Raw genomic sequence first — 72089 nt, 5'->3', positions numbered from 1 at the left:
ACCAAGTAGTAGCCACAAGCTCCACCCAAATAGTCCCAGCCACAAGAACCACCTCAATAATGTCTAGGCCCAGTACAACATCAGTATCCAAACCAAGTTTTACCCCCAAAAGCCAGTACATCCAAAAACAGTACTACGAGGTCCTAGTATCCCTTGATGAACAACTTACCAAAGGCTGCCAGACCCCTAATGACATTGCCCGGAGAGTATTTTTTAAGGACTGGCAATACTATACCTCAAGCAATGCAAAGTCCCAAGAATTCTATGAGTTCATCCTCATAGATACTGATTCCATCAGGATCAAACAAAACTTTGATAAAACAGACCTAATCTTGTGACCCACACATCGATTACTATTCTCAAGATCCTCGGCTCTGATTGGGGTGCACACCCTTTACAACATAAGAAGTTCTCACAAAACTACCAGCCACAAGAGTACCACTTCTTTGATTACATCGATGCATGGCACCATGCATTCTTGTACGAAATCAGCGAGAATAAGCACTCGTGGTTTTTACGCCGATTATAAATTCTCCGATTCTATCCCGATCGGTTCCCAAAATGGTGGACCACTTACGGTCCAATCCTTGACATCTTACCAGGATCCCATTTTTGAAGCCTATCATGTATTTTGCCGGCACTGAGCAGGATCACACGAGCAGCCAGATCTCTTAAGGTTTTTATCCACTGCAAACTTGCATGGATAATGTATTGGGAATATGAGACCACGGACAAGAGAGACCGATGAATGGTCCATTGAATCCCTCATCGAGAGATTGAGTAAAATGGTGGGATAAATGTGATCTCACAAAATGCTCCAAGGAAACCCTCATCAAAGCCCTTAGCAAGTCCAAGGACAAAGCCCAAATTACAGGCCCAACTAAGGCCCGATTAACGAGCTCAAGCAAAATCCAAGTCCAGCTGACAAGAGGCTCGGCTTGAAGCCCGGCAAGCGAAATCGCGCCCAGGGCTGCAATAGAATCTGAAGAAGAAGAAGCCCATTCGGAAGGAGCCCATTCTAGTGTAGGATCCATTGGGCGCATCTCCATCAAGGAGAATACGCCCAAGATCCCAACAGTGAGCCCGAAGAAATAACGCAACAATTCTCCACCTCATCGGCCAAGTCCACAAGAAGAAACTTGGGCCAGCCTCAGAGACCCAGGAAGTAATCCGGCCTATCACACCTGGATTCCGGGTATATGGATCTAGCCAATGGGCAATCCGGGCAACCCGAAAGGGAAAAGGATGCCTACGTTAGTGTGACGTAAGGATAACTCCTATCACACTATTGCCACAACTCGGCAATTAAAATATTGAGTTTAAACATCCGAACACAATGTGGAAAACTCTTCCCCCAGGATATGGAATGCCACGTGTTCCCACTACCGATCTGGAAGAATATTTCTAGAAGACCCTTTTCAAGATGCCTTTCACAAGGCAAGCATGAAGCAGATGTCGGCACATCCGTCCAAATTGGGACCCTCCACCCGACATTTCTCAATCATCTTTCGGCCATAGTAAAAGTTTGATTCCATTCTTCTTTCGGCAGAAAGGACAAAAGACGCGTGATTCACGGAAGCACCTCGTGATACGCAAGCCCTGCTCAAGACCCAAAAAAGTCTACTTAAGACCGGACTTCGCAAGAAGAAAGGAGGGAGTTTTGGAGAAGAGAACTCAGCTCTATCCTCTCCGGCCTTCGTCAAGCATTTTAGTTTTTCATTTTTATTTTTCAAGTTGTAAAAGACTTGAACATCGAAGCACAAGTCCTCCTCAAGCCCCAATCTTGTAACCAGACTGTATCAAGCTTTGGTCCCCGATCAAGGCTTGCCTCCTGCAAGTAGTTACTCTTAGTCTTCTCCCAAAACCAGTAAGTTATTTCCAAGACTTGAATGATATCAAGAATGTAATTCAGATCTCCTGTAAAAGCACAAGTTTATAAATTCTTCGCATTTTCTACTTATCTTCAAATCTCATAAGACCAAGTTTTATCTTAAGTTTTCCGCTTTATTTCTCTGAACACAGTCACACACACTGAGCACTTGTAGTATGATCCTTCAGTTTCCACTGGTATCGATATAAGGCTTAAGCCCTAGGTATATTTTTATTAATTAGATCTCTCCCTCTTTCAACTTTTGTGTTTCCTAGGGTTTCCATCATTGCCTAGGGTTTTGTGGTGTGGAGTTCTCTGAGGAGAAGCCAGTAGAGATCGCGTTGTGCTCGTAACTGCAAGCCGCCTTCGATCGTCCCTTCCGCTGCGATTCCATTTGGTTTAGGTAATCCCTAAACCTCTGTGATTAATGGAATGCTCATATGCTAACAGTGGCATCAGAGCCGATTAGGGCTTGTTGTTCGCAAGTTTTTTTTTCCTCTTCCCCTTCGCCTATCGATCGATCCTCCTTGGCAGCAGCCTTGGCGCACTGTGCGGTAGCAGTGCGCGGTTGCTATTGCTGCCATGTGCAAGGCGCACCGCAGCAGGCTGCAAGTTTTTTTTTTAAAAAAAAAATTGAGTGGGCAGCGGCCATGGTTGGCAGTGGCCAAGCATGGCCGCTGCAATTGGCCATGGTTGTGTTTTTTTTTTACTGGCAGTAGGTGTTTTTAAAAAAAAAAATGATAAAAGAGGGCAGCAGCCATGCTCGGCAGTGGCCAAGTACGGCTGCTGCCATAGTCTTGAAAGTGAAGAGGAGGACGAAAAAGAAGAAAGAAAAAACAGTTTGAACCATGATTGCATGACATCATGGTAGTTTAAAAAAAAAAAAGAGTTTGAATCATGAATGATGCTTGATTGCTGTGATGATTATTTTTTTGAAGCAAAAAAAAGGAAAAGCATCTGTGTTTTTTTGTTCTTATGCATGTGTCGTGAGGTGGTTGTGCGCACAGCAGAGTGTGCCACAAGGCTGCTAGCATGGCAGCCAGCCCCACGGATTTTAAAAAAAACAAAAAAGGTAGAATCGAATTCTTTTTTTAGGATTTGTTTTTAGGGTTTTTTGGGGGAGCAGATGGGTGAAGTGAAAATCCCTTCACCTACCCCCTTACCTCTTTTTTTTTCCCCCTAATGGGCTTATATGTGATATGGTTTTGACTAGTTACAACTATATACATATGCTTTGATTTGTTATACATGCATTGGGGATTGTTATTGAGTTGGTTATTATATGGTTTCTTGATCTAGGGATAAATCATAATTTTTTATTATGCATTTAATTTAATATGTGCATTGTTTATGATTTGTTCTTGTGGACCCCATCAAATTTTTGAGGATCTCCCCTGTAGGGTTTCTCATTTTGGGGGTATTTTATTTATGTCATGTACAACCCCCCATTAGTGTGAAACCATTTTGTGAGATCCATGGGAGAAAAATGGGAGATAGGGTTTTGCCCCAAATCGTCCCATATTTTTCCCATGTGTATTGGAGATTGCCCAGGGCCACTTTGTTAATAAAGAAACATGTGATTCCCCCCATTGCGGTACAGACCTGTTTGACGCTGCCATTAAGGTATCGTTGTCAAACACCCCATCCCATGCATACCATGTGTTTTGCCATTTTGATATCTTCATTGGATGGATTTGGTACTTTAAGCGCTGTGTATTATTTGGATAGATGTGCGTTAGAGTTAGTACCTGGAAGTGATACAAAGTGCAGTGCTCATCGGTAGTTTGTAGTAGGATCTTGAATGTAAAGAGCTGGTTGTAATTTTAATTTTTTTTTTTTTGAGAAGCCATATAATGGGAGCTACTGCACTGCGTATCACAACCTAGTATCGACTCGGCATGTCACTTCAAGTACCAAATCAAAGTCTCTTATGTGAGTCCCTTGCGCACCCGTGTGTATAGCGCATTAAACTGTGGTTAGGAGATTCTTATTTTTTCTCCTACATTTGTTCGAAATCAGTTAAAGTTATACGTCCCCAGACCCACACATTGTGAGATTTGATTACTAGCTTAGCGAAGCTTTTGGTCTCACCGTGTGGGAAAGGGTACCATTAATTTTAATTAGGGTTTCTTGAACAAATTTGTGAATTTATGAATGTATACTAAATGTCCTCATTTGCACATTATAGTGATGACTTCTAAGACTGTTGTTGCCGACCTTAACCAAGGCAACAAGTTGGATGGCACCAACTATGACATGTGGCACCGAAAGGCCAAGTTCTTGCTTAATGAGCAAGATTACCTAGAACTCCTGACCACTGAGATGGCCCCACCCGAAGTGGGTACTACCGCCCATCACCGTCAAGAAAAAGAGGCTTACGACAATTGGTTTAAGAGAGATCGTAGTGCGTACTTTCTTATGTTAAGCACGATGCATGATGATCTTATCAGCCAGTATGAGAAGTACGAGACTGCCAAGTCCATGTGGGACCAAGCAAGGCTCGACTGTGGTGGTACATCCACTACCAGACTTAGGTCCATGACCTTGAAGTTTAAGATGTACTGTAAAGACCCTAAGCACACTATGGTTGAACACCTCATGGTCGTGAAAGACATGATCCAAAAATTGGATGATGTTGGGGTACACCTTATCGATGAGCAGCAAGTACAGGCCGTCATTAGGACGTTGCCTGATTCCTGGGGGCAGATGAAGATAGTTCTGACACATAACGACACTATCAAGACATTTAATGACATTGCCGCTCATGTGGAACTAGAGGCGGAGCGCCTAAAGGAGACCCAAGAGCGGCAGCGCAAGAGACAAAGGACCACTGGAAATCAGGATCAAGCTCAGAAAGCTACACCAACTGGGCATAAGACCACCAAGCGTCGATGTGGCAAGCGAGGTGGAAAGAAAGATATCATCAAGGTCAAGTGCTATAACTGCCAGAAGATGGAGCACTTCGCTCGTGACTGCACTGAAGCAAAGTAGGTACCATTTTTGCCTCTCTCTCCTTGTACTTTTGTATGTACACACATTTTGGTTGCCCAAACCCAATCTGATTGGATTGTGGATACAGGTGCAACAAGACACATAGCGCGAGATCGAGGAGGGGAAAGATTCTGGATGGCGCCCAAAGTAACTACATGGGGAATGGCACAAGTGAAGCAGTTCGAGGAGTTGGTACCTACCAGCTCACCTTGCGCACTTGGCTCATCTTGCTACTTCATAATGTGCTATACGCACCAGAAATCTAGCATAATCTACTTTCTATTACTGCATTATTGACTTTAGGATATTCCTTTATTTTTTATGGTGACTCTTTTGAAATTCATTTGGATGGTAGTAGTTTTGGATATTGTAAACTTGAGAATGGTTTTATTAAATAGATTTGATAATTCCTATTGTTTCCTTTTCATCTTTTGTAGTTGATTCTAATACTAGTCCAGATTCAATTACTTGACATGCTAGACTAGGACACATAGGTCGAGATAGGATGGGACGACTAGCTCGAGAAGGCCTTCTTGGTTCACTCGTTAAAGTCAACCTACCGACATTTGAGGTCTATTTAGCAGGTAAGGCCCACCGGAAGCCTTTTAGAAAGGCTAAACGGGCAATCCAGACCCTATAGCTTATCCATTCAGACATCTGTGGACCAATGAACGTGAAGGCACGTGATGGTGCTTCCTATTTTCTCACTTTTATCGATGATTATTCACGATATGGTTATGTGTATCTGATCGCTCACCGTTACGAAGCGGTAGATTGCTTCAAACGCTTTGTAGCAGAGGTTGAGAATCAACAAGGCAAGAGGTTAAAAACTCTGCGCACTGACCGAGGACGTGAATATTTGTCTGACCAATTTAAAGAGATGTGTGAGGAAAAAGGAATCACTAGACAGCTGACTATTCCCCACACTCCACAGCAAAATGGTGTAGCAGAGCAAAGGAATAGGACTCTTTTAGATATGGTTAGATCGATGATGGCGCAGGCCAACCTCCCAATATCTTTTTGGGGGGATGCTATGTTGATCGCTGCCTACATCCTTAACCACGTGCCATCACAATTAGTTCCCTCCACTCCCTATGAATTATGGAAAGGCGCAAAGCCCACTTTGGGGCATATGCGACCATGGGGATCTATAGGCTATGTTCATAGTTCCTCCCATAAGTTTGGAAAACTTGGCCCTAGAGCTAAAAAGAGTATCTTTATAAGATATTTTGATACCTCGAAAGGCTATGTAGTGTACAGTGAACATCAAGATGGAGGAATGACAGAGTGAGTCCCGCGATGTGGTTTTTTTAGAGACCAATTTCCCTAGCATTAGTAACGCTAGCAGAGACCTTGATCTCTTTGAGATAGAGACTGATGAAAGCATCTCACCTACTCTTGGCGAGGGTGAGGAATTAAACACTCATCATGAGATCGCCAGAGAGGGTGAGAGTGATCATCAGCCCAGTGGGAGTGCGCTACCTAATGAAAGTGCACAACCCATGGGTCAAGAACCCTCTACGCGTAATAGCTCACGTGGACACATTCCCCAATGTCATTTTGAGATTGAAGGGGACGCTGCCCTAGTCTGTGTCCCGAGGGATGAGGATGAGCCAGCCTCAGTGAGTGAGGTGCTCTCTTCTCCAGCTAAGGAAATGTGGCAAGCTGCTATGGAAGATGAGTTGAGTTCTATGAGTAAGAACCAAGTCTGGGAGTTGATCTTCCACTTGGGAGCAAGGCCATCGGGAACAAGTGGGTCCTGAAGGTCAACCGAAAGGCAGATGTATCAATTGACAAGTATAAGGCACGTCTTGTGGCAAAGGGATATACCCAAAAGGAGGGTATAAACTATGCTGAGACGTTCTCCCCTGTGGTGAGAATGGCCTCAATACGCCTCATTCTAGCCATTGTCGCGAAGTTGGATTTGGAACTCTACCAAATGGAGATTAAAACTGCTTTTCTCAATGGAGAACTGGACGAGGATATCTTTATGGCTCAGCCTGTGAGCTTTAAGAAGAAGGGATATGAGCGTAAAGTATGCCGTCTCAAACGTTCCATCTATGGCCTTAAGCAATCATCCAGGTAGTGGTACATTGGATTTCACCATGCCATTACCACTGCGGGTTTTGACATGATTGAAGAGGACTATTGTGTGTATGTTAAACGGTCCAAGGCAGGGTTCCTTATCCTATCATTGTATGTTGACGACATCTTGTTGGCTGAGAATGACATTAAAATGATTGTTGCCACTAAAGAGTGGTTGTCCTCTACTTTTGAGATGAAGGACATGGGTGAGGCCAACTTTTTGTTGGGCGTGAAGATTGTGAGGGATCGCACTAGGAGACTACTTAGTTTATCTCAAGAGACTTACATAAAGAAAGTCCTAAAGCGGTTTCATATGAGCAACTCGAAACCTGTTGACACTCTAATGGACAAGGCATGCACTTTGAGCCTAGACCAATGCCCTAAGAGTGATGAAGAGAGAAACCAAATGTCCAAAATACCCTATGCAGCGATAGTAGGCAGTCTGATGTATGCGATGATGTGCACACATCCAGATATTTGCTTTGTCATTGGCATGGTGAGCCGTTACCAGAGTAACCCAGGGCCAGCTCATTGGCAGGCAATAAAGAGGATACTTCGATACCTACGTGGCACTGCAGACCTCGCGCTCACCTTCAGTGGTTCAGACTTGAGACTGAGAGGCTACAGTGATGCTGATTGGGCTAGTGATAGAGACAAGCGCAAGTCCACTTCGGGGTATGCGTTTGTCCTGGGAGGCGGGGCTGTCACTTAGAGTAGCAAGAAACAAACCTGCATCGCCCTATCTACGATGGAGTCGGAGTACGTTGCATGCTCAGTAGCAGTACAGGAGGCCGTTTGGCTCAGGAGGTTCTTGCAGAGACTTAGCATTTCTGCTCACTCAGACGACGCTGTGCTTATACACTGTGATAGTACGGCAGCGCTTGCATTTGCGAAGGACCCCAAGTTCCATGGTAGAGCCAAGCACATTGACATACGGTATCACTACATTTGAGACATGATAGCGCAAGGTGAAGTGGTTCTGCAGCATATCTCCACTGACAATATGTTGGCTGATCCATTGACTAAGCCCATTGCCAGAGATGTTTTCCTAATTCACGTTAGGAACTTGGGACTCAGGAGGATCTGATAAGTATTTGCTTTAAGAACACTTTGTTTGTGATGGACATTTATCTGTATTTCTCTTACATTTATTGATGAGCATATATTTGTTTGAGTAATCTTGTGTGTATACATTCATTGTTTGTAAAGATGTCACCAGGCTTAGAATCGACCCACTCACACGGGTGATTCGCCTCGGCACTGGGGTGTAGCGAGCGAGATGAGCCCATGAGCATGTGTGCTCTATGGCGCCTTAGTTAGAGCTAAGATGAGACCTTTACTTGGTCTAACTTGGAAGACATCACACTTCCAAATAGCCTTTTAGAAGCCAGATGTGAGGTTCTAGATAGAAACCATGAGGGTGACTGCGCTAGAGACTCAGGTTAGGCGCTTAGAGAAACCACTAGACTAAGATTTGTATGACGTTTATTTGTTATGAGTGACATGCCCACCCTAGTGGGAGTTACGCCATAGCATGCACATCATACTGCATGTGCTCATGACGATCGATTGTGAGAGTGACCGAATGGATCCCTGCTTCGTCACTGTGTGAGCCACGTGGATTATATTAATCCCACAGTACCCTTATTACCTAAAACAATGTCATGAAAAAGACACCCAATCACGCTACTTTGACGTTCTCCTTAGGACTATGGATGATGCGGTCCAGCGGGAAGCGATTGGGAAAGCTGTTGGGGATATTTGGATTGACATGAGGGGCTCAGGGAAAACCATTGGACGTTACACCTTTGTTATGTGACTCATTGCCCTGGTGACGTGTCGTATTTGTGATCGATGCAGTCATGAGTACATTACATACCAAGGATTAACACTGCTCATCATGAGGGGTCGAGAGTGTTAGATCGGGTGTAAGTGGATCGTTTGGGGTATTTCGAGACTTTTGAGAGTGATGTACTATGTTGGCTAGATGGAAGTTTGATATAGTACTCCTACCTTGTATCATCTCGACAGGTCGCACGCCCCATTACCTGTATGGAGGATAACGCGGAATGAGAGAAACTTGAATATATAATATATGCGCCCTGTGTGGACGAGTGGGAGATGTAAATCAGTGATGGGCCTGAGGCCCAGCTGGTCCGCCCACATGGGGTAGGCTGGCCGAGCCAATAACGAGAGAGAGAGAGAGGGACGGTCACTTAGACCGATCCCTCCTCTGATTGGTCGATCCCAGGGTTTAGCCTACATATAGATATAAGGCATAAACCCTAGGTATATTTTTATTAATTAGATCTCTCCCTCTTTCAAGTTCTGCATTTCCTAGGGTTTCCATCGTTGCCTAGGGTTTTGTGGTGTGGAGTTCTCTGAGGAGAAGCTTGTAGAGATCGCGTTGTGCTCGTAATTGCAAGCCGCCTTCGATCACCCCTTCCACTGCGATTCCATTCGGTTTAGGTAATCCCTAAACCTCTGTGATTAATGGAATGCTCATATGCTAACAGTAGCCATTTTGAACCCTATGCAAAAGTTCATCTAAACACCACATTTACAATAATGACCATTTTAGCCTGGTATACCTTTGGTATCATAACTTTCTCGATTTGAGACAAAACTCTTAGGATGTTCTTATTTAGCTATTTTGAGCATGTGCGTAAAATTGTATCCAAATCTGACGTAATTTGGTCCCCATTTAAAGCAAAGAACTATTTCGCGGGTTCCATGTTTGTTGAGCTTTATTTTGTCATATTCCCTGCAAAATTTGGGCTTGATTACTTATACGGCTGGAAAGTACTAAAAAAACCTTTGTAAATCAAAATATTTTAATATTTTAATATTAATATTAACCCTTCAAAAAGAAAATTAAAAAGGTATACTGGATGGCCTGGGGGTTGCCACACATGCGTTCGCATGGCTGGTAATGTGCGTGGTAGCACCCAGGCCCATGCCGAGTTAGGCCCTGCCAAGAATTGGCCCAACCCATGCCATGTTGACCCATAAAACCCCAGCCCCCTACAACTTAGGTCGGGTTGCGCGTGTGTTGGGCGAAGCAATGAAACACCCAGCCACTCTGATTTTCCCAAGATCACAATTTCCTTATAAAGTTGGAAACGACACCTATACACACTCTCCATGGAGAGACTGGAATAATCATGGTTGAATGCCTTCGTATATGGTAATTCCTCCTATTGGTGACGTTAATGTTGTTGAATCTATTAAGCTGACCACATTTAGTTGGGGATAAGATGATTGAGGAAGGTTGGGGATGAGCATAGTACACATTTTCAAACAGCAAGATAAAATCTATGGGGCGATGTTTTTTGCCTGGGAGCACACGAGGATGCAGGCTGCGCCCAGACACATGGGGCAGAACGGACGCATCATTTCGGCCATTCAAGGGGGTGGGTCAATGTAGATGCTGAAAATCCCCACCCGCCCACGACAATGATGAAAATTGGACACATAGAACAATAGAGCTTCACTCATCACAAAGACCTTGAAAACCCCTGCGAAAACTACCAGAAAAACCCAACCTCAAAAAGAGCGTACCTTAACTCGGGAGATGTGCCCTTGCCCCCATTTTCCCCCTTTTTCTTTTGTTTGTGTCCCCATTTGCAACCCCCTCTTGCCATTTTTCATCCCCTAGTTCGATTTTTTGATCCGTTTATCTTTTATCCACACTTCGGGAGGACTAAGTTCATTATTTTACTCTCTCATACCCATTTCCTCATTATAACCTTTTTATATCTCCCATTGTGCCCATATAGTACCAACATTCTGTCCAAGTAACGAACAATAGGCTCGTGAAACCTACAGAAACATTGTTACTCTGCCTGAAGCTCGAGTCAGAAAGACCTTCATTATAGCCATTACTCTGCCCGACATTCGAGTGATGTGAAGCAAATCAATTATCCGTCTCCACCTGAGTGCGGGAATCACTTTTCTTTCACATCTTTTGGCTTTTTTTTTGTTAGTTTTACTCTTAGGTATACATTTCTACTTTTCTCTTCATTTTGGCACAATATATATCATCAAAGTGAATTGTTCTTAGTGTTACATAGTATTTTCTTTGAAACATACCATGTTTTATTTTCCTTCTCATAATTAATGCTCTTTAAGTTAGCCTTGCATGTTGGAATAGAATGCACAATTACAGGAGAAAATTCGAAATCAAACATCTAGTAAAATGACCATTTCAACCGGATGAAATGGCGTGGTAATACCTTCTCACGCTCGTAACTTGACCACTTCCCAAGACTCTCTGATCAGACCATATGGAATCAGGTAACCCTTTCCACTCACCATGGATAGGGCTACCACCATTGGGTCCTAGGCCCAAATCCTAGGTGGCAACTCCTTTTATTTAGCGTATGGCATGATCCCAAACCCTTTTTAATAGTGAATTTCTACAACAAACCAAATCCCTGTCGCCAAGGGACCCCGAACCAAATGGATCCCACCCATGAGGCGGAGAAACCCGCATCCCTTTGGTCGTGGTACCCACATAGCCCGACATTTCGCCTAACCCCATGTGTCTGGGCTGCGCCACAGCGTAGAGAACATTTTTCCTTTGTACACTGAATGCTCCTCTTAATCAAACTGCTTTCAAACAGGTAGAATTTGAATTTTCAGCTATTGCCTGTCCAAGTTTAAAGCATAGTTACAAAAAGTCTTCCAAGTTTTAGAATAGCAATAAAATAGATACCCCTGTATAGAAAGTAAAAACTATAGTGAATCAAGGCATTTCGAAGGTATTTACAAGTATTCGCTTGAAAAATTATGCAATTCAAAAGAGTTTTGAATTTCATAGGTTAAAGAATGAGAGGACTAAAGTGATGTTATATGTGCAAAAGATGGTTGCTCCTAGAGAATACATGCTTCACCTTCAACTGATGTCAAAACATTCATTGTCAAATCAAATACAACCAAACATAATTGCGAAAGAAAGTCAAAAAATGCAGCAGCCACGTCTAGGTGGATAGCAAGTAAACTTGCTCCCCACCTCAAGATAGATACTGGAATGACAATTAAAAGCATGGAAGCAATGATGAGGGTATAGTATCAACTAAAACCAAGCAAGCAACATTTGTATAGGGCAAGAATGATTGTTAAAGAAGAGATTAAAGGCAATCATGGAAAATCATTTGCACAATTGCCAACATATGCTGATTTGGTGGGACAGTATAACCCAGACACTATCATCAAGCTTCAGTTTGTGGAAAGGCAGGATCTGAATGCCAATCATGTGTTTAAAATGTTATTTGTTTATTTTAAAGCATGTAGAAAAGTGTTTTTACAAGGGTGCAAGCCATTTATAGGATTAGATGGTTTTCACAAGAAAGGAAGGTATGGGGGAGTTTTTTTGGCAACAATATCATTAGATGGTGTTGGTGGAAAATCCAACACCCACATACAGGGGCAAAATGCACATGGTGGAAGTAGCGCGGGCGTGCCAGGGCCTTTGACGCAGGCCCAAACGGAACTGGAAACGGCCTGTCTTAGCTGCCAACCAGGACGAAATGGTCCGTTCTAACTTTAGACCGAGACAAAACGGCCTGTTCTAAGAGGCCAAAAATGGTCCGTTCTGACTTCTAACCAAGACGAAAAAGGGATCCTTCCGTGCCTAAGTAGCTCTAAGGTCTTTTGAGTAAAATCAAATCGCGATGGACAAAACAAGGAAGAAGATTGAAGATCAAATTGCTTACTTACAGTCAATATGCGATTGGAGTCATTACAACCTGCGAAATCCGACATTGACGAGATTTACAACTTGGTGTTTACACTGCCACTGTTCTACCACCAAATCGCATAATCTCACAGAAACGAATTTGATGAAGCTTCACAACTCCGCCAGCCATGGATTGATGGAGCTTGCAACTTGATGTTAATGGTGGTTGTCTTCTGAAACACGGGCCAAAAGACAAGACTGTTGGAGTTGTTCTCCAAGCATATTCCAAAAACGGTCTTGATGAAGCTTCCACAACCTTGCCAGCCACGGACTGATGAAGTTCGTAACTTGATGATGATGGTTGTCTTCTAAAACACGGGCCAAAAGACATGGGTGTTGGAGCTATTCTCCAAGCAAGGCCTACATGAATGCCCCTTGAAACACAAGCCAATGAGGCATTGGTGGCTGGAACCCAACCCCAGCAAAAATTACCGAGAAGGACGAATGGTTACATCCTGAAAGATAAAAAGGAAAAGATAAAATAAAGATATAGACTCTTGTGTTTTGTTGATCCGTTGAGTGATCTTTCCCTTTTGCTTGGCTTTGTCTTATATAGAAGATATCCACTTGGTAACTCCCATAACCAGCACTTCCACCTGCTTCCTTGTATTGGGACCACTTTCACTCCAAAGTTCTTATTTCCTGTGCCATGTGGCCATGTGGGGTTTGTAACTTCCCACCATCCATAGTCATGGCGGGTCCCACATGGTAACTCCTTGATGACAACGTGCAATGCACGGCCCTATGGCACATATAATCGAATCCCAATTTGTGGAATTTGGGTACAAACAATGCCCCTCACAATCCCGTTTGAACGAGGCCACACGAGTTCGAATGGGATTGTAGATATATTTTTATCGGTCTCCAGTTTGGCCTCTTGATCGAAATACGATGCCACTGTCAGGAATGGATATTGTTGCCCCTGGTTTGCCTGATTCAGGAATGGGTTTCTTCATCGGTACATTGTCACAAAGTTGCAGGATTTGCCCCTCGAACACATCCAACAACAGGGGTAATCCCCTCAAGAAATCATGTGGCTGCCAACACCAATCCACTGGAATGGAAAATAAATCATGCGGCTGCCACCTTCCAACTGAAAATTTTGAGCCATGAAAAAATGACTCTAATCTCTTCATCGCTAAGGAATCCTCTTCGCCAAACAAATCGGCATCTAGTTATGAGAGTATACGAGATGGAAGTGGAATTGAGGAAGTGGGATGTAGTTATGGTGGGTTAAGAAAAAAATGGAGATAGTGGTGGGGGTTAAAGAATAAGTGGGTAGCATGTGGAGGGAATTAGAGAGATAATTTAGGGAGAGAGAAACATAGGAAAGTTGGGAGAGATTTTAGGGAAGAGGGAGTTTTAGGAGAGAGGGGAGAGAGAGATAATGGGGAGATGAGAGAGAATCTGATGGAGGACACGTGTCCCTTACTCTCTTTCTAATGATGGAAGGAAGAGAGAGAACCAAATTTATCTTCAACTACCCACGTCTCGTACTCCACTGAGCCGAATAAATTGGCCTCTTGCTCCGAGTATACCTCAGATTTCCCATTTTTCCCTCTTTTTTTTTTTTTTTTGGTAACAGCCTACTCTCTTGCAGAAAAAGTGGCTAGGCGGCAAATTTCTGCCGCCCTCTCTTTTTTTTTTCTTTTTTTTTTTTTTTGCAAATTGAGTACCAAGTTGATCGATATGACACACATTTTACGCCGCTAGAACTGGAAATGAAGGACCATGACTCCGTGGCTTGGTGCCATGAAAAGGTGAAGGTCCTCTGGCTCTTGATTTCACACCTAATGGAAACTTCGGTCCGCTTTTATTTTGACTCTCCAATGGCATCATCTGCGGAACAAAACTTCAAAAAGAGAGACCTCTGCTGCTTACATCAGGAATGGGAGAACCAACTTCGATTTAGGAAGGTAGGTGAAGCACGACAGATCACCCGATGCCAATGTATTATCTCAGCCTTAATCGTAGGCACGATGGATTATCGCAGCATCAACAGAAAGACTTGCCCCTTGCTTGGTGACGTACCTTCCTCCTCGAACCACCCAAATTCTGTTGGACGTAAACCGTGCCCCTTGTCGATGGCCTACGGCCTCTCAGTGTTCATTGATAGCGAGAATTGCCCCTGGTTGAGCACATTCTCACTGCCTAATTTGGGAAAGGATTTCCTTTATCGGCATTTCTTCTTCCTCGAACCATCACGATTTTGCTTTCTGGTGTCCCACCGGGCGTGCCAAAATGTGTTGGTGGAAAATCCAACACCCACACACAGGGGCACAACGCACGTGGTGGAAGTAGCGCGGGCGCGCCAGGGCCTTTGACGCAGGCCCAAACGAAACTGGAAACGGCCTGTCTTAGCTGCCAACCAGGACCAAACGGTCCGTTCTAACTTTAGACCGAGACAAAATGGCCTGTTCTAAGAGGTCGAAAATGGCCCGTTCTGACTTCTAACCAGGACGAGAAGGGGAACCTTCCGTGCCTGAGTAGCTCTAAGGTCTTTTGAGTAAAACCAAATCGCTATGGACAAAGCAAGGAAGAAGATTGAAGATCAAATTGCTTACTTACAGTCAATATCCGATTGGAGTCATTACAACCTGCGAAATCCGACATTGACGAGATTTACAACTTGGTGTTTACACTGCCACTGTTCTACGACCAAATCGCATAATCTCACATAAACGAATTTGATGAAGCTTCACAACTCCGCCAGCCATGGATTGATGGAGCTTACAACTTGCTGTTAATGGTGGTTGTCTTCTGAAACACGGACCAAAAGACAAGACTGTTGGAGTTGTTCTCCAAGCATCTCCCAAAAACGGTCTTGATGAAGCTTCCACAACCTTGCCAGCCACGGACTAATGAAGTTCGCAACTTGATGATGATGATTGTCTTCTGAAACACGAGCCAAAAGACATAGGTGCTGGAGTTATTCTTCAAGCAAGACCTACATGAATGTCCCTTGAAACACAAGCCAATGAGGCATTGGTGGCTGGAACCCAACCCCAGCAAAAATTACAGAGAAGGATGAATGGTTACATTCTGAAAGATAAAAATGAAAAGATAAAATAAAGATAAAGACTATTGTGTTTTGTTGATCCGTTGAGTGATCTTTCTCTTTTGTTTGGCTTTGTCTTATATAAAAATATCCACTTAATAACTCCCATAACCAACACTTCCACCTGCTTCCTTGTATTGGGGCCACTTTCACTCCATAGTGCTTATTTCCTGTGCCATGTAGCCATGTGGGGTTTGTAACCTCCCACCATCCATAGTCATGGCGGGTCCCACCTTTCCACTTTGTCAAATCAAATTCAAAATGGTAACTCTTTGATGGCAGGGTGCAATGCACGGTCCTATGGCACATATAACCGAATCCCAATTTGTGGAATTTGGGTACAAATAGATGGAAATAACGGTTTATTTCCTGTTGCATTTGAAGTGGTAGAGGATGAGAGGAAGGATAGTTGGATGTGGTTCTTAGATTGTTTATACTCTGCTCTACAATCAAAGACAGATTATATACCCCACCTGACTTTTATGTCTGACAAACAAATGCTTAGTATATGCATTTGAGTTAATTTATGTTATGTTTATATATATATCATACTATTATTTAAGTAAACGAATATATGTTTCGTGACTACTTTTTCACTTGACAACTTTATCCTTTTTTTTTTATTTAAATACCTTATCTTTTCCATTATATTTTTTTTTTCATATTTTTATTTTTTCCAAAATGTTGGTAACCTTTCTATTGTTTTTAATATTCAATTACTCATTATAAATTAATTTCCTTTTACCTCTCATCTCTCATGATCCCTTCGACCCTTCCTCATCTCTCATTCTTTCTATACTCACTCTCTCCTACTGTCCTTTTTTATTTTCTACTCTCTCTCTCTCCCATTTTCCCTTTTTACTTCCAAAACTCTTCCCTTCGTCTCTTTCTCTCTCTCATGTTCCCCTGTCTCTCTTTCTAAAATATCTCTCCCCTCCTAATACGTCCGCCCACCCCAATCTATATCTTTCTAAAAAGAAAAAATTCTCTCTCCCACGATTGCAACTCATAAAATTTTAGTATGGCCAAGATGGTGGGAACCAGTAACAGTTAATTAGTTAGAAAATCTGCCAACTTACGGTAAATTAAAAAAGAAATCCCCTCTCATAGTCATAGGAGATTATATTTCTTTCCAAATTTCTCTCCCTCCACATTCACTCTTATTGGGATTCTACCTACTTATTCTCTCTTTCTCACGGCTTAGTATCGGCCCTACGTTTGATCACACACCTGTTCCTGCGAGATGAAACAGAGCTTTTTTGTCTTATTGAATACTGCAACTTAGTCATAGATAGATTTTTTGTATTTTTTGGTTTCAAAACGTGCTGTAATTAATTTGTTCTTTTGAGATAAGAGAGCTGTACTTTTATGGGAATCCCCCTTGATCAGTTGAGTTCCTGCTTCATAGAGTTTTGCAGTTCCTGAATCTTTCACTAAATTCTGAAAAGTATGAAATATGAGAAAACAGTACTGTCTTCTTATGGAGAAAGCACATCTTTGAATTCTGAATGTTACGTTTCTAATTATGTTTATTCGTTTGAATTTTGGTTATTTTAATAGAACCCAAAAGAGTGGCTTGTAATAGAGCCATTGCCGTGTCTTACGGGCGAGGAAGAGAGAGATTAATTGGGAGGGAGACACATTAGCCTCATCCATGGAGATGCTCTCACTGATGTTATCATTACAGGGTATTCTTTCCTCAATTTTTTCTTTTCTAAGCTTTAGAATATCATTTTTATCTTCCAAGTGGTGGTTACCTTTAATTCTAATTAATTATATGTTGCAAACAAACCTTCATGATTGGGATTGACCCCCATTTGATCAGTCACAAGAAGATGGAAGTTTAAATGTCAAAGATATCTTCTTGTTGAATTGGGGCTTTCAATTGTTTAGTTACAATTTGGGGAGCAGGGCCTACCATTTGATGGATTCTATCTCAGCAGTCTTGGTCCTTCTGATCAACTGGGCATTCTCTTCCACTTTCTAACTGTCCAAAATGAATGCAACTATATACCTTGAATCTTTGATATATGGTTAAGATCCTCCTTCTGTAAATCTGTTTATCTTTTTTGTTTTTTTTTTTTTTTGGTAAGTTGTAAATCTGATTATCAGTTATTTGGTAATATGATATATGGAATGGTGGGACAATTTAAATTTAAAAAGGTTGTGGTGGAACCATTCACCATCAAATGGTCTGGATTGGATAATCACTTCCTCTATTTTGTTAGTTCGGGGCCTTTGGGCAGGCATGGGGTGTGGTTGAAAATTATCGTTCGTCCAAGCAAAAGACATATAGATCAATTAAACCATTATAATCTAGAACTGTGATTGAGGGTTCTAGAACACCATTGTTTTGGTTTTTCTATAGGGGAGAATGGGACAATTGATGGTCAGGGGAGGATGTGGTGGGATCTTTGGTGGAGGAACAGATCACTTCAGTATACTAGGGGTCACCTCCTTGAACTCGTGAACTCTCACAACATTCTCATCTCCAACCTAACCCTCCTTAACTCACCTTTTTTGGACAATCCATCCTGTTTACTGTAGGTTTGAATTCCCTATCACTTTTTCTCTATCATGGTTTAATCATCTCACTTCTATTCTGCTCTGTCTTGTTTTAGGACTTTTTCTCGTGGTCTTCCATTAAAATTTTCGATGAGGTAATGGATAATCTTTTATTCTTCTGTAAACTAGTCTGGATGTTTTTCAATGAGTAGCTTTTCTGTGTAGCAAACTTCACTTGATGGCGTGGAGTTGCTCATGGTTCTTTCTCAATAATTATTCTTCCTTCCATTCTAAATCCCCTTCTGTATATAATACTCCCCATTGCTATTGGCTTATTCCCAATGTAACTCTAGGGTAGTAGTACATGGAAATTTGTTTAATTCATACATGCTGTTTTTTTAATGTTTTAGAGACTCCGGAAACATGCAGAGATTGGTGTTGTGGTGTGGTGTGGAACTTTGCTACAGTTCAGTTGTGAAGAGGTTGTTTCATGGAACAGATATTGTAAAAAACATGGCTTCCTTCTTCTCCAAATTATTTATTTCTAATCGTTGCTTTGTATTTATTTTCTTTCACTGTTGAATAAATGTGTTTATATGTTTCCCTTTCTAGGTCAACGTACATGGCTGCAGAGTTATATGAGATGAGAGAGAGGAAGGTCAAAGAAGTAGAATAGAAAAATGAGCATGAAAAGTTTTCAGCCAAGGGAGTAGTAGTTTTCTGAATTCTTTGACTTTATTATCTTCTTCTAACTCAGGTTGGTACCCTACTCCATTTGGTCTAGGATTTCCTTTGTTCTCTTTTCAAACTTGGTATTTTGGAACTCTATTGTCAACCTTAAAGATTTAGCTGTTAGCATTATGTTTTTCATGGTAGTTTAGGCATGTTCTTTGATTGAAATTGGATATAAATGATGTACTAAAAGTCTGATTAATGTTTTAGTGAATGAAACTCCATATATGGTCTAAAAGTCTGAGAGTTAATTCAGGTATCACGGTCTTTAGGGATGCGTCAAAATCGGCAATTTTGTTCTAGGAATGGGTGCCCTATTCACTACAATCTGAAATTTAATTTGGCTCATTAAGTTATTCAAGCTCTATTTTCACTCTAAATCTCTGAAATGGTACAGGATATTTAAGAATTAAGATTAGCTTGATCTGAATTTCTTGAGTGGTTGAAGCTTATAAAAATCTCAACAGTTAATAATCTAAACAGTTGAGTGGTTGAAGCGTACACACCTTTTCTTTCTTTTTTTCACCTTCATTTTTGTCATCTGAGACTGAAAGACTGAAACATGATACAATAATCTCTTGGACAATCATAGGAGTCTCACAATGTAGAGATACGTTGAGCTTTGGCTTGTCAAGCAACGATAATGTTATTTCTGGACAAGTAGCTCTACGGAACATTTATGATCTTATCCTTACAATAGTTATTTCTCCCGGTAACACGAATCCAATCAGTAGCTAACTGGTTTGCTCACACCAATAAGATTATTTTTATATATGATTTCTACAGAATATAACTAATTACAAAAGCTGTAGGGCATGGGGAAGTAAAGTTGGTGTCATTCTCTTACCTGACTACAAGCACATTAATTCTTTGAGACCTTTCTTTATGCAGATTGTGTTTCCTTTCGATTTCATGTTAAAATAATAAAATATAATAAGGGTAATGTTGGTAGATGTTGTGAAATTATCTATTATGTTGTAAAAACAAAGAGTAGAAGGCAAAGAAAGAATTTTATTGTGGAGAAGAAGCCAAGAACAATTTTAATCGCTGTAAGTAAACTTTGCACGTAAGCTTTGCACTTCCTCAACTCACTAGCAATCAAGCTCATCAGAATTTCCACATAACCCATGTTTGATAAAGTCTTAATGTTGCATATGCAGGTGCTAAGCAAGTATATACTAGTGATAACTAAGGTTCTTCTCATTTTGGCATTCTCTAAAAGTATTCACTTGGTTGAAAGTTGTCATGGTTCCAGATTTAAAGTACACATTCCGAAGAATTTTTTTTTTTGAGCTTCGGTGGCGCCTCTCTTTTATGGAGGAAAATTCTTGACTTCTATTTTGACTTATCATTCTCTTAGTGCACTTAAAGTGCAGCATGACTTTTGTCAATAAGATCTTTTACTTTTGTTTTTTGTTTGTTTACTCTCTATTTTCTCTCTATCTATCTTGTGTTGTTTCCTACTTTACACTGTCGTTTTTCTTTCAATTTTAAAAATCTGGTTTATCGCAAGTATTTGAAATGCATTCTCTAACCTTCTCCGCTAAATGAATGTGTTTGCATGCCATTTCAGAGTATAGTGTGGGAAAGCAACATAATGATCTACTATTATAGAGGGTCCACAAGGCACAAAAATTGCTGACAAGCTTACAAAGGGAATTCTAATATATATATTTTTTTTTACAATTATTCGCTTTATTGGATGACATGTTGTATAATATTGGGGCTTATAGATTAATGTAGCAGGTCAGTAACTGCACTGATTTTGTAGCTTATGCATTATATGTGAAATGTAAATGGTAGAAACTTGGAGTCCATTACCTCTCTATCTTTCAATGATGGTATCCTTACAAATTTTCTCACTTTTCACATTGTCTATATTTTACCGATGTTGTGTGTACTTAATTCAAAATTTATTGCCCAATTTGATTATGTACTACACATTCACTGTGGAAAATGAAGTGATTATGGAATTGCCCTTCAAGTTTAGATGAGGTATTTAAAATTTGAAAATATTAATCATGCATTATACTAGGTATCTTCACTTGATTACATTTCTCTCTCCACCATCGAACAAATGTCACCACGTGCATTTGCACGTGATATTTTATGTCACCACTTGCATTTGCACGTGATATATATATATATATATATTACATTTTACAGGATCTGATTGATTCTATTCAGCAACAATTCCTTGGATGTAGTCAAAGGCATTGTTGTAGGCACCTGTACGCCAACTTTAAGGGTGTTTTTCCTGGAACATTATTGAGGACTACTTTTTGGGCTGCTGGTAAAGCATATACTCTTGCAAATTTTCAGAAAGCAATAGTTGAGATGAATGATATAAATATGGATGCACATGACTAGTTGATGAAAATCCACCATCAAGCTGGTTAAGACATGTATTCGATCATGGAGCAAAGAGTAACCATGTCACTAACAACATGACTGAGTCCTACAACCAATGGATTGCACCTTAAAAAGATAAGCCAATTGTGACTTTGATTGACCAACTAATGGTGCAGTTGATAACTAAGTTTCAGAAGAAGTATGCTAGTGCTTGCAATTTCCAGGGTACAGTAACACCAAATGTAAGGAAGAAGTTGGAGTCAATTGAAAAGGCTGCAAAGGATTGCATTGGATATGTAACAGGTTTATATGAATTTGAGGTCAATGATGGAGATCACACATTTGTAGTGAATTTGACTGACCGGACTTGTGCTTGTAAAGTATGGGAATCAACTGGGCTGCCTTGTAAGCATGCAACCCAGTCTATTGTTGCTAAGAGGGAGAACCTTGAAGACTAATGTGACACCTACTATAGTGTGCAGAGATATCATTTAGCATGTGGATCCATGCACAACCAAATATAGCAGGATTGTTTAAGAATAGTGTTTATTCACGACAAAAAAAAAAGAGATGTCCACCGAACAACAATTGGTGGTAAAATCCACGAACACAATTGGAAAAGGAAAAGTGGCATTTAAGGTATGATTTGTTTTCTTTCCTCTAAACTAGTCTTATTTCATAAATTTGTATATATATTCATGTTACTGTTTTGCTGGTGTAGAGAAAGCAAAGTGGATCCAACAGTCAGGCTGATACAAGTAACTCTTAAAGGCAAACCAGATCAAACACTGCCTCTACAGGCTAATTGCTCATCAATTCTAATGTATATACTGTCTTTCAATCATCCCCTTTCTATATTAGGGAGCAAAGATTAAGGAAGACATGACGCTCCATCTTTTACTATTCAAAACATCTATCAATGTGTCCGTCTATGACCTCCCGTACCCGTTGCACCATTTGACATCGTTTGGGCTCTATTTTCTTGCTAAATCCAACGGTGGTGCCGAGCTCGAGAAGAAAAAAAAAATAGAGTCAATCGAGGTCGGCATCATTAGATTGTAGCATCTTCCACGTGTCGAGCCCTCAGCCCCGAACCGCACTTCACTTTTAGGGAATTGGAAAGGATTTTAATCCCGTTTTGGACAATTTCTTATTTTGATTCTATAGAGGATTAGGTTGTTGAGAACAATCCAATTGAAATGCCGATTAAAGGAGGAAACCCTTCAATACGAGCATTGAAGTGGGAGACACGTTCAAAGGAGCTGGTGATGGGTACCCATTTGTGGAAGCAACAGTTCCTCGAGAGCTGGAGAGTTCTGATTCTCACACAGAGCGAATGGAGAAGGTTAGTTTGGTTGGTGCTTCAGAGAATTCTCTACAGATTTTTATTAAACTCTGAAAACATGGCAGAGTTGGATAAGTGGGGATCAGACGGATGTGTGGCTGTTGCTCAGAGTGTCACTAAAGAAACAGAAATCGTTGAGCTTCGGAGAATTCTCTCTCTCTCTCTCTCTCTCTCAACAAAATGGTAGTGGGATGCTACAGTGATTATCTCTTCCTGCCTTGTCCCTTTAATTCGACCCCACTACACATGGGACACAATCCCCTACCTACCCCACCCCATAATCCCTGCAAACAAGTGGAGCATGACAGTTATTGACAATCCTACCAAAAAAAACAGTTATTGACAGATAACCTGAATTAAAAAGGAAGATACATTACCACAGTTTAGCACTGTTGTACAAGTATGGCATTGGGGGGGGGGGGGGGATGGGTTGTTGGCTGCTATATATTGCCACCTACTTTTCATCAAATGAAACAGCATATTTCCAGAGGACTACCTAGAATCTTTCTTTCCCTGACCCCATTCCTTTGCAAGATAACTTGACAACACAACATTAGCCATTGAAGCCATGTTGCACCACAGCAATATTCAGCCAATCTCTTGTAACAGTTTCTCAAGCTCCTCAGACTCAAGGGGTATGTAGAAGCAGTCATGACCATCAGCATGCCTTCTTGTCTTCACTAACTCATGATCTTTGAACTCAGTCAAATAGGAATTCAGTGTGATCTGGCTACTAACTAAAAAGCGTTCTCTGCAGATTGTGTACAAACCACTGAGTGGCATTCCTGGGGAAGAAGATAAACATGTGACCAAAGAATATGTTAGAAAACCTTTTATGCATCCACAATAAGATGGAAGTCAGTCACCAAGTTTCACAGATATTTACCTGCTTCTTCAGGGTGTGCCAGTTGATACTCAGCAAGAACTTTGAAGACACTTTGTGCATTTGGTGTAAGACTTTGTAGAACTATTACAGCAGTTTTGGCGCTTTGGGTCTTTCCATCATTGATGAGAACCAAAGGAAAAAAGACTCCTTCAACCTTGTAAGGTGCAAAGGTTGGGACGTGATACCAGCACCAGCTAAACTGTGTGTGAACCATCTTCTTGTCCCACACTACCAGAAGAAGAGAGTATTAGTTCAATTACATTGAAGTAATTAAACGCCATGTAATTAAACAGATTAAATAGACACGAACATCATGGAGCCTCTCCATCTTTGAAAAATAATTTTAATGCCACAACATCTAATAGTCCATGACAAAGTTGCAGTCAGAACAATGTACTAGGTAAAATAGAATACCTAAATCAACTGATGATCAAGCTATGTAGTATGACACAGTTTTAATTTTGCTTCCAGTCTAAAGGGGAGTTATAGAAATCCTCTTTCAGAAGAACTCAGACAAGAAGACTAAACGCAAAGAGGATGATGACCACCATCTTGAGCTTATGTTTATCATAAAGAGAGTCAATCAGATAACGAAACATAAACATCAACAGGATCCATTAGAAGAGCAACAAATGAGATGTAGCAACTCCTTCCGACAAAATTATATTAACAGATTATGATAAGCAATTGGATGGGCCTGGGGAGGGTCATAGCAGGGCACACTCTAACTCGGCTCTGAACCAGTTAAACATACACTCTCAGAAAGGGGTTACTGGAGCTGAGCAAGGACCAACTCAATTTTCCATCAATATCCAGTCCAAGGATTTATACAACCATAAAGTTCGCTGTCTGAATATCCATGCCCATGCTCATCCCAAGGCAGGCACTGCCCAAAGTCTACCACAGAGCTGCTAGCACACTGATAATGCACCAGAAGAAAACAAGACGTTGATAGAATTTGTGCTCCCTCTACGAAATAAATGATGAAAATTAAGATAATACTTACACAAGGGTGTATTCACATTGTCGATTGATGCAACCATATGGATGTGGGAACAAGATGCCAAACGTGCAAGAGACTGTTGTGATTCACAATCTCGCAATGCAGGTCCATCAATATTGTGGATGACAACGCAAACAAAGCAGTCATTATCCTTTTTCTTTGACCCTTCCAGAAATGCAAGAAGATCATCCATGGATAGTGAATTAAATGGTTGGTGGAACTTGGACATGTTCCCCGTAAGAGGGCTTCTTTTGGTTTTCAGTTGATCCCTCAGAGTTTCTGCTATTGCGACCACAACCTACAAAGTGCATTCAATTTTACTAGTTGTAGAAATGAAGACTCCTACAATACTTGAAGGTAAAATGTGCTTTACATCAAAATGAGTTTTATAATTCAAATAATGCCCCTTTAAATTCCAGAGGATATGATCATCTAATCATTACCCTGATCAATATGAAAGCTCATAGCTTGGAAACAAAGATGGTATATTTGATATGCATAATATTTCAAATTTCAACAATAATTATATTGACTAGACCATTTATTCTAAATTATCAACATGAATTAATCCTATGGCATAATGAAACAAAAACATTCCACCAACCAAGGAACTTTAGAAGGACATAAAAGGGGGAAAAATAAGTAATCACCAGTTTTTAATACAAAACTAAGAACAAGAAATGCATAGCTCTCCAACAAGTGGACTTCCAAAACTGCTTTAACCACCTTAAACCCTGGCAGTAGAACCGTAAACAATAACCCTGTTCCAGGAGTTGCCATGCCATGAATTTATTGCCTTCGTTGAAACCATGTACTATGTTAGTCTGGGGCAAGGGAAAATTGCATTTTCTTTTCCTATAGCAAATACAGGATGCTTTGAAGTGCCCTAAGGTTCCAGCCCATTTCATGTTTACACCAACCAGTCATATATGTCAGTGTTTCAAGCATAAGATAGATTTGACAGCCCAAAATGAGGCCGAAGCGCACTCTAATTCAACTGGTTAAATTTTGAAAATCAATGGGCTACCAAAACAAATCAGTGAACAGAAGGTACTAGGCTGGTAACCAAACGAATAAAGTACCAGAAACTATGCTTAAATGTAGAAAAGTTTCACTGGACATGAATTAAATAGTATAGAAGTTCTCAAAACCAAAAGTACTTCATTTCCGTTCTATACCCTCATCAATTTGATGGTAAGGACCTGTCTATTAATTAAAATATCTAAATAATAACATCACACTAGGAAAGAAGAAAAAAGGTGTACCCACTGCACAAGGCTCCCGCCAAAAGAAGAAAAGAAAAAAACAGAGAAATTTCATTAGTACTAACTGTTTGTCAAAACATAGTAAGGTTGCACAAGAATGGTTTGAGACTGCTCATTCAAGAGAGTCCTTCCCATGGCTATGTTGTAACACTATGAGAAATCTATGGTTTCTAATGGTTGACACTTCAATTCAGAGTTTTGGAATGAAAATGGGGAACTAAACTGTAGCATGGCAATTAGAAGACTGAAGTTCCATCAATATAGTTATCTTAGGTTTTCAGATATATGGGTAATAGAACGCTACCCGGTCGTGCACCTTGCGTGTTTCCCACACCTAGACATACAAAGCACCTTGGACGACTGGAAATTACCGCATTTGCATAAATATCTATATATCTATAGATCTATACAAGAATTTTATGAATTCATCCTAGTAGACACTGACTCTATCAGACTAAAACAGAATTTTGATAAAAGTGATCCTAACCTAGTCTCTCATACTTCAGTAACTATCCTTCAGATTCTTGGCCCAAAAGATTGGGGTACACACCCTCTCACTACAAAAAGATTTTCCCAAAATTATCAACCCCAGGAATATCACTATTTTGACTATATGGATGCCTGGCACCATGCATTCTTATACCAAAACAGTAAGAACCAACACATTTGGTTCTTTTACTTTGACTACATGTTCTCCAGCCCAATTCCCCATTGGTTCCCCAGATGGTGGACTGCTTTTGGCCCAATTCTTGACATCCTATCAGATCCGATTTTTGAAGCCTACCAGATATTCTGCCAGCATACTGAACAAATCCCCGAACAACCGGACCTCCTCAGATTCTTTGTCCAATGCCGTTTAGCATGGATCATGTATTAGGAATATGCTATTGAAAGGGTTGAAACTCCTGAATGGTCTATTCATGTTCTTATCAGAGGATTCAAAGTAAAATGGTGGGACAAGTGTGACCTCAGTAAATGCACCAAAGAAGCTCTCATCAAAGCCTTAACCACACTCAAAACCAAACCCCAAATAACTCTATCCGACAAGTCTAGTGACAGTAAACGCCTTCAACTTAAAGCTAAGCAAGCTGAAATTGAAGCCCAGCTTGCAGAATTGGACACTGAGGAAGGTGATGACGATGATGAATGATCAAGTATTGGATCCATCACCCCTCATCTTCATGAAGGTCAATTTGCCCAAGATCCAGATGATGGACTAGACTTTCTTAGCCAACAGTTCTCCTCCTCCTCTGCAAGATCTACTAGAACATCCATGGGCCAAACATCAAGAACGACCCTTGATAAGCCCAAGGGCTAGTTTCCAAGCCCTAATGTTGGAAAATCGTTAGCCATGACGACAACAAAAGAATGGCTAAGCAATTGACACGCGGCTGATTTAAAAGACGTGTCTCAGTCACTATCTCTGATTATGGATAGTCAAGCCAACACTGGGCCCATACTAATATAGTGAAAACTCTAAGCCAAACCAATGAGGAAAACAGTATTTTTTCCACGTGGAATGCCTCGGTGAGGTTTTTGAAGAATTTCTCCAAGATCCACAGCTCAAGAGATCACCGACATAAAAGTCAAAAGATGAATAGTAAAAAAGTCAATCACTGTAGCACTCTAGTCCAAAATTACTTTCGGTGCCTTTTGACACAAAAGACAAAGTTACCAGGCGCATGCAACACCTTTTTCGCAATTCAAGAAAGCTAATCATCAAGATTCCTCCGCATATCACGCAGGATTTCACGAGAACTTTACCTGTGACTCTACAAGAAGCCTCTAAAGGTTTTCCAAGTCTATAAAAAACACCTTGGCAAGAAGAAGAGGGAGGCGATTTGAACGCTCTTAGCATTGGAACGTTCCATTGCCCAGCAACATCATTCCAAGTTTTCATTTTCAAATTTCTTTTGAGTTTGTAAGTCAAGGTCTCGTATGTTAGCAACTGGAACCAATTCTTTGTAATACCTTAATCATCCCATCCAAGTATCTCTCAGAGTACCGTTCAAACATCTGTAAGTTTTATCCAATTTCTCAGTTTTTCTCAATCAATTTTATTCAAGTTTGTCTGCTTTTGATTATATCATGTTTGTAATTCAAGATCTCCTTTAATATTATAATTTTACTCTTGTTTTCTAATCACTCTTGCATACAAGACACTAATGCACTCTTTCATTTTTGCATAATTTTATTGAGCATCCTGGTTAACCTACTGGTATCAGAGCCAGATCTATTTCTGTCGACTTTTTCTTTTTTGTTGCAATCCTCTCCTTTTATACCGTCCTCTGGGAGTTGCGTCGGGGGTTTTGGTTGCTTTTTGGAGCCGTGTTGGGCAGACAAGTGTAAGTCCCGCTATCGGTTGTTAGCACTGAATCACCCTTCACCCTTTGGTGGCTAAAAGTGTGATCTACGTATAGGGGGATAATACCGATAACCATGAGTCGAATAAATAGGTCAATGTCTTCGCGACTGGTAGGCGAACCTAGTTCGCACAATAACATCATCAGTGATGAAGAATTCACAGGTGATCCTGACCAATCCCTTCAAGATTGGACGATGCCTAAACTCCCGACCAAAGAAGTCTACAAACAAGATTGGTACAGTTTCCGCGAAACTATCAAGACCGTTAAACAAACTATTAACTACTCTCCTGATATGGAAGAAATCCAACTTCTAGAGCCAGCCAACCTCAACAAACTTAAAAAAGATTTCAATTACATCCATATAGGACTCATCCAAGTTGCCATCAAACCTCTCCATAGGGAAGGACTCAACGTCTCTCTCCTTCTCGCACTCAGAGACCAACGATTTATAGATTTTGAAGACTCTCTCTTAGGGATGATAGAAACAAGCCTTTATAAAGGACCAATCTACTTCAACTGTTACCCTGATATCAACCTCCCTCTTAATGATGCCAATCTACTTGATGCCCTGAAAGTTAACATCAACACAAGTGGTTACAAAATGAAGAGGGGTTCTATTGCCATTGCAATAGTTCACCGAATCCAGTACAAAGCCATGAAGACTGTAAGATCCAGAGCCCTTAAAAGAACCATCAAAGGACAAACTACGTTTATAGAAACCGACTTTGTCCATTCTCGAACTGTCCCACCAAAAACCATAAGTTGGAAAGATGTCAAGTTTCCAACCAATTGGTGTCTTCAATGTCCATCTCTAGAACCACCTATTGAACCAAATGCTGAAATTGAGTATATAAATCAAAGCCATGATGGAACTGTCACAGTCACGTTCCATAAAAAAAATGAGAAAGCAAAAACAAGTCTGGAGGATTTTGAAAACCTCAGCCAAGTACCCAGCCGAGCTTCAACCTCCAATGCCTCTGCTTCTACCATAGCAAGTCTACATCTAGAAAACCAAAGATTACATGAACAAATAAGGACTTTCAAACTACTAGGATTACAGACACATAGTAATGTAGCCCAAGGATTTTATGAAGAACGATCTAGGCCTCCTTCTCCTACAAATAACCCAACCTCACCAACACAAACAGAAATGCAACATGAAGGGAAAATTAGAGTTGTTTCTTTAGAAGAATTCCAGATAGACAAACCGAAACTCAGGAAGGATTTTCATCTCCCCAAAAACAAAGAGAAAAGAGATTGGTTTTTTAGCCATTTCTCTGAAGAACAGCAACAACAGATTAAAAATCTTTGGTATGAGAAGATGAATACTATTAAAACCAATATAATGTTTTTCACATATCTAGACATCTATACAAGTAATAAGAATATTAGTTACCCTTTTACAAACATTAATGTAAACAAAAAAATCTTTCGTGCTTGGACAACGGCAGAGGATAAGATCCTTGAATCAATCCACCCTCCGTCCTCAAAAATAAAACTAAAAGTCAATAATATAGAAGTTCCTACAACACCTTTCCGATCTATTGACGGAGTAACTGATGGATCAAAAAAGGTTATTGAACAAGTCAATTATACAAACCAATATTTACAAACTATAGGACACCAACTGATCAGAATAGAAAATCTTGTCCAAAAAGATCTACATACAGAGTCCCAGTCTCCTATTATAACAGATAAAAGCAACTCTTCAACGACTATGCTATTCAAACCTTTTACTATATCAAATAAAAGTCTAAAAAATCTCAACACACAAGAAGGTAAAGATTTCTTAGACCAAGTTTCTACAAGATTACATTCCTTAGTCATCCCCAACACACCCCAAAAAGAGACACAAGGTAGTTCTATCTCTACCATACGAAAACTTGCTCCCTCTGAAACATCCAGTGACGAAGAAGAACACGTTAATGCTATAACCAGCTCTTACATGTCAACAAATTACTATCCCCGACCTACTTACCCAGATCTCCAAATCGAAAATAGAAAAGAATTTTTACAAGCAAATTATCAAAGTGGCATCATCTATGAATGGAACATAGATGGAATGTCTGATTACAATTTAGCCAACAAACTCCAAGAAATGACCATGGTCAGCAATGCCCATCGTATCAAAGAAATACCTGACCAAGCCATTGCAGAAATAATTATCTCTGGATTTACTGGTCAACTCAAAGGATGGTGAGATAACGTTCTTAGCCCAGAAGAAAAGGAATCAATATTAAATGCAATACAAATCACTGAAGCAGGAATTCCTATCCTTGTCAATAACCAAACAATTGGAGATGCAGTTAATACCCTTATTTTCAGCATAACTAAGTACTTCCTAGGAGATCCAACGAGACTCAAGGATAGATCCTCCGAACAATTATCAAACCTCAAATGTAAAAAACTACATGACTTTAAATGGTATAAAGACACATTTATGACAAAAATCCTAACAAGAGAAGATGTCAATCTTCCATGTTGGAAAGAAAAATTTATTACAGGACTTCCTAGTTTATTTTCTGAAAAATTAAAACAAAAATTGAGAGAGGAAAACAATGGAGATATCCCTTATCAGAACCTTACATATGGAGATCTTATAAGTTTAGTTCACAAGGAAGGCCTAGCCTTGTGCACTGACATCAAACTCAGAAAACAAATCAGAAAGGAATCTAAATCTTATAAAACAGAACTAGGAGGATTTTGCGAACAATTTGGGTTTGAATCCAAAGAAACTCCGCATAGAAGGCATAAAACCCATAGACATAATAGAAACACAAGGAATAGATTTTATAATAGAAAACAAATACCAGGGAAAGAATCGGATAATAAAAGAATAACAGGACAAAATTCTTACAAAAAATCATTCCAAAAACCAAAATCCACCCAGAAGCCTAGATGTTACAATTGTGGTAAACCAGGACACATTGCCAAATACTGCAGACTTGCCAAAAAGATAAATTCTCTAATTATGCCTGATGATACCAAAATCCAACTCTTAGCTGATTTAGAAGAAATCAGATCCGACTCAGAAACTGAGTCTGAAGACAACGAAATTAATCAAATAGAATCAAACACTGAAGAACAAATCTCCCCTTGCACTTGTAGTCAAGGAATATTTTGTGATGATTGTGACGAATCAGAAGAATCTAAATCCATTAACATGATACACACAAGTCTAGGAATGAAGAATTTTGAGAAACCAGAAGAATTTTTTAATTTTGTTGATCAAATCAAAGATAGGAATACCAAAAAATTATATCTTCAACATGCCCAAGAACTCATATAGCAATTATCAACAGCTAATCCTCAAACTAAAGCCGACTCTTACGATATAAAACAAATTTATAAAAGATTTGGAAAAACTCCCATTTCTTCACAAACATCAGACCATATACGGCTAACAAATCTAGAAGCCACCACTAATGATCTTAAAACTGAAATTAAAAATATCAAGGCTGATATAGCAAAACTAAAGAAAATCCAACAATACATTGAAATAGAAGAAGAAGAAGAACCACAAATGAGCAATGAAAAAGAATTCATAGATCTTATCAACAATGTTTCATGTCAACAATGGTATGTAAATATAACCCTTGTAATATCCTATTCTCACAAAATAAGCATTGTTGCATTAATAGATTCAGGGGCACAATTAAATTGTATACAAGAAGGATTAGTCCCGACGCAATATTTTGAAAAATCAACACAAAAACTAACAGGAGCAAATGGATCTAGACTTAATGTAAATTATAAACTCTCTGATGTTCACATCTGTAACCAAGGAACCTGTCTTAAACAAGTCTTTATTTTAGTAAAAGATCTGAATACTGAAGTAATCTTAGGGCAACCATTCCTCGAACTTATTAAACCTTTTACAGTAACCAGCCAAGGAATTTCTGCCCAAATCTTAGGAAGACAAGTTGATTTTGAATTCTTAGAACCAGCCCAAACAAAACAAATTGACCTTCTCAAAGCTGTAGCTTTTTCTATACAACCTACTATTAACTTAATCAATAACAAACAAAAGCATCTTAATTACCTAAAACAAGAAGTAGCGCACAAATATGTTGAACAGAAACTCTGCAATAAAACCATACAAAAACAAATATCCAATATCATTTGAAAAAGACCTATGTTTCGAATTTCCTGATGCTTTTTGGTTCCACAAAAAACATATTGTTCGGCTACCTTATGAACCGGGGTTCCTTGAGAAAAAACATTCCTACCAAATCAAGACCTATCCAAATGAATCAAGAACTTCAAGAAACTAGTACAAAAGAAATACAAGACCTCCTTGACAAAAGGTTGATCAGCAAAAGCAAGTCCCCATGGAGTTGTGCAACTTTTTATGTCAATAAAAATGCTGAAATCGAAAGAGGCACACCTCGATTAGTAATCAATTATAAACCTTTAAATGATGCTTTACAGTGGATAAGGTATCCTATACCTAACAAAAAAGACCTGCTCCAGAAGCTTTACCAAGCTACTATATTTTCCAAATTTGATATGAAGTCAGGATTCTGGCAAATCCAAATCCACAAAGACGATCGATACAAAACAGATTTTACTACACCATTTGGCCATTATGAATGGAATGTAATGCCATTTTGCCTAAAAAATGCCCCTAGCGAATTTCAAAACATTATGAATGATATTTTAAATCCTTTTGAAAATTTTATAATAGTCTACATCGATGATGTCCTCGAATTTTCCAAATCTATTGAACAACACTTCAAACATTTAAACAGTTTCTTCCACACTATGAAAATTAGTGGCTTAGTCCTCTCCCAGAAAAAAATGGAATTATTTCACACAAAGATCCGATTTTTAGGACACTATATCTATCAGGGAAAAATCGTTCCAATTGAAAGGTCAATTGCTTTTGCAGATAAATTCCCTGATCAAATTCTTGATAAAAAACAGCTCCAAAGATTTGTAGGAAGTCTCAATTATGTACGTGATTTTATCCCCCAAATCAGTCAAATTTGTAAGACCTTATACTTCAGACTTAAGAAGAAACCTCCTCCTTGGACTACTGACCAAACTACAGCTGTTCAAAAAATAAAAAAACTAGTCAAAGAAATTCCCTGTCTCCATCTTGCAGATCCTACCTTATTCAAAATTGTCGAAACTGATGCTTCAGATTTAGGTTATGGAGGTATACTTAAGCAGGTTCAAGGGGGAAAAGAACAACTTGTCCAGTTCCCTTCGGGAATATGGAACCAAGCTCAAAGAAATTACAACACCATCAAAAAAGAAGTTTTATCCGTAGTTTTATGCATACAAAAATTTCAAGGAGATTTAATAAATAAAAGATTTCTTGTTAGAGTTGATTGTAGTGCAGCAAAACAAGTTTTAAAAAATGATATTCAAAATATTGCTTCCAAACAAATTTTTGCTTGATGGCAAGCTCTTTTATCAAGTTTTGATTTTGACATCACTTATATAAAAGGAGATATGAATTTCATTCCTGATTTCCTCACCCGTGAATTCCTGCAGGGTCCAAAAACTATTTCTTTCATTATGGCTCCAAAGGAGCCTCCTATTCCCAAAACCTCAGTCAAATCCAAAGACTCCTATGCCAAATCAGTTCCCTCAAACCAATTGATAAAAGTCTCTCCATCCAAACAGATCAGTACAAATATTCCTTTCACTCAAATTGTGGCAAACAGTTCTACCCAATTAGTTCCAGCAACCAAATCCTCACACTCAATTGCTCGACCAAGTTCTTCCGTCACAATTTCCAGACCAATCTCCTCCCAAAACATTCCCAGAAGCCAATACGTCCAAAAATCTTTTTACCAAGATCTTTTTTCCCTTGATGAACAATTCACCAAAGGATGCAAATCCCCTCTAGAAATTGCCCAAAGAATCTTCTACCAAGGTTGGCATTTTTATTCCCCAAATAGCACAAAAACCCAAGAATTTTATGAATTCATCCTAGTAGACAGTGACTCTATCAGACTAAAATAGAATTTTGATAAAAGTGATCCTAACCTAGTCTCCCATAATTCAGTAACTATCCTTCAGATTCTTGGCCCAAAAGACTGGGGTACACACCCTCTCACTACAAAAAGATTTTCCCAAAATTATCAACCCCAGGAATATCACTATTTTGACTATATGGATGCCTGGCACCATGCATTCTTATACCAAAACAGTAAGAACCAACACTCTTGGTTCTTTTGCTTTGACTACAAGTTCTCCAGCCCAATTCCCCATTGGTTCCCCAGATGGTGGGCTACTTTTGGCCCAATTCTTGACATCCTACCAGATCCGGTTTTTGAAGCCTACTAGATATTCTGCCAGCATACTGAACAGATCCCCAAACAACCGGACCTCCTCAGATTCTTTGTCCAATGCCGTTTAGCATGGATCATGTATTGGGAATATATTATTAAAAGGGTTGAAACTCCTGAATGGTCTATTCCTGTTCTTATCAGAGGATTCAAAGTAAAATGGTGGGACAAGTGTGACCTCAGTAAATGCACCAAAGAAGCTCTCATCAAAGCCTTAACCACACTCAAAACTAAACCCCAAATAACTCTATCCGACAAGTCCAATAACAGTAAACGCCTTCAACTTAAAGCTAAGCAAGCTGAAATTGAAGCCCAGCTTGTAGAATTGGACACTGAGGAAGGTGATGACGATGATGAATGATCAAGTATTGGATCCATTACCCCTCATCTTCATAAAGGTCAATTTGCCCAAGATCCAGATGATGGACTAGACTTTCTTAGCCAACAGTTCTCCTCCTCCTCTGCAAGATCTACTGGAAGATCCATGGGCCAAACATCAAGAACGACCCTTGATAAGCCCAAGGGCTAGTTTCCAAGCCCTAATGTTGGAAAATCGTCAGCCATGACGACAACAAAAGAATGGCTAAGCAATTGACACGCGGCTGATTTAAAAGACGTGTCTCAGTCACTATCTCTGATTATGGATAGTCACACCAACACTGGGCCCATACTAATACAGTGAAAACTCTAAGCCAAACCAATGAGGAAAACAGTGCTTTTTACACGTGGAATGCCTCAGTGAGGTTTTTGAAGAATTTCTCCAAGATCCACAGCTCAAGAGATCACCGACATAAAAGTCAAAAGAGGAATAGTAAAAAAGTCAAAATCACTGTAGCACTCCAGTCCAAAATTACTTGCGGTGCCTTTTGACACAAAAGACAAAGTTACCAGGCGCATGCAACACCTTTTTCGCAATTCAAGAAAGCTAATCATCAAGATTCCTCCGCATATCACGTAGGATTTCACGAGAACTTTACCCGTGACTCTGCAAGAAGCCTCTGAAGGTTTTCCAAGTCTATAAAAAGCACCTTGGCAAGAAGAAGAGGGAGGCGATTTGAACGCTCTTAGCATTGGAACGTTTCATTGCCCAACAACATCATTCCAAGTTTTCATTTTCAAATTTCTTTTGAGTTTGTAAGTCAAGGTCTCGTATGTTAGCAACTGGAACCAATTCTTTGTAATACATTAATCATCCCATCCAAGTATCTCTCAGAGTACCGTTCAAGCATCTGTAAGTTTTATCCAATTTCTCAGTTTTTCTCAATCAATTTTATTCAAGTCTGTCTACTTTTGATTATATCATGTTTGTAATTCAAGATCTCCTTTAATATTATAATTTTACTCTTGTTTTCTAATCACTCTTGCACACAAGACACTAATGCACTCTTTCATTTCTGCATAATTTTATTGAGCATCCTGGTTAACCTATGTTTGTAAAAAGGTAACTAATATTCTTACTACTTGTATATAGTCTAGATATGTGAAAAACATTATATTGGTTTTAATAGTATTCATTTTCTCATGCCAAAGATTTTTAATCTGTTGCTGCTGTTCTTCAGAGAAATGGCTAAAAAACCAATCTCTTTTCTCTTTGTTTTTGGGGAGATGAAAATCCTTCCTGAGTTTCGGTTTGTCTATCTGGAATTCTTCTAAAGAAACAACTCTAATTTTCTCTTCATATTGCATTTCTGTTTGTGTTGGTGAGGTTGGGTTATTTGTAGGAGAAGGAGGCCTAGATCGTTCTTCATAAAATCCTTGGGCTACATTACTGTGTCTGTAATCCTAGTAGTTTGAAAGTCCTTATTTGTTCATGTAATCTTTGGTTTTCTAGATGTAGACTTGCTATGGTTCTGTTCACATCTGTAACCGAGGAACCTGTCTTAAACAAGTCTTTATTTTAGTAAAAGATCTGAATACTGAAGTAATCTTATGACAACCATTCCTCGAACTTATTAAACCTTTTACAGTAACCAACCAAGGAATTTCTGCCCAAATCTTAGGAAGACAAGTTGATTTTGAATTCTTAGAACCAGCCCAAACAAAACAAATTGATCTTCACAAAGCTGTAGCTTTTTCTACACAACCTACTGTTAACTTAATCAATAGCAAACAAAAGCATCTTAATTACCTAAAACAAGAAGTAGCGCATAAATATGTTGAATAGAAACTCTGCGATAAAACCATACAAAAACAAATACCCAATATCAAAGAACGGTTTGAAAAAGACCTCTGTTCCGAATTTCCTGATGCTTTTTGGTTCCGCAAAAAACATATTGTTCGGCTACCTTATGAACCGGGGTTCCTTGAGAAAAACATTCCTACCAAAGCAAGACCTATCCAAATGAATCAAGAACTTCAAGAAACTTGTAAAAAAGAAATACAAAACCTCCTTGACAAAAGGTTGATCAGCAAAAGCAAGTCCCCATGGGGTTGTGCAGCTTTTTATGTCAATAAAAATGCTGAAATCGAAAGAGGCACACCTCGATTAGTAATCAATTATAAACCTTTAAATGATGCTTTACAGTGGATAAGGTATCCTATACCTAACAAAAAAGACCTGCTCCAGAAGCTTTACCAAGCTACTATATTTTCCAAATTTGATATGAAGTCAGGATTCTGGCAAATCCAAATCCACAAAGACGATCAATACAAAACAGCTTTTACTACACCATTTGGCCATTATGAATGGAATGTAATGCCATTTTGCCTAAAAAATGCCCCTAGCGAATTTCAAAACATTATGAATGATATTTTAAATCCTTTTGGAAATTTTATAATAGTCTACATCGATGATGTCCTCGAATTTTCCAAATCTATTGAACAACACTTCAAACATTTAAACAGTTTCTTCCACACTATGAAAATTAGTGGCTTAGTCCTCTCCCAGAAAAAAAATGGAATTACTTCACACAAAGATCCGATTTTTAGGACACTAAATCTATCAGGGAAAAATCGTTCCAATTAAAAGGTCAATTGCTTTTGCAGATAAATTCCCTGATCAAATTCTTAATAAAAAACAGCTCCAAAGATTTGTAGGAAGTCTCAATTATGTACGGATTTTATCCCCCAAATCAGTCAAATTTGTAAAACCTTCTACTTCAGACTTAAGAAGAAACCTCCTCCTTGGACTACCAAGAGTAAAATTATAATATTAAAGGAGATCTTGAATTACAAACATGATATAATCAAAAGCAGACAGACTTGAATAAAATTGATTGAGAAAAACTGAGAAATTGGATAAAACTTACAGATGCTTGAACGGTACTCTGACAGATACTTGGATGGGATGATTAATGTATTACAAAGAATTGGTTCCTGTTGCTAACATACGAGACCTTGACTTACAAACTCAAAAGAAATTTGAAAATGAAAACTTGGAATGATGTTGCTGGGCAATTAAACGTTCTAATGCTAAGAGCGTTCAAATCGCCTCCCTCTTCTTCTTGCCAAGGTGTTTTTTATAGACTTGGAAAACCTTCAGAGGCTTCTTGCAGAGTCACGGGTAAAGTTTCGTGAAATCCTGCGTGATATGCGGAGGAATCTTGATGATTAGCTTTCTTGAATTGCGAAAAAGGTGCTGCATGCGCCTGGTAACTTTGTCTTTTGTGTCAAAAGGGACCGAAAGTAATTTTGGACTGGAGTGCTACAATGATTGACTTTTTTACTATTCCTCTTTTGACTTTTATGTCGGTGATCTCTTGAGCTGTGGATCTTGGAGAAATTCTTCAAAAACCTCACCGAGGCATTCCACATGTAAAAAACACTGTTTTCCTCATTAGTTTGGCTTAGAGTTTTCACTATATTAGTATGGGCCCAGTGTTGGCTTGACTATCCATAATGAGAGATAGTGACTGAAACACGTCTTTTAAATCAGCCGCGTGTCAATTGCTTAGCCATACATTATATATATATATGGCATGACACTCTTAATTATATGCTTAGGAAGGACAAAGATAAGAATAAGGATACTCAGGATAGTTTCTTATACAAAGCAGAGTTAAATTGAGATTAAATTCCTCAAGAGTGGTATAAATGGTGATTGATATGCAAGGCTGCAGCCACAGGAGAATACACCAAACAAAAGCTATAAATCAGCAGATGTATAGAAATTATGAGCTTTTTTTGGCCTATTTTTAAACTTCCTTATTGGCCAATGATAGGAACCTGAATGGGCCTCCTTATGACTTCAATGGGAACCAGGCAGCCTCCTAGTAAACAACTGATACCAGCTAATGTAGTCCTAGATTGGTAGGATACCAACTCGGAGGCAATCAACCAGGATCTGTTATGAACAGGTGAATCGGCTAGGTCAAAATAGAGTTTTTTGGTGAAATTAGGGTTAGGGTTTGATGTATGGATTATGTCAAGTGAAGGTAGGGGAGTCTATCATTGAAGGTCCTGAGATGTTTTGATGGAGGGAAGTGTGTAAACTAGACTTAACAACAAATCAGATTTAGGGTTTCGGGTTTTTAAATAATGAAAATTGAAGGAATCTAGGATTTAGAATGGGAGTTTAGGGTTGGGACTTGGATTGAGTTTCCCTAGTGGAGAATGAGACTGTGGACAGATTTAAAATTAGGGAAAGCTTGGATGATCTATTCATCCCAAGCACTCTTTATTTATAAGAGTAATAAAACAGTAAACATCTGTACGGTAGCAATGTGGGACTAAACCACATAATACAAAACTAATAAAATAACAAAGAAAAGAGGTCCAGAATACCCCCACGGTATTCTGGCCATATATCTAACACTCCCCCTCAAGTTGGAGCATATATATCATGCATGCCCAACTTGACTAAGATAGGGTGAAACAGCTTGCTACTCAATCCCTTAGTGAACACATCAGCCAGTTGATCAGTAGACTTTACAAAGGGAACACAAATGAAGCCGGCCTCAAGCTCCTCCTTGATGAAATGTCGGTCAACCTCCACGTGCTTAGTACGATCATGTTGGACAGGGTTATGAGCAATGCTAATGGCTGCTTTATTGTCAAGCATCATGGGAAGATGGACAGCAACACCGATATCCTGCAATAATCCTCTAAGCCACAGAAGTTCACAAATTCCTTGGGCCATCGCACGAAACTCGGCTTCAGCACTGGACCTGGCCACAACATTCTGCTTCTTGCTACGCCATATGACAAGGTTCCCACCAACAAAGGAACAGTAACCAGAGATAGATTTCCTGTCAGGAGAACCAGCCCAATCGGCATTAGTATAGGCTTCAATCTTAAGGTGACCCGTGGGAGATAGAAGGATTCCCTTTCCTGCAGCAAACTTCAAATACCTCAAGATACGACAGACTGCATACATATGAGAGGAATAGGGATCATGCATAAACTGGCTCACCAAACTCACAGCAACTGCAATGTCAGGTCGTGTGTGAGAAAGGTAGATTAACTTGCCCACTAACCGATAAACACCCTTGTCAACAGGCTCACCCTCTTTCTCCCTAAGTTTTGTAGTAGCTTCCATAGGAGTATCAAGGATGACACCTAGCAGCCCTGTTTCGATCGATAGATCGAGGACATATTTTTTTTGAGAAAGAAAGATGCCCTTTGAAGAAGCGAGCAACTTCTATCCCTAGAAAATATTTCAGAGGACCAAGATCTTTGACCTCAAACTCACGGCCAAGGAGGAGCTTCAAATCCCTGATAGCATCACCATCATTACCAGTGACCACAATATCATCCACATAGACTATGAGAAGAGTTACCTTGTCACCAACTAGTCTGATAAACAAAGTGTGATCAGCATTACTCTGCCTATAACCTGCTGAAATCATAGCCTTGTGAAATCTGCCAAACCATGCCCTAGGTGATTGTTTCAGCCCATAAAGTGCACGCTTCAGTCTACAGACCTTGCCCTTAGTTCTGTCATCAGAGAAGCCTGGTGGAATGCCCATATATACCTCCTCCTCAAGCTCCCCATGGAGGAAGGCATTCTTTACATCTAATTGTTGAAGATCCCACCCAAGATTTACAGCACACGATAATAGCACCCGGACAGTGTTGAGCTTCGCCACTAGGACAAAGGTCTCTTGATAGTCAACTCCATAAGTTTGGGTGAACCCCTTTGCAACCAGACGTGCCTTATATCGATCCACAGAACCATCAGCCTTCTGTTTGACCACGAAGACCCATCTACATCCAACTGGTTTCTTTCCCGGAGGAAGAGTCACAAGCTCCCATGTATTATTTTTATGTAGTGCTCTCATTTCTTCCAACATTGTTGCCTTCCACTTTCCATCTGTAGATGCTTCCTGCCAAGTTTTAGAAATCGAAACAGAAGAAAGAGAAGATACAAAAGCATGAAAAGATGGAGAAAGAGAACTATAAGAAACAACACAAGATATGGGATGTAAAGTACAAGTCCTAGTACCTTTGCGGTGAGCAATAGGTAGGTCGGAAGAAGAGGGATTACCAGGAGATGGAGGATCTGGGTCTAGAGCAGGCAATTGGATGGGTATTGGTGCTAAAGTGGAGTGCAACTGCCCTCTGTTGGTTCTGCCCCTTGTGTAGGTAAGTATGTTGGAGTTGTCAATTCTCTTCTGAAATTCACCAATAGTTCTCTGAACTAGAGTCAGCTTCCCCTGAATAGGAATATTAACAACACTATTTTCTATAGTCTCCCCCTGTAAAGGATTCCTATTAGGTGAGGGAGGAACAGCCGGAGGAGGTTGGGCATCAATCAAAGGAGGCTGGGCAGCAGCCGTGGGTGCCGTCAAAGGAGTCAAAGGAGGCTGAACAGCAGCCAGAGGAACCTCTAGTGGAGGAATCTCAAAGGGCACATCTTCACTAGAACTCTCCCCTTGAAGAAATGGTGAAGAATAATAAGAAAGGGTCTCATGGAAAACAACATCCATACTCACCAAGGTACGACGGGAAGGGGAATGGTAACACTTATAACCTTTCTGGGTTGGAGAATAACCCAAGAAAATACAACGGAGCCCACGAGGCTCAAGTTTGCCTAGAGATCTGGTATCCCTAGCATAACACACACACCCAAATACTTTGGGAGGGACAATAAAGGAGGAATGGCCCAGTAAAATATCAGAGGGGGTACGGGAATTAAGAACCCGAGAAGGGAGCCTATTGATGAGATAGGCGGGAGTGAGAACCGCATCCCCCATATTGAGAAGGAACATTCCTCATGAACATCAAAGCCGAGCCATTTCCAACAAGTAGCGGTTTTTTCTTTCTGCCACACCATTCGGCGGGTATCAACACAACTAGTTTGGTGAATAATGCCATGATCAGCCAAATATTTTTGAAATTGTGATTGATGGCTTCGGTTCCATTATCACTTCTCAATATTTGGAGAGTAGCACGGCCGAGTTTGAATCATCTTATGAAAATGCTGAAAACATGAGAAAACCTGATTTTTAGTGTGCAAAAGATATACCCAAGTGTTCGAGAATGACAATCAATAAAAGAGACAAACCAATGACCGAAATAGAGGGCTTGCGACTAGGGCCCCAAACATCGAATGTACCAAATTAAAACAAGAAGAACTCCTTTTATTTGAAATAGGATAAGTTGAACATGTCTGTTTGGCCAGAACACAAGCCTCACAAAAAAAGTCATCCTTAGTATGTAGGGTGACCAAACTAGGAAATAAATGAGCTAAAATTCCTAAAGGGGGGTGACCTAACCGAGAGTGCCACTGGTAAAGTTCAGAAGAGACCAAGGAGTTCTGATGCAGCGGAGAAGGCAATGGTGGTGGAGAGAAGCGACCGTCATCAAGCAGTGCATGGCCACCATGCACTTTACCCAATCCAATCGTCTTCCCGAGTCCGATCCTGAAACACACAATGAGATGGAAAAAAAGTGACTTTGCAGTTAAGATCACGAGTAATACTACTAATGGAAAGAAGGTTAGTAGTAAAATTAGGAATATGTAAAACAGAAGACAAGGGAAGAGAGGAAGTGCAGTTGATGAGTCCTTTTCCAGATATTGAAGAAAGGGACCCATCAGCCACTTTGACCTTATCTTTCCCAGAAGTGGGAGAATATCTATGAAACAGACTAGAGGAACCGGTCATATGATCTGTAGCTCCAGAATCTATGATCGAGGATGGGAAGCCACGAAGCACAATGACCTACAAATGGAATACTGACCGGGCAAAGTGTGAACTGAAGGAGTGAAGGAACGGCGATGGCGATGTAGTAAGCAGCGGCGGAAGTCACGAGCATACGTAGGAGGGCACTAGATCATCCTGGGATAGACCGATGTCGATGTAGTAGGGGCTGCGATACTGATCTCGATCGATGGGCCTTGGTCTTTGTCTTTATCTTTGTCTTGGCAGCCCGTTTAGCTTCAAAATCAGCCGGTTTCCCATGAAGTTTCCAGCACTTCTCTTTGGTGTGATAGGGTTTGTGACAGTGCTCACAAACAACAGTCCCTGTAGTAGAATCACCAAGAGAAGCAGTGCCACTAGGTGCAGAAGGGGCCGGGGCAGCAGCCTTGAGAGCTGATCTATCAGTAATAGGAGGGTGCAACATGGCAGCCCAACGGTTCTCCTCAGATGAAACCAATGCATAAGATTGTTCGAGTGTGGGAAAAGGCTTATGGCCCAACACTTGAACACGAATTGGATCATACTCCACATTCAAGCCAGCCAAAAAATCATAGACCCTGATCTTGTCCACATGCTTCTTATAGGAAGCAATATCGAATCGTAGACGGGTGGAAGTCGGAGAAGTGGTCTAATTGCTGCCATGATGCGTAGAGTAGCATAGTACTTGGCCCGAAAGTTCACCTTGAGTGGTATGGAGGACCTTCTACCTAAGTTCATATACCGGCATCATTGCCAAGCTGCCCGTAGGTTTCCTTGCAAGCAGCCCAAATCGTGTAGGCGTGTCTAGAAGAAGAAAGTTATCTTGCAAATCGTAGTCATTGAACCAATTAAGTAGGACATGAGAACACCATTATTAGCAAGCCACTGTCCCGAGCGGGGCACTGGGCAGCGAGGGTTGAACACTAGTGCCATTAATATGGCTGGTGAGACCACGGCCAGCAATGGCAAAGGAGGCAGATCTGGACCATAAAAGGTAATTCGAGCCATCAAGTTTAATAGGATTTGGTGTGAAGCTGTGGTAGTCAGTCTTGTGGTGACCATCGGTAGGTGGCTGATCTGAAGTAGCTAAAGAATCGAGAGAGTCACCCATACTGCCAGTAAAGAAGTCCAATAATGTCTTCAAGTGAAGGCTGAACTAACTCCAAAAATCAGAGACAGCAGCAGTGAAGAGTCCTATATCGATAATGTCAGGGTTTTTTGATAAAACCTGAATTGCTGAAATCGATGAGGATAATAAGGAGTCCAAAAATTCTGCAGAAAAATGGCTTCAACTAAGGTCAATTAACCCTCTATACTGGAAGAAACAGCCTGCAGAAAAATCAAGAACACTGGGCTGCAACAACTCCAAGATCGATAGGTGTCAAGGTTTTGCAAAAAAAACCTGTGATAGTAGGATCGATCTCAAGGAGGTCTTCAAATCTGTAGATAAGAACTGAACCAATAAAAAAAGAATCCTGCTGCAGTTTGTGGTCTTCAAAGGAAGGAGTTAATGCCTTGTAGTTGTTGTAGAAGCAAGCTCCAAAAAAAAACTGAAGATCCAATATCGCAGACAGGCTTGGCAGGTCCTTATCGAGCAGAATTATAGTGCATAAAAGAGGTAATGGGGGCAGCAACTGGATCGTATGATCACCTCATCAGTGCTGCCCTATATGGGAATGGAGAACAAAGGAGAAGAAAGAGAGAACTAGAAGAGAAGAAGATCGAAAGAGAGGGAGAAGAAAACTGAAATTCGAAGGAGGGGTTTTGTCCCTAACTCGAAATCTGCTCTGATACCATGTGGACAGATTTAAAATTAGGGAAAGCTTGGATGATCTATTCATCCCACACACTCTTTATTTATAAGAGTAATAAAACAGTAAACATCTGTACGGTAGCAATGTGGGACTAAATCACATAATACAAAACTAATAAAATAACAAAGAAAAGAGGTCCAGAATACCCCCACGGTATTCTGGCCATATATCTAACAGAGACACTGGGCCAAGTTATGGAAAGGTTTTGATGGTGGTAATAGGCTGGGCAGGAATTAGGGTTTATGGGGTTTTAATAAAAGTGGGGTTTTCTAGGGTTTGAGTGGGAGGATGGGGCCACAAAGTGGATCGAGTTCCTCTATGAGGCAGGGGAGTACTCGATGGGAATATGGGCAGATTGTGATGGTGGGTTTGGTCTGTGTAGGTTTTAGGTTATGGGAAAATTAAAAACAAGAGGGGGAATGTTAGGGTTAGGTCTGTAGAGGATTAGGAGAAGAAGGATTGGGGTGGGGAATGATTTGAACATACTGTAGTGGCAGAATTCTCTTGGCAGCAGCTTGAAAGTTGTAGAACTTGAATGCAAATCAGACCTGGAACTTGAACTTGAAAGAAAGAACTTCAAAAACTTGAAGGAGAGCTTCAAAAGAACCACCCGGGCTTCGCACCGCAAGGTGTCGATTGGATCAAACAACAATACCACCAGTCTTGATCACACACAAGACAATCTTCAGCAATGATGAACAAGTTGCAGAGCAGCAGCTCAAAAGAGAGATTTTTCAAAATTCAAAGGTGAGAATAAACCCCCACCGAATTGTTTTATTTATAGTGGTCATAGGCCAATGGCCATATTCCTAATCAGCCTAGGAGTGTAAAAGCTCCTAGCCGACTCTAATTACACTTCACAACCTCTCTCAAATTCGTGGAGAGGTGTGGACCCAACTTAAAATGAAAGCAAATAAAAGAAAGGTGATTCAAGTCACTTAAATTGAACCATTGGTTCAAACTAGTTTTGGACCGGTTCAATTTAAAACACTAAAACATGAAAATAAATAAATTAGATATAGAAGCTAATCCCATATGCAACCTATTTTCCTACTTTAGGTCCATAAAAGTGACCTATTACATTGAAAACCCATGGGACCAAAGGCCCAACATATATATAACCTAACCTAGACTTATTCCCATCAAAATAAGCCTCTTTTGCTGATGTATCTGCATCACAGCTCTTCTGATTCCATGTAGAATCCTAGAATCTATCAAGTTCTCTAGATTAAAAGTATATCAGATCGGTATTTTATTTAGCTTAGGGATATTGTCAAACCTTCTAAACTTAGTCATCAGAACTAATTAAGGAATTTCTCAATATCTTAAGTTAATCAAGATTTAGGAGCTACTTCTTAGAAAGTACGGTTAAATTGAATATGTCATTTGAATCAAGTAAGCATTTTTTAGTGCAGAGGGCAAACCTTGGCACAATGGTGAGGTTGCTCCATTGCGACCTAGTGGTCACAGGTTTGAGTCGGGAAACAACCTCTCCGTGAAGCAGGGGTAAGGCTGTGTACATTGTGACCCTCCCCAGACCTCACAGTGGCGGGAGTCTCGTGCACTGGGTACACCTTTTTAAGCATTTTTTAGTGCAGAATTGACATTTCTTTCCCAGCTGTCGGGCTCCAATTTTTTATGTAAAGCTTAGATTTTAATCTTGCTTCAAACTTAAGATGCAAAGCTTATATTTTCGTCTTGCAGCTGAAGATCTTCAAAGTTGATGGTAAGATTGTGAGAACAAGGTATGTCTGTTACAAGATGGGAGTTTCAGCAAGTACAGCATTCATCAATGACACCTATCAATCATATCACTAGAACAATCCATCCATCTCAACTTCCATATAAACACCTCAATAAATTAAACCATCCATGTTCCCTATAGCTTGACCATTAGCTGTGAAGCCCCACCCATCCTCATTTCCCAAGTTCCCCATCCAATCAGCCCAAAGGTCCAAACCTATCATGCTCGTTGAGAGCCTTGTCTATCCTACATCAGAGCTTCAAAACATGCATCAACAATAAGTACAAAAAGGAACAAAATAAACTACAAATATGCAGACATTTTCTTTCTTTTATCCATGAAAGAAATGAATTTGATACTGAATAGAGTCTACCAAAGTTTTCTTATCATTCAATGTGCTAATAAGGCTATTTGAATGTTTGTTATCTGGGGTGAACTGGTAGCAAAGACGAGATGCTTTCAGTGGCAGGAGATCACATAAATACCATTTACAGGGCATCAAAGGCTCCACTTTCTTACAGGCTACACTGAGATAGTGAGGTAAATAAAGGAGTGAGTGGGGGATGGGTTCTAGGTGGTCTGTTCCAAGACAAAGGCCAGAACCTAATCCATCCCTACAGGACTTCAATAATATTGGTGAGCTAAACATTGGCAAAAGTCAAATTAATAAATTAAATCCCATAGCAACACCATAGTTTATGGGAATCTGAAATTTAGTATAACTGTTTGACCAGACAGAAACACCAAATTATCAGCATAAATATGATACATTAAAGAAAGTTAAGCTCAAGCATAAAATTCCCACTTCTACGTACAAGGATATATTATGAAGTCCTTGAACTGTCTTATTAGCTTTTCACCTGCATTAGGGTAAATAAGCTGCAGATAATATGAGCACATTTCATCAGTATCACATCTCAGTCTCTTTCTTAAACCAGAAGAACTTTGGTTCTATTTATCTCATAAAAAAACACAAGCAGATACCCTAATTCTGCTCCCTTAGTACATATATAAACTCAGCTGCCTTTTAATCTAAAGTTCACCAACCACGAACTAAAATGACGTACTAGAAGAATATAGCTCAATTCACAGTCATAGATATTTCATGAGTTAAATTGCGGAGACCCAAAAATATTGCCAAAATTTATCACTATAAAAGTGAAGACCTCAAGAATGAGAACATTATAAAATTATATCAATAGAAGGAATCCACAGTTGTAGAATACCTGTTTAATATTGATAGACTGAAGATAGCCATTGATAACAACTACACCACTGTCAGTCAATGCTGTTGAAGCGAAATCTTCAATCAATGCCCTCTTAGAACCATACCCATACATAAGAAGGCCAAAGCCACATCTGCAACATAATGTAGATGAAAATGGAATTATCGGAGGGCGGGGGGAAGTATCATAAAACCTGAAAAGAGTATGAATGTTCTTAAAAATATAACGAGGGAGAAAATGAGGGAAAAAGGATTAATTGTACCTGCTCAATAGGAAAATATTCTTAAATAAAACTAAACTAATTATAGTTAATGAATATCAGATATAGAACACATTTTGCAAATTTCTAAAAGGCACATAAGGCACCAAGACCTCATAAACACAAGTAGTAAGCTCGGAGACATTAATTGAAATATAGGAACTTGTGCAAACAGTTCAACCATTTACATATTCATAAGCACTGACAAGTTGTTTATGTTATTATCAGCATTCTCAATCGCAGGTATCAGAACAAACATCAACTTGGGATTCATGACTCACTGCTAGAAGAAGTGGAAAGTGTGGTGGCGAAGTTGGAGCCTAATCCTGATATACATGCAAAATGCAATAGTGAGGTAAGACTTGAGAGTCACTAAATTATAAGGAATGTAATTAATCTATTGTGTACTAATGCAACCCATGCTTGAACAGATAAAGAACTTCAGAGATGCTGTTGGGAGTTTCGATCGTGTAACCACAGTGAAAGGTAGAGACTCCACAGACACTGGTAGTTCCACTACATTATTTGTCATCTTGTTCATATACTTATGAAGTAATCCTAATATTCTATATTTCTAATATAGTTGACTGGTGGGTGCTCTATGGGATAGACTCACCTAACATGAGAAAGATAGCAATCAAGGTGCTTTCTCAGACTTGTTTGGCCGCCGGATATAAGCACAACAGGAGTATATCCTTAATGATCCACTCCAAGAGGCAGAACCGATTGGGTCACAAACGACTGGAGCAGTTGGTGTATGTGTATTATAATAAGAGGCTGAAGATGCAGTACATACGCCAAGCCGCAGAGATTAATAACGATCCAATCGAGCTTGCCAACATTTTTCAGGTAGACTTAGATGATGATGAGGATCCGCTATACCAGTGGGTAAGGGATCAAAGTGACCCTGTTATGGATCAGGATGGGGGTAGGTCTGATCCTGAAATAGCTACTTAGATGGGTACTAACGTCGACAATATCTCATCATGCGAGGGCCGTGTGCATTCATAGATACACCGACCATTCGAATCTCTGGCTGGCAAGGATGATGAGGACCCTAAGTGGTTGTATTACAGTGATGGTGGTGATGGGAACGATAGGGGTGATGAGGATTATGATGGTGATGATAATGCTAGGGGATGCGCGAGAGGTACCAGTACCACCTTGAGCCAGAGCCGGAGCGCTTCACAAGCAAGACTCAATATACTCATTACTCATACCACACATGATGAGGACCACGGTGCACGTACCCCCACATGTGCAGGCTACTCGAGAGGCCAACATCGTCGATTCATACCAACATCTGAGGAGGAGCATGATAGCATATAGTCCATGGACGTCTCAATCATGAGCTTGACTGACACTCTCAGAGGCATGACTATGGAGGAGAGTGGTATGTATGGGAAGCAGTGGTGTGCACCGTCATATGGATATGGCACGGGGAGCACTGGTTCCAACTATAGTCACTATACTAGGTATGGTCAATTTGGGCAGGTTAGCTCTTCATCATCATTACCCCTTGCCTCTAAGTATGAGGGTCGATCACACACTAGATCAGGCTTTGTGGATAGCATCTTTGGGTTCCCACCCCCAGCCATACATGTCAATGCCGGTTCCAGTTCCACATGCTTATCCAGTAGTAGTGGCTCTCAATCGAGCTACTTATAGAGCTGTTGTGGATGACCTCGAGCATTTCTTCCACCATACTATTACATGGCCAGCTTTTATGATTCAGTTGGAGGAAAACCTGAGTTGGTATTAGCAACATTCTAGTGGTTTTGATCTGACCCGACACTCGTTTTAGTACTAGGATGAGCATAGGTATAGGGGTGACTTGGTAGTTGTTGGCTTGTATTGTTGAATCATGAAAGTTGACAAAAAAAATATTTGACTCTAACAAATAATGTTAGATGTATGATTTATGAAATGGTTTATAATTTGATGTCTTTTCATTCCTATTGCCTATTTAAGTTGTTTTACTTGAAATATGTTATGTTCTAATAAGGATTTCTTTTGAGGGTGCGCAGGTTTGCTCTGGTGGCGCACGATAAGCCTACTCCCCTTTCACGTGTTGCTTAGGGCATGGCACATCCTCCTTCTCAGGAGGGACGGCCCCCTGATCCCTGCAATGGGGTCGCTGCCAGAGGAGTCAGGCTGCCTTCTTTCGCAGATGTGGTGGCCAGATCGATGGCTGTTCCTCGTGTTGACGTGGAACTCAGGAAGCCTTCTACCTACTTTGGGGAACCTGCAATTTATTTCACTAAAGAGGAGATTGAGCGATCGGAAGAGGCCTTCGCGACGACGCTTATTGCTAAGTGCAGCGCTAGCAAACCTTCTCTTTTTGCTATCAAGGACCATCTCCGCAAGTCCTTCTTCCTGCAAGGAGACGTAATGGTTACATCCCTGGACCCGCGACATGTCCTTCTACGGTTTGCCTCGCAGGGGGACTACGTCAAGGTCTGGCTCAAGCAGCAAACGCACGTCAGGGGTTTTCTGCTGCGATTTTTGAAGTGGACGACGGAGTTTGTATCTGGCTGGGAGTCGCCATTTGCGCCTATTTGGGTGGTCCTGCCTGGGCTACCAGTTAATCTCTTCCAGGGGAACTTTCTGGCCTCGATAGCAGGTGCGATTGGGAGGTTGCTGAAGGTAGATGGTGCCACGGAAAACTGCACTCAAACAATGGAGGCTCGGTTTTGCGTGGAAGTGGATCTGAGGGCTACGCTGCCGTAGAAAGTCTGAATTGGCTGTGGGGCAATGGGCTTTCACCAGAAAATTGTGTATGAGAGACTTCCTTCGTACTGTGCCTGCTGCTCTAAAATTGGGCATTCTGCGGAGGTGTGCAGGGCTGGGATGAGTAAGAAATCTGCAGTCGATCCTACTGCTGCAGGGAATGTTGGTTCCAGTGAGGGTGCTGAGGCGGTGGGAGTTCAGGTGAATGGAAGGGACAGGGATGGAGTGTTTATACCTACAGGGGAGGGCTCTTCACATGCCGGCGGCGGGCAGGGCAGAGTTGCGGCAAGGAGGGTTTTGCAAAGAAGAAGTGGGTGATGGAAACAGGTGGAGATCCCTTCAAAGGCACCTCGTGAGCCTGAGACAGCCGTCGTTGAGCAGGGTTGCAGTGCAGTTCTTACAGTGGTCACTGCCCAATCCACCAGAGGAGAGGGGGTGTCAATGGACCTGGGTGCTGCCATCCCAGGGGTAGATGATTTGGACGCTGTTCAAGCATTAGAAGAGGGCGAAATTCCTAGCGACTTTGCCGAGCCAGACAGGGCAGAGGAGGGGAATGACAGAGCTTTGGTGCTGGCGCAGGTAAGAAGGGAGGTGCGTGCGAGGGCACTTGAAGAGGTTCTTGGTGGCAGCGGGGTTAGCCTCGCCTGTTCGTAGGCTATGGTGGGGCAAGAGAGGCCTTTCTTCCTTAACAGGGACTTGGCGAGACGCACCAGAGATGATTCACAGGTGCCTGCTCTTGCTGGCCCCACATTGGGTAGAAGAGAGCTGCTGGAAAGCTTCAAGGAATTCAAGACTTCCTTAGAGGGCAGAATGCGCAGAATGTTAGACAGATTGGGTGAGGGTAGCAGGGGCTTGGAACAAGTAGGAAGCAGAGCAGGGAGGCGGAGAAAGCAGGTGTCCTCTCGGGCTGCTTTGCTCAGTACAGCACAGGTTTACAAAAGGAAAAAGATCAAAAAGGCTAAGAGGGGCAGACCGGCAAGGGAGGGAGCTGCCCAGCGCGTCACGAGATCAATGAGATTGGTGGAAGCTCCCCTCAGCGTATCTAAATGAACTGCTTATTTTGGAATGCGAGGGGGGTTGGAAACAAGCCAACCTCAAGAAGGTTAAAGGCTCTGGTAGGTCAGCATAAGTTGGACATTGTTGCGATTCCAGAACCTAAGGCGCAAGTGTCTAAGGCACCTCTGATTTTGCGAAGGATTGGTCTGGCCTCAGTACTAGTTCAAGACAGGCTGTGGGTTTTTTGGAGGTCCACAGTGCAGGTGTCAGAGCAAGAGGAACATCGGCAATTTGTCTCTCTGAGCTGTGTGGACACTAGTGGGGGAAGCTTCTTGCTCACCTTTGTTCATGGCCTCTATTCGGTGAGGGATAGACGAGAGATGTGGACGAGGCTGGAAATGTTCTCCAGAACAGTCTCTGGCCCGTGGGCGGTAGGAGGGGATTTTAATGCGGTGGCGTCCCCAGCTGAGAAGGTGGGAGGAAGTCCGGCATACTCGTTGTCGCTGGAGGATTTTGGGAGTTTTGTCAGTGGAGCTGGTCTCATGGATGCGGGCTTCTCTGGCAGCATGTTTACTTGGTCGAATAACCAGGTTGGAACTGGGAGGGTCATGGCCAGATTGGATCATTTCTTGGTTTATGCAGAATGGGCGGGTGCATTCCCCAGGTGTGATGTCACTCATCTCAACAGAACTTGCTCTGATCACGCTCCTATTTGGATGTCTTTTGCTGTCCGCGAACGTTGTTGGTCGCCTTTTAAGTTTCAGCAAATGTGGCTCCTCCACCCGGACTTTATGGACTTTGTCAGATGCCAGTGGAGTAAACCGGTTATTGGGTCGCCACTCTCGGTGTTGTTCCTAAAGCTTAAAAACCTGCAGCTTGCACTCCGTGGGTGGAATAAGGAAGCGTTCGGAAATATACATCAGAAGGTGAAGGATACTGAAGATGCTGTGTGTAGGGCGGAAGTGGACTCGAACCGGTGTAATAATGATGAGGCCAGGAGGGACCTGGAAGAGGCCAGGAAGTCGCTACAGGGAGTTTACTGCAGGAGGAGATCTTTTGGAGACAGAAATCGAGGGTCACCTGGCTCAAGGAGGGGGATCGGAACATGAAGTTCTTCCACGCCATGGTGAATGTTAGAAGGAGGTCGGCTGGCATCAGCAAAATCAGGTGTATTGATGGAGAGTGGACTACGGATTTAGAGGAGATCCAGGCTGAGGCAATGCGGCATTTCTCAGGGATTTTTTAGTCTCAGGGATGCGTAGTGGATGAGAGTCTGTTGGCAGTGATTCCCAAGGCTGTGACCGACGCTGATAACTCCTCTGATGTTGATACCCACGAAGGAGGAGGTGAGAGGTGTTGTCTTTGCTCTGTCAAGGGACAATGCACCGGGCCCAGATGGTTTCTCAGGGGTTTTCTTCACAACCTGCTGGGAGGTGGTAGGAAGTGACGTCTGGGCAGCAGTGAAGGATTTCTTTATGGGAGGTGCCCTCCCCAGAAGCTTTACATCGGCCAACCTTGTGTTGATTCCAGAGAAAGACAACCCAGAGACAATGGCGGATTTCCGGCCGATTAGCCTCTGCATTTTCTCCTACAAGATCCTTGCAAAATTCATGACCACCAGGTTGTCAGGGCTTCTTCCATCTCTAGTGGCAGAAGAACAAGGGGCATTTGTGCAAGGTAGAAGCATTCATGATAATATAGCCATTGTACAGGAGGTGACTCAAGAGCTAAACCACAAGACAAGGGGCGGCAATGTGATTCTAAAATTGGGCATGGCTAAGGTGTACGACCGGCTTGAATGGGAGTTTCTATGGTTGGTCCTCTCTCGGTTTGGCTTTGGTGACGAGTGGGTCACTCTTATTAGGAAGACAGTGGAGAACTACTGGTTTTCTGTTGTGTTGGGAGGTAGGCAGTCCGGCTTCTTTAAGTCTTTCAGGGGGTGCGTCAGGGGGACCCCCTCTCCCCGGCCCTGTTTATCCTGGCAGAAGAGCTATTAAACAGGGGGTTGAAAGGGCTTTTTGTGGAGGGTCATGTAGCCTTTTACAGACTTCCGAGAGGGTGTCCGGGGGTCTCTCGCAGCCTTTTTGCAGATGACACCATCATTTTCTCCCGAGGGTTGAAAAGTTCGCTCAGGCAAATAATGGGTTTCATTGGAAGATATGAAAGCTTCTCAGGACACCTTGTCAATAGGCAAAAGAGTTGTTTTGTGCTGGGAGACAAGGCCACAGTGGCAGCAACACGTATGGTTGGTTTGGTCACTGGCTTCCCTAGGAAATCTCTTCACATCACGTACTTGGGAGCGCCCCTCTACTTGGGTCTGCTCAAAATCTGCTTTTTTGATGGGTTGGTGGAGAGGATCAGGTGCAAAGTGGCGGGCTGGAAGGGCAGGCTATTGTCATATGGGGGGAGAGTAACGCTGCTTAGGCATGTTCTCACCTCAATGCCTATTCATGTTCTCACCACTCTAGACCCCCCTAAAGCGGTCACTCGAAGGATATATGGGATTTTGGCAAACTTTCTTTGGGGCAGCTCAAAATGGGGCAATCGCAGGCACTGGGTGAGTTGGCAAAAGGTTTGCAGGCCCCTGGAGGAAGGAGGACTCGGAATTCGGCTTCTCGAGGATGTAGGCCTCTCGCTCAGACTTAAAGGCCTTTGGAAAGCTTTATCAGAGCAGTCGCTATGGAGCAGGTTCTTCAGGGCCAAATATTTTAAAAACTTGCATGCGGCGTAAGTAGGGCTGGAGGAGAATGGATCCAAAACTTGGCATAACACGTTGAAGCTCAAGGGGTTCATGTTGGAAAGGTCAAGGTGGCTGCCTGGGGAGGGCAAGATGCTTTTTTGGCTCGATAACTGGGTAGGGGTGGGGCCCTTGATTGATTTTGTGGACAACGGCATGCTTGTTGACTTGGAGCTGTGTGTGAAGGATGCGCTGGATGAGGAAGGAAACTAGAGGGAGGACATTTTATGCATCATTGATTCTGACGCAGTCCGGAACAGCATCACCCTGGGGAATTTGGTGCTCTCTGACAGGGAGGATGTTATGGTGTGGTCCCCTGCCAGCGATGGATTTTTCACAACAAATTCGGCTTGGCAAGAAGTCCGGCAGGGTTACCCTAGGGTCCCCTTCGCTAAATGGATCTGGAATCAAGTGCTGCCCACAAAAATGGCCTTCTTCTCTTGGCAACTTCTTACAGGCAGGATACCCACCGACGAATCTCTGATGGCTCTCGGTATCCCCCTAGCGTCCAGATGCAATTGTTGTGGACAGCCAAGGAAGGAAACCACAAATCATGTCCTGGGTCCAAGAGTTATGGCTGTTAAGGTATGGCTTTTCTTTTCCAGGCTGCTTAACATCCCTTTCCTGCCATCTCAGGATGTTAGAAGTTGAATGGCACTGTGGCATGAGTCAGCAGGATGTAGAAGTCTCAGTGAGTATATAACAGGAATTATGCCTGCCTTGATTTGTTGGGAGCTATGGAAGGAGAGGAACAACAGAAGGCATGGGGAGAGACGACGCACTGCAAGTGCCATTATTGAGCGGGTTAGAAGCTGGGTCAAGGAGGTGAGTCTGCCCTCCAAGGTAGGCAGGGATCCATTAGGGACGTTTTAATCCTAGAATGGTTCGGTATTTTGGCCCCCCCCCGATAAAGCTGTAACGCCCCCGCCCCATCTACTGGTGCCCTCCCTTTCACTCTGTTAAATTGAATGTGGATGGCGCTTGCAAAGGAAACCCCAGTCGGGGGGGAGGGGGAGGGGTGATTAGGGACAGGAACGGAGTGGTGCTGGCAACATTTGCTAATTTCTACAGAGACTGCACTAACTCATTAGCAGAGCTCAGAGCCCTGAGAGATGGGTTGCGGTTGTGCCAGGACCTCCACTTGATGGGGGGGGTGGTTAACTCTGATTCTGCCACCACAGTTAGAATGGTCAACCAAAAGAAATGCATATTATGGAAGGGTTGGTACTGGTTCAACGAAGCATTGGAGTTGGTCTCTACGACTCATGCTCATGTGGTATTTGCGTTTCACAAAAGCAACAGAGTAGCGGACTGGCTGGCTAAGCACACGTGTGACTTGGGTTTCTCGGTCAAGTACCACCAGGGCAGGTTGCCGGGTGGGGGCTTCGCAGGAATTATTGGAGAGGACAAGGCAGGAATGCCAGTCTTTAGATTTTAATGTGCAGTTTTTTCCTTGTATAGGGAGTGGGATTTCCCCTTCAGAGGGCTGTAAGTGCTGTTAGCTTTGGGCTGAGGTAAGGCGGTATGTCCCCCTGTTGTATTCGTTGATTATTTTTTGGATCTGAATAAAAGGTAGGGGCTGGCCCGGGTCCCAGATAAGTTCGGGTTAAAAAAAATGTTATGTTCTAATACTAAATATTATGTGGAATATGCTATATCAACAATTCAGTACATATATACAGCGCACACTACCAACCTAGGGCCCTAAGTCAAACTACCATTTTGGGTGTGATTTTTAAAAAACTAAACGTACCACTATGTTTATAGGGCCTAAAATAGGCTTCCCTGCAAGTTTCATGACCACATTAGATCATATGACCCTCAGAACCAAGGGCCAAAATTTTAAAAAAAAATGCATGAACTCGGCCGAGATCTCAGTATCTCGCCAAGACAACTCGGTTTTGGGCTGGCTGAAACCATGCCCAAAACCGAGACATCGAACTATGATGCTGATTGACATTATGCACCACATCATGGTGTTGGTTTATCACTTTCCGTTGAACAATCAGGAATATTTTTAATAAATGTTAATGCAAACCAGTCTCTAGGCTAGAATAGCTAAGAAACTAGCTCACAATAGGATTGAAAACAAGGGAACCTACCAAAATTGGTAGAAACTTTATAACTTTATAAATTAAGACAGAGCGCTCAGAACAGACCCAAACTCAAGTCGAATGGTCTATTCTAATAAAAGAATCAGCCTGCAGAATTTGGATGAAACCTAATAACAGAATAGGGAGATCCAGTAGAGTCCTAGAGCTAATAAGAATGTAGTAGCAGTTCCAGAACAGTTCAGATTGACCAAAAGAATTCAGATCTGAGAACAGAATTTCAGAGAGCAATACAAAAGGAACTATTGTATGAAATCTGAGCTCAAACAGAACAAAAATTTGTACGATATGGCAATAATGACAGAACTCAAATTGAATAAAAAACAGGTATGCCTGGAGAATCTGACAAAAATCTGGCTTGTGAGCTTGAAACAGGAAGATAAATATAAAGGATAACCAGGCTAGGAATTCACCATAGCCCTCACTTGGAATACACCAAGCACACTACTGAACCCAAGGCAGTACTACTGAATTCACAGCAGCAAAAGTTTCAGAAAAAATGAAGCTATATTTCATAACTTCACGTGAGACCATAGGCCACTACATTTATATTTTTAATAAAATTGAAACTCTCAACACTTCTAAACTGGTTGGAACTCAAACTACTACTTAAAATAGCAAAACAGACATTTGACACTCCTACTCAAATTAGGACTATAAGAACAGAACATAGAATTAGAATGTAATATGGACTCAAATTCCTAATGACTCTAGGAGTTGACTTAGCCAACTTCTAACATAAAAAATACTCTAAACTAATCCTACTTGGCAGATCTCGTAATCTTAGCACCTACCCATATTTAAGGCCCAGCGATGTATATTCCTACTAAAATAAGCCCCTTTCTATGATTTTCCTGCGTCAATTTCCCCTTATTGAAAAAAAAAAAAACTAATCCTCGAGTTTTGGAGTGACGTGGCATCAGTACTATGTAATCATTATCAATCTTCAATCCAAAAAAAATTATGACTTCTCAGAAACAATAAGAATAAAATCAGAAAATCCCAAAACCTTCTCGTTGAAGAAATTATAGCTGAATAAAATTAGCTATAATGAATTCAATAAACTCTTCAACAGTAAGAACATCATCTTGAGTATTCACGGCTTCATGTTGTTCTTTAAGTCGTAATGAAATCAATCATCAACCATAAGCATGCCATCTTTATACATTAGATCAACACCATTGTCTTCCTCAATAGAATTTTCTTTTTATTAATCCTCCTCTTCCTTTGATTTCACAATCATTGCCCAATCTCTATCTTTATTGGCATCTTTGATTTCTTCAACTGTAGGCTCTAGCTCTTGAAGAGAGGTATAGTCTTCTGCATTGCAAAGAATCTGATCGTCACCTTGAGTCATTGATTCCTCCTCTACAATTGATGTTTCCTTTTCCACATAGATCAGCTGTGTATGGAGATTGACTCCTTTATAATTGGCTCAATCAAAGGAATTAAGTCCTCTATCACAGGCTCTTTTTCTTTCAAAAATTCTTTCCCTTCTTCCTTTGCTAAGATCGTCTTTGTCTACTTGCTTTTTTTTGAGCCTTTAGAGCCCTCCTTCTTGCCTTTTTAACCGATATATTGACGGGATTGCGTCGGATACACTTCCCTTTGAACTTACAGATGCACTGATTCTTTATGCCTCCAACCAACACATCATTGTCATATATCCAAGGTCAGCCAAATACTACATCTCTCAACTTCACAGGTATCACATCACACCATACCTCCTCCTCGTATGTTTCCAGTTCCTAATTTTCTTCCCCTCCTTTCAGATGGCTTGTCTCATCTGGTCAGACGGTTCCGAACTGGTAGGGATCAAATATAAAGTAGAGATTGTTATTTTACCCTCAAGCTACACCCTCATGATGTCAAAAACAATGAAGATAACTGTGACGAGTGAGTAATGAAGGAAAACTTTAAAGAAGAAATAAGTTGAATAAATAAAGAAACGAATGATGAAGAAAACACAAAATTCCTTTTACCCAGAACCAGAAGTTATCTTTAAACCTAAGTATACAACAAGGCTTCAATGCAAGAATTGAAAATGATGGAACAATCACAATTTCATCACATACAAACAAAACTAAACCAAGTAAGAGTAGATTACCTAAGCTCAAAAGCCCATTTTGAATATAAACTCCTATAGCTGTTGAGTAAAGATGTCATCTCTCTCTCATGTTTAGGTGCTAGCTTTGATGCTGCTGCTCTCAGCTCCTGCCATTCCAAGTCTCAATCCTCAACCAGATACAGGTTTTAATTTTAAAGAGAGACCAAATCAGCTAATTTAAGGAGTTTTCCATGAGGTTGAAAATTTGTTTGAATAAATACAATTACCCAATGTATTCTCGGCAATCCATCAGGAACAAAACATTTTACTTTCCAAGCATCGCCAATACATTGCAGATTCTCAAAATGAAAATACAGTATACATTATATTATATCAAGCATGGTTTACATAGAAGTACGAATGCAAGAGAGAGAGAGCGAGAGAGATAACCTGTTCGTCAACGACTTTGATATCGGAAATTCTGCGGGTGGATTTCTTCGCAGATCCACCCAATTCCTTTGCGAGAAAATAGTTCCGAGAGAATCCGAACTCCTCGTCATCCCCATCCATCAAATTCATGGCTACTGCCTACTACGACCAGGCGGCTATGTTCCTCAGAGATTCAAAGAGTACAAGAAAACCAGACGATTACCAAGTTGCACTTGCAGAGTCTCTAGCAGCGCAGTAGATATTGCTGAGTGCGAGGTGACTCGCGCAGAGGGACAATAAAGGGGATAGGTGGATTTCCCAATCAAGGTTTTCCCGCGGTTTTTACATGGTAAGCAAACAAAAAAAAAAAAAGTAGTTTCATTAATTGGCGCCAAATTTTCCCAAACTATTCCTGTGAATGAGGGATTAAAATCCGGATCCGGATCCTCTACTTTGCTGTACTTCCATCCTACTCCCTCACTTCACACCACGCCACCTAGCCTGACAGCCATCCAACGGCTAAGATTAAAAATTTCCAAATTTTTTTGATTTGAACCATCTTAGACTGAAAAACAAACCACCCAAATTAGGTTTCAAATCCTTTAAGAAACGAAAAATCCCCAAATAGCTGAACTTCTCCTCCTCTTCCGAAAAACTCAGAACAACACCATGGTCATGGCGATCTAACGAACTCTTCTCCGCTCCGCTCCCTTCTTCTCTTCTTCCGGTCTGGAACTTCAAAAAGAAATCCTTGTCCCCATCTCAAATCCTTCGTCCGAAGAATTACCCATGTAGACTCTGTTGTAGTGTGAGTAGTTTCAATCTCTTGGATCGAAACCCAACTCTAGTTTTTCCGAATCATCGATGAAGAAACATGAAGATTTTCCCTTCTAATAAAAAAAAAAAAGGGAAGAATTTCCCTTTTCTTGTTCTTGAGTTTCAGACAGGGCTCCGCAATCGTATGAATGAGTACAGTCCAAAGAAAATAAGGAAGGGGGTTTGTTAGTTTTGTGGGTCTTGAACAGTTGAAGAGAAGAAGTGAGTTGGGTAGTGGAGGAGAAGGGAAACCAGCTGAGAGAAGAGAAGGAGAGACAAAGTGGAGTGTACGTGAACAAGAAGAGCGAGAAATGGTTAACATTTTGTAGCAACCCTAAACTTTGGGCCTGACCCAAAAGCCATTTGGGTCGCTGGGTAGACCCGTTTAAGGGTCCAGGTGTTTAAAAAAAAAGGGCAAATTTCACAGACACCCCGTCTACGTAATCAATATGTCACGGATATCCTAAACATTGTAAAAATATCACAGATACCCCTTACTTTATGACTTTATTTCAACTTAATCCATTTCTAACGGTCTGTACAGTTAAGTCACTGTTAACTCTTCTATAATGACGAAATTGCCCTTATCACATGGTGAACTTCCCATAATACCCTTAAGTTTAAAACCCCAAATACAAATCATTCTCTTCATCGTCTTACCACCGCTGACCGCTGCCACTGTTGTTGCCACTAACCGTTGCCGTTGCCGCTGACCACTGTCATTGCCGCTGTCGCTGCATCTTCTTCATCTTCTCTTACCCCTTGTATTTCTTCTCCACACCACTAAACCCACTGACCCACTTTCTCTTCTTTTTTTTCTATTTGTTTTTCTATTTCCTAAAATCCAAAATACCAACACTGGTCCCATTTTCTTCTCTAACACCCCATTTAAACCTCTTTTACTCCTTTATCTCTCCCACTCAACCAAACCCAAATCCAACATCTGAAACCCTTTTCATTTTCTCTTTGATTGACGGCGGAAGAAGCAAGAATAGGGAAGGGGGGCCATGGTGCTTCTTCTTCTTCTTCTTTCTCCTCTTGCAACCCCTTTCCTGCAACTCCACTCCACCCTGCTCCTTCAACCTTGTATGAAGCGCAAGCTCTGAGTCTTAGATGAATAGTGAGACACACACAGAGAGAATAATGCTTGCTTGCTTGATGTTGCAAAGTTGCAGAGGCTTAAGAAGTGAAGCAAACAAAAGAAAGAGAGGAGAGGGGGATTAGGGAAATACATGCAAAAGGAGAAAGAAGAAGAAGTTGGTAGCACTTCACGTCCTGCAAAAGCGTCTTATGTTCCTCCACACCTCCATAACCGCCCACCGTATTCAATGGCTCTTCCGTCAGTAATGATCGACCAAGTTTGATGCTGCTTTAGGTGGAAATCGTTGGGGCGGTCCAAGGTCTGATCTGGGACGGCTTGGCTACGGTGGCATTAACTTTGATGCCTATGAAGATATTCTGATGGAGACCAATGGGGATAATATGCCACCATGGAGTTCTCTGTTCTTCTTCTTTCTCCGATATTTATTTCCTCTGTTCTCACTTTCCCTTACTTCCACCCGCTAGATTTTTGGATCCAAAACGAAGTAAGATCCGCTGCAACAACAAAATGGAAGCTGATTTGGTAGCTCATAAGTTATTTTGTGGAGCTCTTATCAGACTTCTTGCTTTGAATTGCTTCGCAACATTCGTGTCCTCTGAATCAGCCAAGCTCGTGAGTTCTGAAGGTATATACTATGCAGAGAAATTTTGATTTCTTTCCTTCTTTAACTGAACTTATATCTATATACTTGCTTAGTTACCTTTTTTTTCTCAATTAATTGGTCAAATTTGAAACAATGGAAGCTCTGGGAAAGATTACGAAGCGATTGGGGAAGAAAGATTGGGATTTTAGTGTGGATCCTTACAGTGGAAAAGGATTATCTTCAAGCCTAAGATTAGATAACTCTTTCAGGCACACCCACCTTCTCCTACAGTAGGAAATGCGCTCCTCTCTCTGAAAGGGATTGGATGTTAGAGCTTTAACCACAAGCGATACTGAGACTAAGGGTTATTGGACTAGTTCTTGAGCCGTTTAGGGAAGAAGAGGGGAAGAAGATGGAATCAGAGTTTTTTATTTAAATAACTAAGTGGGTAACATGGACATTTAAACTTTGGGTGCTAACTGTGCTTAACATCAGGGGGAAGGTTGCCATTTTGACCAAGTTTGGCAAGTCCGTGACATATTGAATACTTAGAGGGGGGGTGTCCGTGAAATTTGCCCAAAAAAAAAAAGAAAAAAGGAAAGAAGAAGATTTCAGGGAATGGGGAAGGAAAGTGAGGATTTAATTGATTTTCTTTTTTCCTGTTTTGATTATGATTTGGGGTATTTGAATCAAAGGAAATTAGGCCCTTGGAAATCATTCCATCTTGGCCAGAAAGTTTCAAGAATAAAAGAGGGCTAAGGAGATTGGAAAAGGATCGAAGAAAGGCTAATAAGAACCCTACTAAGGAGAAGAAGAAAGAGAACATTGGTCTTGCTTGAGGTAGACTCCTTATCCTATTCTTTTGTTATTGTCTGAAAAGAAACTCAGATTTGGGTAGACTAAGGTTCTTGTCTTAGTTTTGTTTTGGTTTGGTGTTCATAGGCTAAGGGTCTTTAACAGGTTAGAGTTATATACAAAAAAAAAATTGTTATAGGCTTCAATCCTAATTTAGATTACCTAAATATCTTATATGTTATTTTAAAACTTCTGTTTTGAAGTCCATTTTAATGCTATTGTTAAATCTCTGTCTATAACTGTACATTATGTTGTCTTTAAAATCTGTTTTGGGTTCATTCTTATGAAACCGTTTAATATTGTTTTTATACTCTGTTTTGGCTCCATCTCATGTACCCATTTAATATCCTGTTATGTTGTTTTTATACTCTGTTTTAGCTTCATCTCATGTAACCATTTAATACCCTGCTATGATGTTTTTATACTCTGTTTTGGCTTCATCTCCTATAACCATTTAATACCCTGTTATGCTGTTTTTATACTCTATTTTGGCTTCATCTCATGTTACCATTTAATACACTGTTGTGCTTTTTTATTTAAATTTTGTTTTGGCTTCATCTCATGTAACCAATTAATACACTGTTATGTTGTTTTTTTAAATTCTGGTTTAGCTTCATTTTCATGTAACCATTTAACATACTGTTATGGGGTTTTCTGTTTTGGTCTTATTTCATGTAACTGTTCAATACACCGATATGGTGTTTTAAATTCTGTTTTGGAATCTATTCTTATGTGATTATTTTAATAAGACTTTTTATTGCTTTACTCTATTATGTTTGAAAATACTTTTGAGCCGAAAGTGGGGCTGGTTTACTAGTCCAAGGGGATTACTGCCCAAAAAGATGGATTGTGGTCCTATCGGTAGAGTTCCTTTTGTTGCTTCTCACTAGAAACCCCGTGCGACAGTATGGGAGGTGAAAGCCCTTTATCTTTGATTTTGATTTTCTTTGTAAGTCCTATACCACCTTATGATGGGTAAGGAATGGGAATAGGCCGACATTAATATTCAACTATTCGTGCCGTTATAGAATTGTAACCTAGTGGGCTATACTTGTACCACTAGTTATTTTGATGATCATTATCCGTCTCTATAAATATAAAAGGAAGGTTTCTATGCAACTGCCCTTGTTTTGAAATGGATTTTTTCCTATTTTGCCGAGGTTTACTTTTGATGGCTATTGCTCTTTGATAGACAAGCTATACAATATTTAGTGTAGTTGTTATTTTGAAATTTGATTTGGATTTTGGATTGTATTACATGAGTATTCGAACTGTCGTTAATTTATTGGATATGGAACTTTACACTTGTTTATACTATATTCCATCACTCAAGACCATGAACCACTGTTATCATGTCTTTACAAGTACTATTATTTAAGGTAGCCTATTGAGTTTCCAAAACTCAAGCAAGATGTGATGTTTTGCAGATGAGGACGTAGATATAGTCAGGGATTTTCCGGAATATGTAGTCTTGAGCGCGTGTGATCGTGAAGAGCTTTTCCAAGGGCCTTATCATTTTACTAAGCTTATCTACTGTTAGTACCTTTAGTTTTCTTTAGTTGGAGAGTTCATGTTGAACTATTTTTCTATTTCAGTTTAGATGTTTTGGACCATTAGTTATGTTACCTCTCTTTTGAAGATAAGGATATTTATTTTGGTTTTAATTCAATGACTATTATGATGAGATTTTATTTTGGAAGACTAACGTGTTACAATGACGGTTAGCCAGTTTGATATGAGTTAACAACTCGAAATCCGACTGTTCGGGTTTTGGGGTGTTACGTTTTAGTTCTATAATCAATGGAGGTTCTAAAGTAAAGCTTTTCGGATTTGCAGAGAAGCAGACGGTGTAGAGGAGAAGATTCAACTATATTCTAGAGAGAGAAAGGCAATTCAATTGGGATTTTACCACAGAAGCTCATAGGAATAGTATGAGATATAGATGGAGAGAAGAGAGTGAGATTAAGAGCAAGAAAAAGGAGAAATCCAATTTCCTTTCATCTTTGCATTACCTACTCCTATGTAAGGTTCTCTTTTGGACTTTGAAATTCATAAGAGAAGAACTTTGATGGATTACAGGGTTGAAAGATTTAACTAGTTAAAAAGAGAAAATGTTGTAAAATAGAGAATCCAATTTTGATTTGTTTTGAATATTACTTTTCTGTGTGTCTCTTTTAATTTCATAAGATTCTCCTAGGACCATTAACAAGTTCTACTTTTTTTTTCTTTCTTTTTATCTCTTCTCTAGTTACAACTTCTGAATACTTCTCTACTTTCACTGCCCATGTCATTGGAGGGTCATACGATGAATAAATGTGATTTAACTTTATTCTTTTGAGCTAAGCTTTTATTGAAATCATCTCTCTCTGTATCTCTCTATTGAGCTGAGTTGGTCCCCAGTCCTTACTCATTATAACATGATGTGACCTCAACAATGGTGGTTATTCAAAATTTCTAGGGCCAAAATTGAAAGTATATTAGGGTGGAGCAACAAGTAAAAAAAGTATTTAATCGCTCTAGTAAGATTTCCTGAGATTCGAAACTTCTTTACACTGTAGCCTGGATTCTTTATTAGTGAAAAGAATTAAATTTGATCAAATTGCAAATAGTTCAACATCTCTTCACTTCCCGTACTCTGACCCCTGTGAAATTATATAAAAAAAAAATACACAAAACCAACAGTTACCAAAGAGAAGCTCATCAGATGAAGAACCCTAGTGGAGTGCAGGAAGAATAATTTTACCATTCAAAGTGATATACATAAAAATATACCTATACAGGTGTCAGCATGACAAGGAATCCTATTGAAGCTCTATACAGTCAAGTGAGCCCCCTGTTATTAAGACTCAGAATATCTTAGCTTCTAATCCCTTCTAGGACGGCTAAACACGATCGACCTACCTCAGTCAGCTGTGATAGCTTACTATCCACTCAGCCAGATCATAGCACAAACTGACCCGAACTATATAAGGAACAGTGCTTCAACAGAGGTCAGTACACACATTTATTACTCTTACCATTTCTCTCTCAAAGTGTGAGTTGCCCGATTCTAACTTAACCATCGGAGTTACCACGAGTTAATCTCGGGTCAATCCGACCATTCTCCATCTATCTTACAGGTCTTCCATCTCAGCTTGGACAGAATCCAGCAGCAACAGACTGGCTCCGTCTATAGCGCCTGAATATTTGAATATGTCAGAGAGATAATGAAGACATTTAAAAAGAGAAAAAAAAAAGGAGGAAACTAGAAGGGAAATTACCTTATAAGCCCAGGCACATGTGTTTCTCTCCAGAGCATCATCAGCCAATCTGGAGAGAGCCTCCCGATCAGCAGGAGGAATGCAATTCAACGCCATCTGCTCGGTGGCAGTGCCTTCATCCAAAACCTTCTAGTCAACTCGTATCGACCATTTGGGAATAAACGTGTCTGGATACAGTCTTCCCTTGCCTTTGGACTCCCGTGACTTTTGGGTGGAGCTTACTGCCTCTTCTGCTCCAGTGGCTGGGGCAGGGACACCACGTCCCCGATGATTTGGAGGTTTTCCTCGGTTATGAAGTCCATCATGGAATCCATATCAAAATCCACTGTATCAAAGTAATAAGACAAGGTCAGTATAATGAAAGAGCATGCAAACACATGCAAGATACTCTCACGGTCTCACCCTTCTCCAAGTAAGACATGTCTTAGGCATCGATGTCATCTTGCTCCACGGGACTCTTAGAGTCTATTATCAACTGAAGTGTTACATCCGCGCCCGGATTTGCTAATAATTATAATTCTCTCTCTCGTGACGTGTAGATTCTACTATCGTGTACGCTGGCGAGTTGTTTTCACTTGTGGTTAAACCTAGACACAAGATAGTTGACCAGTTCATGGGCCTGCAGGTGGACGAGAGGTTCCTTAACTGGCAGTGGGGAAGATTTATCGATGATGACTTCGTCGATCATCCTCCTAGCACGAGTCCTCGGAGTGAAGAGTACCGAAAGGCGTCCCCTGTGTCCCCACACCTAGACACCTCTTTTCGCGATGAGCTTAGCATCGCGATTGGGAAACTCTTCGATCACGAAGGACACGTCGTGATGGTCAAGGGGTAAGAAATTGCCCTTATGAATGTTAGTATACCTTCCCCTTGTTGGTCTTGAAGTGTGGGCCAAAGTTCGACCAATTTCCTTGGGGTTCTACCCTTTATAGCAGCAATGGACGCACGAGCAAACTCACCAAGACTGCTACCGTCCATTAGTCCGCCCGTGCTGTTTTAGGCTTCTGGGTGTTTTCCTCGTGTGGGACCCACACCCCCACCCCGGACATTCTATCTAGGCACCTAGACAAGGTTGGCCTCACCCTTGATCCCCTTGGCTTGTGGGTGTGTTATATTGGTGGACCCATTGGCCTAGTGGGCTTTTAAATGAGTTTTGGCTCTTAAAGCCCAAGCCAAACAGGCCCTAAGTAGGGATTTGACATGAGAACAAAGCTTTGCCTTCAAGTCTCATTTACTTCTCTCACCTACCCAAAACGTTGGAGACTTAGAGCATTGAAGGCTTTGGAGAAGAAGAGTTTGGAGGGGCTGTGGAGGTGGAAAATCATCCATTAATCCATCCTTAAGGTAAATGCCCTCACCCTTCCCCCTCTCTTTTCAATTTTCGAGTTTAGAGGGATCGATTCCAAACTTGGGGTTTCTCTTGGAAACCCAATAATCCCTATTGGATGCTCCCTTTGAGACTCTCATTCCCTTTCCCTTAATGCCTTCATGGATTTGATAACCTAAATGCTGTTCAAAGCATTGGAGACCTAGTTAGGTTTGGGGGAAAACCTTGGAGATGGATCCAAATCCCTTGAATCCCCTAAAATCTTTAAAGGACTATGTGTTTTGGACCTCCAACGAAGGTTTGGACTCACCTCCCCAACCCTAGACCCTTATGGTTCCATGGATGAAGGGTTGGAGGTGAGGATCTTCACAGATTTCAAAAGAATGGTGACGGATTCACCAGTGGATCCACTGTCGTGTATTCCCCCGTTAGTCTGTCCAGTATAACCTAGCCATTTAACCTGGGCAGAGCCACGAGCAAACCCACTTGGTAAATCCGCCCGTAGCTCAGTTCACTCTTCGGTGTGTCTCAGGGTTTGGACGGATGCATAAGCGGATTCATATTCCACATCTGCCCGTGAGTCCGTTCCTTATATTTTCTGGGTTTGGCCTAGACGGATCCATGACCAGACTCACCTGGCTGCCTCCGTTCCTGCATCCGCCCTTGCTGTCTTGACCCAAACTTCAAGTAAATTGTTGGGACCCTTCATGGGACCCACCTATACACTTTTAACATTATTCTCACGCATCCTCAGACTTCGAAATCTATACGGGAGTACGTGCACTAGAGCAAACCTTACCAAACGACAAGCAAGCAAACTGTGAGTGGACTTTGGGTGATGTTTGGGCTTGATATATAAAATATAACTACATAGGTCACATGATGGTTTATGCTTGCATTCATTCTTACCATGTTGCATCCTTGCATATAAATCCTTGTTGGATACGATTTGGTGAAATATGGATATGTTTACTTTATTTCATTATATTGGGTTACGGTGTCGGAACCTCAAAAATTCTTTATTATATTCATTATTTGCCATCCTGGTCTGTATGCGCCGTGTCGTGCTGGTACCCGGGTACTAGATGAAATGGGACGTTGATGCACCTGGAATACCTCTCAGGACGATAGGGCTTGCATGTAGTATATCTATGGTTAGGATTTAAGCTCCTTTATGCTACGAGCCTTGCCAACAGGGGTTTATGTGTTGGATAGTCTGAGCACCTATTGCTTGTGGAGGCGGGAGAGGCTAGGTCAGAGGTAGTGATGGCTATCGGGGTCTACCACTGGGTGGTCTATGGCTTCTACCGGCGTAGGCTCCCTTGTGATAATGAGGCTTCACTGGGGCGATAGGCTAAGTGACCCTCAATGTCTCCCGAGTTATCACAGTAGCATATACCATGACTTAGACTGTTTGTTAGGTGGAAAAATATATTTAACATTACATGCCTCATGGACTATGTATGATTATGTGTTTGTGCACTCCCCTTTCCCCTCACTGGCTCAGTGGAGCTAACCCCCTGTGTACACAACTTTTTAAATTTTGATGCAGATGGTGGCTATTTGGCTAGCTTAGAAGCTCAGCCGGCGGAGTATGATAGTATTGGCGCCGAGAAGCCTGAGTTTGTGTCAGATGAACACGGCGATGGTTGCCCCTGTGATGATTGTGCTTACCGGCACTGACGTTGTTTGGGGATTGCCCCCACCTTTTGATTCTTTTGGGGCTTCGTGCCCATTATGAACACTTTTGAAATAACTTACTAATATTCTAAGTAGTTATGTCATGGTTAGTTGGTGGACAACTTTAACTATTACTGTATTACTTAGCCAGCTGAACATATTGTAATTGCTATATTTAAATATTGCTTCCGCTTTTATTATCTCTGATGTTTGATGGAATATTCCTTTCTTTACGCAAATGTAATCATTTAGGTGGGTCCTTGGTTGTTGACTATGGCTTGGGACACTGTATCGTTGATCCTGGTAGGAATTGGGGTGACGTGTGTCATCCTAATCACCCTCTTGACTGTGCTTATGGCATAAGCTTAGGATAGGGGCGTGACAGAAGGGTCTTTAGGTCTTCATCGTCGAGGACTAGAATCTTGTTCCGAGCAGAAGTGTTGGGTGAGCCCCACTTGCTGGGAGATTTGTGCCCCAAGCATTTAGCCCAAAAGAATCATTGTTTCCAAACATGGATGGAGGACATGATTTTACCCATAACTTGGATATTGGATTCTCACTGGCGGAAGAAGTAACAGCCAGGGTAAGAGTTGAGTGAATTGAGCAAGAAGCACCTGATGAACAATGCAGGGGAAGGATGTCAGTTTAACCGAGTACATCTGAGGACGAAGGCGCCAACACACCTCTAGGAGTTTGGAAGTAACTAGATGGGGGCAACGTCGTAGTGTCTGAGGAGGCATGAAATGAACTGAGGAATGGGGAGGCGAAAACTGGCCTCAAACGAGTCAGAAATATGGCTGACCTCACCGGGATGCTTGTATTCAACCTATTCTCAGGGCTAGCATCCCTAGGATAAATGGACTCCGAAATCGAGTAGATTTCTCGGATTTCCACGACATCTGACACATCTAGTACCGAAGGGATCTCATCTACCCTCTTTCCTATAGTGGGATCGACTTGGGGCTGGCGAGTGTGTTGGGCCTTTTTACGAGGGGCGACGGATGATTTCTTTGAAGTCTTACTGGAAGAGGTTCTGGCAGAAGCACTAGAGCGAGTGCGGTGAACCACAACAGACTCCCTAGGGGGACCGCAGTGGTATCTCTGGCCACCGAACAATGGAACAATCGATTTGATTCCTCAAATAAGGAATCTGTCTCTCTCACAATTTCAGAGGTTGGGGCATTCTTAGAACTTGACATTTCTAGATAAAAGAAAAGGGAATCAAAGGCAAAAAGGAGAAGAGAAGAAGAACTTACTCGAGTACGAAGAGTCTGGCTAAAGGAAAAAAGCGCAGAGCGAGAAGACTTCTAAGACTTCGAGGGTTGAAATGAAAGCAGAGAATCAGAACTCTTGAGCTTGAGAACTTGGAAATGATGAAGAAGAAAGACCCCAGGAGGATAGAACCTTTATACCCTGGGGAAAAAGGTTGGCTGCCTCAGATCAATCCAACGTGCACATTTGGACAATCACGATGCAACCAAAAATTCGAAGTGGGAACGTGGTGAACACGTGTCAGACCTTCAGAGGATGTTTCATCAACAAGGAAAAGTCGGGAGCTTAAAGGTTTTAAATTTAAACTTTATGGCGTCCTTTCAAGTTCCCTCAAAAGACCGGAAGTCCGGAAGATATTTCGGACCCACTTGCTAGAGACGGTGAATGACGGCACGCTTTTTAACCCACATTTCAACTTTCCATCCAAGGATATAATCGTCAATAGCCCAGACACATTTCAAAAGTGAAATTTCCTTCCCAAGGCGATGATCGCCAATACTGAATATTGGCAAGGTTAGACGAAACTGGCCATCAACGAAAGTCTACAATGAAGATAACCGTTAACCGAGCATGACGATCGGTACAGTGGAGCATAATGATCGGTACAACGATACTCGGAAGAAATGTGAAGTCCTCCCTATGCCTTATCCATGACAAAGGGAGTAGGGGAAAATGATACACCATATTTTATCCACCCAATCCCAAGGTGACACCTGGAAGCTTGAAGCCCAAGACGCATGTTCTGTCCAAGATTTGCATATCACGCGTAGGGCTGTTAAACCGGTATAGCTATGTCAGCATAGATGGTTAAGGAAAGTCCTAATGGCATTTTGAATGGTAACCATAATCCACGAATGGAAAGATTCCTAACCGAGAACGACTCAATCTCTGGACGAGGAAGGAAACCAACTGGGAAGATCTTTGTAAAGGGGATTGGGGTGAAACTTATATAAATAGAGGCCACTGAGCCCCAATTAAGGGGGATAAATCAATTAAGAAATCACAAATGTTTCAAGAGAGTTCTTCATTTCCTTTATTAGTTTCAGTGTTGTAGTGAGGGAAACCTCATAGCGAGGCAAGCATCTTTCTTTATGCAACACCAAGTAACATGAAAAACTCCCAAGTGACTCCCAATTGTATTTTTAGAATTCATACAACATTTGAGTGGCCTAGAGTCCCTAAAGAGCATCCATCAATGTTGAATTTGATAATTACCTCTTCTGGTTTTCTTCATATAACTTCCAAAATTCTACTAGGAGTAGGTGGAGGAAATGTAGTTAAGTATAAACCTTGACAAGGTGAGGTCATCCACTGATGAAATTTTGCCAGACATCACAGATGGGACTTGTTGATATCTTGGAAAATAAAATACTTGGTGTGTTATGAAAGTCTTCCCTTTCGACAAATCTATGGGGGTTTCGCTAAACTAAAGATGCATAAGGATCAAAATGAAATCTGCTAGCCATATGGATTTTAAAGAAACCACTAGTGACTTAGATTTCCACCATACGAACATGTTGCTCCTCCTAGCATTAAATGTAAGAGGTTGGAAAGGACGGTGCCAACAAGCTTGGTTGACTAAGCCACCTACTCCTTATTTATTAATTTGAAAACTCTTTATCTGAAAACAACAACAACCATAACCTTATCCCAACTAAATGGGGTCGGCTACATGGATCCGATAGAGGCTATGATAATAGTAGAAATAAATGAAGTAAAAGGAAGTAAGAGGGGTAAAAGGAAGTAAAAAGAAAATAAGTAAAGGAAGAAGTCCAAGCAGTAGTCAAAGCAGCATCTCATGAACATTCCCCTACAAGGGGTCTGCTACACAGGTCCTTGTCCTCCAAACAACTCTATTTGTGGTCATACTAGGATTGAGCCCTACCACATGCATTTCCTTTCTTACCACTTCTCCAATAGTCAATTTAGGCCTACCCCTACCTCTTTATCTGAAAAGAGTTTCCTAATTAATGACAAACTCTCTCATTTCTCTCTTATCACTATCTAATTATAACTCTTATAATATCTCCTTCGAGTCCAACGCCTAGGGAGTGCCTAAGGAGGGATCCTACAACGCTGGGCTGCTAGGTGCATCGGGATACGCACCAAGTCTCATGCAGGCACACATCCCCATGTGCCTAGCAGCCCAATGCGGTTGGATGCCTCCCCGGGCACTTGTTGGGCACTGAGGTCGCAGGAGAGGAGCCTGATCCTATAATCTCTCTCTCTCTCTCTCTTATCTCTATCATTGTAGAATCATGTTGCAACAATAACACCTATTAAAGATAATACTACTTTAGAGTCCCAAGGTTTGTAAAACAGGGAAAATGTAGGATTCCATTGAGATATCTGCCTATAATATAATATTAAATAACATTTTTAAAATCCTTATTTAAAGATTTTAGTTTTTTGGTTGTTCATGCATAAGAACACAACATGCACCAATTTCAATTTCATAAATTTTAATATTTTATCTATTTTTAAATATATTTCAAAAAAGCAATAATATCTATCTTAAAAAATCCACCAAAATTCAAAACT

General features: G+C 41.0%; 1 protein-coding gene across 2 annotated transcripts; it reads right to left on the bottom strand.

Moving 5' to 3' along the window:
• Positions 1-23111: 23111 nt before the first annotated feature.
• LOC122660937 (origin of replication complex subunit 2) lies at positions 23112-58823 on the bottom strand. Of its 2 annotated transcripts, XM_043856195.1 has the most exons (6): positions 58675-58823; positions 58285-58391; positions 47345-47477; positions 24571-24865; positions 23565-23792; positions 23112-23463 (listed from the first exon to the last, which is right to left on the bottom strand). In XM_043856195.1, the coding sequence occupies exons 1-6, from the start codon at positions 58801-58803 to the stop codon at positions 23267-23269; spliced, it is 1089 nt and encodes a 362-aa protein (XP_043712130.1). In that variant the 5' UTR covers positions 58804-58823; the 3' UTR covers positions 23112-23266. The 2 variants fall into 2 exon arrangements, with proteins under 2 accessions (XP_043712130.1, XP_043712132.1); XM_043856197.1 differs by lacking the exon at positions 58285-58391 and having other exon boundaries at positions 58675-58811.
• Between the last annotated feature and the right edge of the window lie 13266 nt (positions 58824-72089).

The sequence above is a fragment of the Telopea speciosissima genome, chromosome 5 (genome assembly GCF_018873765.1).
Source record: "Telopea speciosissima isolate NSW1024214 ecotype Mountain lineage chromosome 5, Tspe_v1, whole genome shotgun sequence".
In the NCBI taxonomy this organism is placed as follows: domain Eukaryota; kingdom Viridiplantae; phylum Streptophyta; class Magnoliopsida; order Proteales; family Proteaceae; genus Telopea; species Telopea speciosissima.
This window is presented reverse-complemented; position numbering and strand designations above follow the sequence as displayed.

What these genes read in the sequence shown, in the direction of transcription:
- LOC122660937 (XM_043856195.1), bottom strand. Translation starts at nt 58,803, where the DNA reads ATGAATTTGATGGATGGGGATGACGAGGAGTTCGGATTCTCTCGGAAC. An exon ending in TCAAAGTCGTTGACGAACAG is followed by an intron (nt 58,392 to 58,674) that starts GTTATCTCTCTC and finishes TTGGAATGGCAG; the next exon opens with GAGCTGAGAGCAGCAGCATC. An exon ending in AAATGGGCTTTTGAGCTTAG is followed by an intron (nt 47,478 to 58,284) that starts GTAATCTACTCT and finishes ATTATGTTGCAG; the next exon opens with ATGTGGCTTTGGCCTTCTTA.